A 72089-nucleotide genomic window follows, 5' to 3' on the forward strand; every position below is an offset into this window, starting at 1 on the left:
AAAGAACAACAACGAAAAAAAACAAAACAAAACAAAAAAAACAACGAGTGTGAATCTGAACTTGGGAAAAGAGCAGAAAGAAAGAAAAGAAAAAGAAATAACAGAAAAGAAAAATAAAAGGAAAAAAAAGTAAGAGAGACAAGAATGATACTAAGAGAGAAAAGGGGAACAAACTATATATATGGGGAGTAAACTCCACTAGAACAACCACTATTCCCAGCAAATTCCAGCAACACGAGCCTGGAGATTAATACAAACTGCAACAGCAGCTAATATCAAGTGAGGCAAGGGAAAACAAAAGTAAAAAACAAACAAAAACAAAGCAAACAAAAGAACCAACCAAACCAACAAAAAGAATAATCAAAACAATCTCATAAAAAAGCATAAAAATTCAATCTAATCAACATTCAAGCAAACAACAACAAAAGGCCCGAGAGAAAAATAATTTTTTTAAGGTAGCGTAGAGAGAGGTTTGTATGGATTTGGAGCAGGGGGTTGGGAATTAGATATATAAGTAGGGTGAAGTTTTAGCAGGGAGTAAACTGAAAAAGTAGGGAAAATCTAAAACCAGAAAGGGTTAAAATAAACTGGGGACCAAAATGGGAAAGGTTAGGAGGAGAGTGATGGCATAATGTTAGCTTTGAGATAGGGTAAAGCGATTGTAAGGGAAAGATGCAAATCGAATGTAGGACACTAATCCAAAAAAAAAAAAGAAAGAGAAAATCAAATGACATTAAAAAAAAAAAAAAAGTAAAATAATAGTAATAATAGTATTGATTGAAAATAAAAATGTAATAATTAAAAAGGTGAAAATCGAGTGAGGAAAAAGAAAAAAAAATAGTTTCTTAAGTAAAAGATGCAAAAAATGAAAATAAAAAAATATGAGAATAAAAAATTTTAAAAATTGAAAAAAGAATTGAAAATTAAAAAATAGGAAGACTAAAATGTGCAGTAGCGGCTGTCATTCACTTCCTCTATTATTCTGTTTGGTACGCCTTTTTCCCAGTCTGGGCGGTATTTCAGTTCAGCTTCATTCCAGGGCTCCTCAGTGTTGGAAGCCAGTCCTGCTTTTTAAGCCAGCCCTGTCTTAATTTCTCGTATTTATTTTTAATTACACCAGAGACAATTAGCGTTTCAGCCCCTGGGTGGCAGTGTTTCTGAATTGACTTCCGGGCCTCTCTAGCTCTTTTTTTCTTTTTTCTTTTTTCCCCTCTATGGCACTCACTACCGGTTTGTGGAGGTGTGCGCCTCAGAGCTGCCTCTCTGATGGTCACACGCAGCTCTGGTCCCCAGGTTCCGAAAAAACACCTTCCCCCTGCAGTCTTTCAGGGTTTCCACCTGGGTTTTTCCATGTGTTGGGCTTAGCAATCAGAGTCTGAAAGAGCCCAGGTGTGCGGACCGTGGGTCTGTGCCCCAGACCAAGGAGCCTGCACTCCTTTGAAAATTCTCAGTCTGACCCTCCTCGTCAGACCAAAATGAGCTGCTTTCAAGAGGTCACTTCTGCCAGCAGCTCAGAAGACCCCCCTCCTCATTCACGGATCACGGCAGCTCCAACTGCCGCCGACTTTTCTAGGCACAGACCTCCCGGCTCCTGCCGGTCCTGCGGCTGCCGCACTTCCCTCACCCAGCGCTTCCCTCACCCACCGCGGGGATTAGAAACCGCCCCTCATTTCAGGCGAAATCTGACCTTTCCGTGGTGCAGTGAAGAGTTTCTTTGAATCCGAGTGTTTGCGCTGATAGGGGACCGGTGGTCTGTTGCTCCCAGCAGCTCAGTGTTTGCAGTTGTCGCAGAAAGTCAGGTTTCCACTAAAATCCTCCTTTCCTTGCAAGATGGCGAGGCGCCCGGCGAGCCCGCAGCTCCAGGAGGGGACCCAGCCCCTGTGGGTGCTGCGCGGTCAGAGGAACACTGCCCAGCACTCCCCCGCCTTCTCCTGGAGTTTATCTGTCCCTTGGCTTGCCCACATACACTCCCTCTGCGAGCCTCTGCTGCTCCGACTCTCCGCCCCAGGAACAGACTCCAAACCCGACTCTATTCCGTCGCCATTTTCTCTCCTCTCCAGCCTATACTTTCTTTTTACTCCCTGTTAAAAATTGACCTTACTCATATATCCAATTTCCTCTCTCATGCTCCAAGTCCATGCACACTTCTCTCTTCTCTTTCTTCACTATCCAAATTTATTTTTTTCCTTTTTTTCCCTTTTCTTTCTTTCTTGTTGTTGTTTGTTTGATTGTTTATTAATTTGTTCTGTTTGTTTTTTGGTTTTGGCTTCTGTTTTTCCTCTCCTCCCTTGTTCTCTTCTACTAATAGCCTAATTAATTCCAATCACCAACTCACGCCTATCTACTCTCTATTCTCCTTTTCCAATAGTAGACAAATACATAGATATATAGATTAAAGAAAGGGGACATTTTTATATATATATAAAAATTTTTATATATATATATATATGTATATGTTTATTTTTTTTTACTTTTTTTCTTATACACGCATTCTCTTTCTACCTCCTCTATACTGAATTGTGGCTATTTCACCATACATTCAATTCCTTGACCTTACTTTCTGGAAATAAGCTCTGCCTCCTCAGATTCATCTGGGTGTTTATTGTATGGGTGTTTGTTGTTTCATTTTTTGGAATAGTTGATGTTTTATTGGAGTTTTCTCTCCATATCCATATACTTTTCCCCCTTCTTTTTTCTTCTCTTTCTTTTCTCTCTTACATTTTTTCTTCTCTCAATATCATTTTTGCACTCTTTTCTAGCCCCTAATTATCTTTTCTCTTGTGGTCACCTTTATTTGGGGTTATTAGTATCGTGAATACATTTGTGTTTGGTGCCTGTGCATTGTGTTTTGTCGTGTTCTATTTTGTGCCTTTAAGTCAATGCAGGAGAGAGAGAACGACAAGAACAGACACACTGAGAGGAGTGATCATGGGGAGACAAAGGAACAGCCCACATACTAAAGAAAAGGAGGAATCACCAGAAAAGGAAGTAAATGAAATAGAGGCAAGAAATATGCCACAGAAAGAATTCAGAGCAATGGTCATAACGATGCTGAAAGGATGGAAGACAAATTCAAAAATATGTGTAAGAACCAAGAGGAAATGAAGAATAACCAAGAAGAAATGAAAAATGACACCGTTGCTATAAAAAATTCAATAGAAAGTATCAACAGTAGATTAGAAGAAGTGGAGGATGGCATCAGTGAGCTAGAAGACAAGGTAGGAAAAATATCCAAGCAGAGCAGCATCTAGAAAATAAAACTTAAAAATCAGGAGGAGAACCTAAGGGAATTTTGGGACAACATGAAATGAAACAACATCCACATAATAGGGGTGCCAGAAGGAGAGAAAACTAAGAAAGGAATAAAATACCTGTTTGAAGAAATAATGACTGAAAACTTCCCTGATATTGGGAAGAAAAAACTCACACAGTCCAATAAGCTCACAGAATCCAAAAACAAGATGAATCCCAAAAGACCAACACCAAGACACATTATAATTAAATTGGCAAACACCAACAATGTAAGAATCTTAAAGGCTGTCAGAGAGAGACAGAAAGTTACCTACAAGGGATTTTCCATCAGACTATCAACTAATTTCTCAACAGAATCACATCAGGCCAGAAAGAAATGGAATGAAATATACAAAGTCATGCAAAGCAAGGGTCTGAATCCAAGAATACTGTACCCAGCAAGGCTATCAATTAAAGTTGAGAGTGAAATCAGGAGCTTCACATACAAAAAAGGACTAAGGAAGTTTATTACCACCAAACCAGCAATGCAAGAAATGCTAAAGCATCCGCTGTAAAAAGAAGAAATAGGAAGGGAAGAAGAAACACTGGCATAAAGAATAAAAATTGTGACAAAACAAGTACCTATCAATAATAACTTTAAATGTAAATGGATTAAATGCCCCAATCAAAAGACATAGGGTAGCTGAATGGACAAGGAAACATGACCCATATATCTGCTGTCTACAGGAGACCCACCTCAGAACAAAGGACTCACACAGACTGATGGTGAATGGAAAAGGGTTTTTCAGGAGAATGGAAATGAAAAAAAAAGCTGGGGTAGCAGTACTTATATCTGACAAATTAGACCTCAAAGTGAAGGACATAACAAGAGATAAGGAAGGCCACTTCATAATACTAAAGGGAGCAATTTAACAAGAAGATATAACTTTGGTAAACATATATGCACCCAATACAGGAGCACCCAAATACATAAAAAAAAAAAAATTCTGGAGGATATCAAGGGAGAGATTGACAGCAATATAGTCTATAGTAGGAGACTTAAAAACCCCAATAACACCACAGGACAAATCCTCTAAACAAAATATCGCAAAGAAAAACATTATCCTAAAGGACTCACTAGATCAGATGGACTTAATTGACATCTTCAGAACATTAAAACTCAAAGCCACAGAATATACATTCTTCTCAAGTGCACATGGGTCATTTTCAAAGATAAACCACATATTGGTACACAGGCAAAGTCTCTTCAAATACAAGAATATAGAAATCATATCAAGTTGGAGGGATCTCAATACCAGATATCAAGCTATATTACCAAGCCACGGTTCTCAAAACTGCCTGATACTGGCACAAATAGACATATAGATGAATAGAACAGAACAGAGAACCCAGAAATCGACTGAAGCCATTATGCTCAATTAATATTTGACAAAGGAGGCAAGAGCATACAATGGAGTCAAGACAGTCTCTTCAATAAATGGTGCTGGGAAATTTGGTAAGATACCTGCAAAAAAATAAAACTAGATCACCAACTTACACCATACACAAAAACAAACTCAAAATGGCTAAAGGACTTAAATGTAAGACGTGAAACCATAAATATTCTACAAGACTCCATAGGCAGCACAGTAGCGGACATATGTCGTAGCAATATCTTTACAGACACAGCTCCTAGGGCAATGGAGACCAAGGGGAAAATAAACAAATGGGACTACATCAAAATAAAAAGCTTCTGCACAGCAAGAGAAACCATCAACAAAACACAAGAAAGATCACTGCATGGGAGAACATATTCACCAATGATATTTCCAATAAGCATTTAATCTCCAAAATTTACAGAGAACTCATACAACTTAACAAAAGGAAGATAAATGATCCAATAAAAAAATGAGCAAAGAATCTAAAACAAACAACACTTTTTGAAAAAGGACATACAGAAGGGTGGTAGACATATGAAACATGCTCAAAGTCACTAATCATCTAAGAGACGCAAATCAAAACAACAATGAGATACCATCTCACACCTGTCAGAATGGCTATCATCAACAAATCAACAAACGACAAATGCTGGAGAGGATGTGGAGAAAAAGGAACCCTCATGATCTGCTGGTGGGAATGCAGACTGTTGTAGACACTGTGGAAGACAGTATGGAGTTCCCTCAAAAAGTTCAAAATGGAAGTCCCATTTGATCCAGTAGTCCCACTTCTAGGACTATATCCCAAGAAACCAGAAACACCAATCAGAAAGGATATATGTACCCCTATGTTCATAGCAGCTCAATTTACAATGGGTAAGATTTGGAAACAGCCTAAGTGCCCATCAGCAGATGAGTGGATTAAAAAACTGTGGTACATCTCCACAATGGAATACTATGCCGCTATAAAAAAGAAGGAACTTTTAACATTTGCAACAGCATGGATGGAACTGGAGAGCATTATGCTAAGTGAAATAAGCCAGTCGGAGAAAGATAAATATCACATGATCTCACTCATATATGGGATATAATGACCAATATAATTTCATGAACAAGAATTGATCCAGAGACAAATGGTAGGGATGGGGTTTAAAGAGCAACCAAAGGACTTGTATGCATGCATATTAGCATAACCAATGGACACAGACACTGGGGTGGAGGGGGCTTTCCCAGGTTGGGAATGGCTGGGGGGGTGTCAAATGGGGAAAAAGGATACATATGTAAAACTTTAGACAATAAAAGAAACAAACAAACAATAGACAAAAATGTTTTGCGCAGCAGAGGAAACCATGTATAAAATGAAAAGGTGATCCACTGAATGTGAGAACATATTCTCCAATGATACATCTGAAAAGGGGTTAATATCTAAAATTTATAAAGAACTTATAAAACTCAACACCAAAAAATGCAAACAATGCAATTTAAAAATGGGCAAAGGAACTGAATAGACACTTCTCTAAAAAGTACATACAGATGGCCAATAGTCATTTAAAAATATGCTCAAGGTAAAACTAGTCATCATAGAAATGCAAATTAAAACCACAGCTAGATATCACCTCACACCTGTCAGAATGGCTATTATCAAGAAATAAACAAATAGGGAGGAGAAAAAATGGCGGCTGAATAGAGTCATGTTTGGAGTCTGGTCCTGGGGTGGAGAGTAGGAGCGGCAGAGGTTCGCAGGGGGCGTGTATGTTGGCAAGCCAAGGGACAGCTAAACTCCAGGAGAAGGCGGGGAAATGCTGGGCAGGGTTCCCCTGACCGTGTGCAGCACCTACAGGGGCTGGGTCCCCTCCCGAAGCTGCGGGATCACCAGGCACCTCACCATCTTGCAAGGAAAGGAGGATTTTATTGGAAACCTGACTTTCCACGACAACTGCAAACACTGAACAGCTGTGAGCACCAGAACACCGGTCCCCTATCGGCGCAAACATTCGGATTCAAAGGAACTCTTCACTGCACCACGGAAAGGTCAGATTTTTCCTGAAATAAGGTGTGGTTTCTAATCCCCGTGGTGAGAGAGGGAAGCGCGCGAGCCGCAGGACCGGCAGGAACCGGGAGGTCTGTGCCTAGAAAAATCTGTGGCAGTTGGAGCTGCCGTGATCCGTGAATGTGGAAGGGGGTCCTCTGAGCTGCTAACAGAAGTGATCTCTTAAAAGCAACTCATTTTAATCTGATGAGGAGGGTCAGACTAAGAATTTTCAAAGGAGTGCAGGCTCCTTAGCCTTGAGCGCAGACCCACTGTCCGCACACTTGGGCTCTTTCCAACTCTGATTACTAAGCCCAATACATAGGAAAACCCAGGTGGGAAAAACCCTGAAAGACTGCAGGGGGAAGTTGTTTTTCCGGAACCTGGGGAGCAGAACTGGGTGTGACCATCGGAGAGGCAGCTCTGAGGCACACACCTCCACAAACTCTGAGCGCACACCTCCACAAGCTCTGAGGCGCACACCTCCACAAACCGGTAGTGAGTGCCGTAGAGGGGGGGAAAAAAAAAAAGCTAGAGAGGCCCGGAAGTCAATTCAGAAACACTGCCACCCAGGGGCTGAAACGCTAATTGTCTCTTGTGTAATCAAAAATAAATACGAGAAATTAAGACACGGCCGGCTTAAAAAGCAGGACTGGCTTACAACACTGAGGAGCAGTGGAACGAAGCTGAACTGAAATACCACCCAGACTGGGAAACAGGCATACCAAACAGAATAATAGAGGAAGTGAATGACAGCCACTACTGCACATTTTAGTCTTCCTATTTTTTATTTTAAATTCTTTTTTCAATTTTTTAAAAATTTTTTTATTCTAATTTTTTATTTTCAATTTTTGCATCTTTCACTTAAGAAACTAAATTTTTTTCTTTTTCCTCACTCTATTTTCACCTTTTTAATTATTACATTTTTATTTTTAATCAGCATTATCATTACTATTATTTTACTTTTTTTTTTAAATGTCATTTGATTTTCTCTTTCTTTTATTTTGGGATTAGTGTCCCACATTCTATTTGCATCTTTCTCTTACAATCGTTTTACCCTAACTCAGTGCTAACATTATGCCATCACTCTCCTCCTAACCTTTCCCCTTTTGGTCTCCTGTTTATCTTAACCCTTTTTGGCTTTAGATTTTCCCTACTTTTTCAGTTTACCCTCTGCTAAAATTTCACCCTACTTATATATCTAATTCCCAACATCCTGCTCCAAATCCATACATACCTCTCTCTACGCTACCTAAAAAAAAATATTTTTCTCTCTGGCCTTTTGTTGTTGTTTGCTTGAATGTTGATTAGATTGAATTTTAATGCTTTTTTATGAGATTGTTTTGATTATTCTTTTTGTTTGTTTGGTTGGTTCTTTTGTTTGCTTTGTTTTTGTTTGTTTTTTACTTTTGTTTTCCCTTGCCTCACTTGATATTAGTTGGTGTTGCAGTTTTTATTAATCTCCAGGCTCGTGTTGCTGGAATTTGCTGGGATTAGTGGTTGTTCTAGTGGAGTTTACTCCCCATATATATAGTTTGTTCCCCTTTTCTCTCTTAGTATCGTTCTTGTCTCTCTTACTTTTTTTTCTTTTCTTTTTTTTTTCTTCTCTTTTCCCAAGTTCAGATTCACACTCTTTTTTTGTTGTTGTTGTTCTTTCTTTTTACTCTCCCTCTTCCACTCCTATTCCCTAATTTGTCTTTCTCTGGTGGTTACCTTTATTGGAGGTTATTAATATCGTGAATAGAATTCTGTTCAGTGCCTTGTGTGCTGTGCCTGGTTGTGTTGTATTTTGTACCTTTAAATCAACGCTGGAGAGAGAGAGAACTACATAACCAGACATCCAGAGAAGAGAGAACATGGGGAGACAAAGAAATAGCCCACATAGGAAAGAAAAGCAGGCATCACCAGAAAAGGAAGTAAACGAATTAGAGGCAAACAACCCATCAGAGAAAGAATTCAGAGAAATGGTCATAAGGTGGCTGAAAAGGATGGAAGACAAATTTGACAATATGAGTAAGAACCAAGAGGAAATGAAGAAGAACCAAGAAGAAATGAAAACTGACATCGCTGCTGTAAAGAACTCAATAGAAAGCATCAAGAGTAGACTAGAAGAAGTAGAGGACCGCATAAGTGAGCTAGAAGACAAGATGGAAAAAAATACCCAAGTACAACAGCTTCTAGAAACAAAAATTAGAAAGCATGAGGAGAACCTAAGGGAACTTCGGAACAACACGAAACAAAACAACATCAGGATAATAGGGGTGCCAGAAGGAAAGGAAACTGAGCAAAGAATAGAAAACCTGTTTGAAGAAATAATAACAGAAACCTTCCCTGATATAGGGAAGAAAAAACCCACACAAATCCAAGAAGCTCACAGAGTTCGAAGCAAAATGAACCCCAAAAGACCGACACCAAGGCACATTATAATTAAGTTGGCAAACACCATCGACAAAGTAAGAATCTTAAAACTGGCCAGAGAGAGACAGACAGTTACATACAAAGGAACCCCCATCAGACTAGCAACTGATTTCTCAACAGAAACTCATCAGGCCAGAAGGGAATGGAATGAAATATACCAAGTCATGCAAAGGAAGGGTCTCAATCCAAGAATACTGTACCCAGCAAGGCTATCAATCAAAATTGAAGGTGAAATCAGGAGCTTCACAGACAAAAAAGGACTAAGGGAGTTTATCATCACCAAACCAGCAATGAAAGAAATGCTAACGGGTCTGCTGTAAAAAGAAAAAAAAAAAGAAAGAAAGAAATAGGAAGCAAAGAAGGAACACAGGGGTATAGAATAAAAATGGCGACAAATGAGTACCTATCAATAATAACTTTAAATGTAAATGGATTTAATGCCCCAATCAAAAGACACAGGGTAACAGATTGGATAAGAATACAAAACCCATATATCTGCTGTCTACAAGAAACCCACCTCAAAAAAAGGACACATACAGACTGAGAGTAAAGGGATGGAAAAAAGTTTTCCAGGCGAATGGAAATGAAAAAAAAAAGCTGGGGTAGCAATACTTATATCTGACAAATTAGATCTCAAAGTGAAGGACATAAGAGATAATGAAGGCCACTTCATAATACTAAAGGGAGCAATCCAACAAGAAGAAATAACTCTGGTAAACATATATGCACCCAATACAGGAGCACCAAGGTACATTAAAAAACTCCTGGAAGATATCACAGGAGAGATTGACAGCAATACAATCATAGTAGGAGACTTCAATACCCCACTATCACCATTGGACAATTCCTCTAAACAAAAAATCAGCAAAGAAACTTCAATCCTAAATGACTCACTAGACCAGGTGGAATTAATCAACATCTTCAGAACATTGCACCCCAAAGCCACAGAATATACATTCTTCTCAAGTGCACATGGGTCATTTTCAAAGATAGACCATATGTTAGGACATAGGCAAAGTCTCTCCAAATTCAAGAAGATAGATCTCATATCAAGTATCTTCTCAGATCACAGTGGCATAAAACTGGAAATCAACTACAATAAAAACAACCCAAAGAAATCAAACACATGGAGAGTAAACAGCATGCTATTAAACAATGACTGGGTTACCAAAGACATCAAGGAAGAAATAAAAACATCATGGCAACAAATGACGATGAAAACACAACAATCCAAAATCTATAGGACACAGCAAAAGCAGTCCTGAGAGGGAAGTTCATAGCTCTACAAGCCTACAGCAAAAAACAAGAAACAATGGTAATAAATTACCTAACCCAACAACTCAAAGAGCTAGAGAGAGGGCAACAAGAAAAGCCCAGTGTAAACAGAAGGAAAGAAATAATAAAGATCAGAGTGGAGATAAATGACATAGAGAGCAAAGAAACAATACAAAAGATCAACAAAACCAAGAGCTGGTTCTTTGAAAGGATAAACAAGATTGATGAACCTCTAGCCAGGCTCACCAAGAAGCAAAGAGAGAGGACCCAAATAAACAAAATCAGAAATGAAAGAGGTGAAATAACAACAGACCCCAACGAAATACAAAGGATTGTTACAAAATACTATGAACAACTCTATTCCAACAAAATGGACAACCTGGAGGAAATGGACATATTCCTAGAAAAATACAACCTTCCAAAACTCAATCAGGAAGAATCTAAACAGCTCAACAGGCCAGTAACTATGGAAGAAATTGAAGCAGTCATCAAAAAGCTTCCAGCAAACAAAAGCCCGGGGCCAGACGGCTTCACAGGAGAGTTTTACCAAACTTTCAAGGAAGAACTAAAACCTATCCTCCTCAGACTATTCCAAAAAAGTCAAGAGGAAGGAACACTTCCAGGCTCCTTCTATGAAGCCAGCATCACCCTAATACCAAAACCAGATAAAGACAACACAATGAAAGAGAATTACAGACCAATATCCCTCATGAACATAGATGCCAAAATTCTCAACAAAATTCTAGCAAATCGGCTCCAGCAATACATCATAAAGATCATACATCATGACCAAGTAGGATTTATCCCAGAAATGCAAGGATGGTACAATATCCGCAAATCAATAAAAGTGATACATCACATAAACAAATTGAGAGATAAAAATCACATAGTCATATCAATAGATGCAGAAAAAGCATTTGACAAAATCCAACACCCTTTCTTGATAAAAACTCTCAACAAGGTGGGAATAGAAGGATCATACCTCAACGTAATAAAAGCTATATATGATAAACCCACAGCAAACATCATACTCAATGGGCAAAAACTAAAACCATTTCCCCTAAGAACAGGAACAAGACAGGGATGCCCACTCTCACCACTCCTGTTTGACATAGTACTGGAAGTATTAGCTATCGCAATTAGGCAAGAAGAAAAATAAGAGGCATCCAAATTGGAAAAGAAGAAGTGAAGCTGTACTTATTTGCAGATGATATGATATTGTACATAAAAAAACCCAAAAGATTCCATAAAAATACTAATAGACTTAATAAACGAATTCGGCAATGTAGCGGGATACAAAATTAATGCCAAGAAATCTATGGCATTTCTATACACCAATAATGAACTTACAGAAAGAGAGACTAAAAAAGCAATCCCATTTACCATCGCACCAAAAAAATTAAGATACCTAGGAATAAACTTAACTAAGGAGGTAAAAGACCTATACGCGGAAAACTACAGGACACTGAAAAAAGAGATAGAGGAAGACGTAAACAGATGGAAGAACATACCATGTTCATGGATTGGTAGAATCAACATCATTAAAATGTCCATACTACCCAAAGCAATCTACAGATTCAATGCACTCCCCATCAAAATACCAACAGCATATTTCAAAGACCTAGAAAGAACTCTCCAAAAATTCATCTGGAATAAAAAAAGACCCCGAATAGCTACAGCAATCCTGAGAAAGAAGAACAAAGTAAGAGGGATCTCAATACCAGATTTCAAGCTGTATTACAAAGCCACTGTTCTCAAAACAGCCTGGTACTGGCACAAGAATAGACATATAGATCAATGGAACAGAATAGAGAACCCAGATATCAACCCAAACCACTATGCTCAATTAATATTTGACAAAGTAGGCATAAACATACAATGGAGTCAAGACAGTCTCTTCAATAAATGGTGTTGGGAAAATTGGACAGATACATGCCAAAAAATGAAACTAGATCACCAACTCACACCATACACAAAAATAAACTCAAAATGGATACAGGACTTAAACATAAGACGGGAAACCATAAAAATACTAGAGGAATCCACAGGCAACAAAATCTCAGACATATGCCAAAAGAAATTCTTCACTGACACTGCCCTTAGGGCAATGGAAGCTAAAGAGAAAATTAACAAATGGGACTACATCAAAATAAAAAGCTTTTTTACAGCAAAAGAAACCATCAACAAAACAACAAGAAAGCCCACTGCATGGGAGAACATATTTGCAAATGCTATCACTGGTAAAGGTTTAATCTCCAACATCTACAGGCAGCTTATGCAACTTAATAAAAGGAAGATAAATGATCCAATAAAAAAATGGACAACAGACCTAAACAGAATATTTTCAAAAGAAGACAGAAGGAAGGCCAAAAGACACATGAAAACATGCTCAAAGTCACTTATTATCCGAGAGATGCAAATCAAAACAACAATATGGTACCATCTCACACCTGTCAGAATGGCTATCATCAACAAATCAACAAACGACAAGTGTTGGCGAGGATGCGGAGAAAAAGGAACCCTCGTGCACTGCTGGTGGGAATGCAGACTGGTGCAGCCACTGTGGAGAACAATATGGAGTTTCCTCAAAAAACTGAAAATGGAACTCCCATTTGACCCAGTAATCCCACTCCTGGGAATATATCCGAAGAAACTAGAAACACCAGTCAGAAAGGATATATGCACCCCTATGTTCATAGCAGCACAATTTACAATAGCTAAGATTTGGAAACAGCCTAGGTTCCCGTCAGCAGATGACTGGATCAGAAAACTGGTACATCTACACAATGGAATACTATGCTGCCATAAAAAAGAAGGAATTCTCATCATTTGCAGCAACCTGGATGGACTTGGAGAACATTATGCTAAGTGAAATAAGCCAGTCAATGAAAGAAAAATACCATGTGATCTCACTCATTTATGGATAATAAAGAACATTATAAACTGATGAACTAAAAGATAGATACAGAAACAGTAAAGCATCAAACAGACTTTCAAATTACAGGGGGAAAGTTAGGGAGAGGTGGGGGAGATAAGAAATCAAACGAAGGAATTGTATGCATGCATATAAGCATAAACAATGGACGCAAAACTCTGGGGGGTTGAGAGCATGTATGGGTGTGGGGTGGGGGGAGCAATGGTAAGATATGTACACATATAATACCTCAATAAAAAAAACAAAAAAAAAACAAAACAAAAAATAAAGAAAACAAAAAAACAAACAAACAAAAAAGAAATCAACAAATAGCAAATGTTGACAAAGATGTGGAGAAAAAGGAACTGTTGTGTGCTATTGGTAGAATGCAGATTGGTGCCACCGCTGTGGATAGCAGTATAGAGTTACATCAAAACATTAAAAATGAAACTACCTTATGACCCAGTGATTCCACTCCTTGGGATATACCTGAGAAAACTCTAAACACTAATTTGAAAAAATAAGTGCACCCCCCACTGCAGCATTATATACAATAACCAAGATTTGGAAGTAGCGCAAATGTCCATCAGTAGATGAGTTAATAAAAAAAGCAGTGGTACATTTTCACAATGGAATACTACTTAGTCATGAGAAAGAAGGAAATCTTATCCTTTGGGACAGCGTGGATGCACCTGGAGAGTATTATGCTAAGTGAAATCACCAGTTAGAGAAAGACAACTACCGTATGATTTCACTTATATGTGAAATCCAATAAATAAAATAAGCAAGCAAAATAGAAACATACTCAAAGATACAGAGAACAGACTGAGAGCTGTCAGAGGCAAGTGGATGGGGAGCTTGGTGAAAAAGGTGAAGGGGTTAAGCAAAAAGAAAAACCTTGTATACTGACAACGGTATGGTGATTCCCAGAGAGAAAGGGGGTGGGAGGAGGTAGGATAGGGTAAAGGGGAGACAAATGGTAATTGAAAAAGACTTGACTTAAGGTGGTGAACACACAATACAATATACAGATGATGTATTATAGAATTGTACCTCTGAAACCTATATAATTTTATTAACCAATGACACCCCAATAAATTCATTAAATAAAAAGTTAAAATTAAAATTAAAATAAAGAAAGAAAGAAAAAAGACAATCCACAAAATGAGAGAAAATATTTGTAAATCGCATCAGTTAAATGCATTAAACCCAGACTATATAGAGAACACCTACAACTCAATAATATAAGGACAAATAATCCAATTTAAAAATTAGCAAAGGATCTGAATAGACATTTTTCTAAAGGAGACGTACAAATGGCCAATAATCACATAAAAGGCTGCTTAACACATGTAGTCATCTGAGAAATGTAAATGAATACCAAATAAGGTATCACTTCACACCCATTAGGATGGAAATAAGAACACAGACAATAACAAGTACAGGCAAGGATATGTAGAAAGTGGAATCCTTACACACTGCTGGTGGGAATGCAAAATGGTACAACTGCTTTGAGAAACAATCGTTCAGTTATTCAAACAGTTAAGGATAAAGTTTTCATGTGACCATGCAATTCCACTTCTATTTATATACCCAAGAGAATTGATAACATGTCCACAAAGAACTGTACACAAATGTTCACAATAGCATTATTCATAACAATAAAAAAGGAGAAATGACCTAACTTTCCATCAACCCCTGAGTGAATGAATGAAATGTGGGACATCCATACAGTGAATATTATCTGGCAACAAAAAGGAATGAATTACTGATTCATGCTACTGTACGGATAAACCTTGAAATATTGTGCTAAATAGAAGAAGCAAGACACAAAAAGCCACATTGTGTATGATTCCATTTTTATGAAATGTTCAGAATAGGCAAATCAGTAGAGACAGAAAGTAAATTGGTGGCTTCCTAGGGTGGAAATGAAGGGAGTTGGGAGTATGTAGGGAGTGACTGCTAAAGGGTACAGGGTTTCATTTTGGAAATGATGAAGTTGTCCTAAAAGTGATTATGGTGAGGATTGCTTAACTGTAAATATACTAACTCACACATAAATATACTCACTCACACATACACATGCCCCACACATCCACACACTCCCCTTTCACTCTCTCACTCATTCACACTCTCTACCTCATTGCCATCCTGTCAGCCACCATCTTGGATCTCCCTCATTTTAATTTTTAATTTACAGTCAGTGAATGAGTGGTTAGAAATAAGCACAGAGAACAATTAGACACCAAGGAGGTACACATTATTTTAGGGGTCAGGGAAAGCCTTATGAAGAAGGTACCATCTAAACCTGCAAAGCCAAACCCTGTATACTAACTGTAAATATACTAAAAACTATCTAATTGTACAGTTTAAATTGGTGAATTGAATAGTATTTGAATTAATTGTTGTTAAAGCTGTTGTAGTAAAAAATGATCCATGTCCATTATAGAAACACTAGTGACCCTGTGCATGGATTCATGCATATTGAAAGGAAATTAATTAGAAGGTGGCTGGCTGGGTGGAACTGGGCAAGATGGGCTGGACACACCCTAGAGCCAACCTCCCGCAGCCCCTCCCCAACATCTGCGAAGTGAGAGGGGTCCCTCTGGTATGTGGGATCCCTCAGCCTGGCCTGCGGGGATCGGGCTGAAACCGGGTCTCCAACAACCCCAGAGGGGACCCGGAGTGCACTCTGCAAAGTTGCTGTCTTACAGGGTGTGGAACGCAAATGTAAGTGTGCAGTAAACCAGATTTGGGGCCAACAGTGCCCCAGCAACAACATAACCCAGGGCCAAAGGTAGATCGCACGGCCCCACAAGGAATGGGGCTCCCTCCTCTCTGGTTTCAGGGTGCATCATCTGAGCATTGCCACTGCCAAGTCACTGCAGCTCGGCAGCTCCAGCGTTGAGCATTTGCCCCCTGGTGGTCAGTGCGTGTCATAGCAACCAGTCAGATTGTCAGACACTTAGCATATTAGCCATATAGATAGATAGATAGATAGATAGATAGATAGATAGATAGATAGATAGAATTAAAAAAAAAAAAAAAGAAACTCCATTCACATTTTTAAAAAAAACTTTGTGTTTTCAATTGTCCTCAGGATTAAGTAGAAAATCCTTGTCCTGAAATATAAGACCTCTCATAGTCATTCTGTTTGCTTCTCTAACATCATCTTTCATCATTCCCACATTGTTACTGTATGTTTCAAACAAAACAAACTGTTTTTCTCCAAACATTCCATGTTCTTTTGCAAGTCCATGTACTTGCACACATCATTCTCACTACCTGTAACTGGCAGTCTCTTCCATTTTCCTTTGGTTAACTGTATTCATCAATCAGGGTTTGGCTTTGCAGGTTTAGATGGTACCTTCTTCATAAGACTTTCCCTGACCCTTAAAATAATGTGTACCTCCTTGGTGTCTAATTGTTCTCTGTGCTTATTTCTAACCACTCATTCACTGTCTGTAAATTAAAAATTAAAATGAGGGAGATCCAAGATGGTGGCTGACAGGATGGCAATGAGGTAGAGAGTGTGAATGAGTGAGAGAGTGAAAGGGGAGTGTGTGGATGTGTGGGGCATGTGTATGTGTGAGTGAGGGACAGTTATCTTCTGCAAGACTGTTGGGGACTGGCAGATCAGGCTCCCCTAGCCAGGCAGCCTCTACTACTACTGCAGTCTCCACTGGGGTGGCTGTCTCCGTCACAGAGACCATGCCATCTTGAAGGGGAGAGTGGCTGTAACTGGGAGCCCAGCCTCACCTCCACCCGGGGAAACCTCGAACACCAGCCAGGACCCTACAGCTACACTGGCCATGGACCAGCTGCCTCAGCTGCAAACCCATGAACACTGAGACTCCAGCCTCCCTGGCCGGAGGCTCCTAAAAAGTTTGTCCAGGGGGAGACAAAATGGCGGCTGAATAGGGAGATGGGTCCAGTGCCTTCTCATGGAGCAGATAGAAGAAACAGCTGAGTTGAATAACATCCACCCTGCATTTGCAAATTAAAAACAGCTGGTGAGACAATCCATGGATGGAAAGGTCAGAAGTCACCTGTAGAGAGGTGGGATCGGGGATCTGAGCTGGAGGGAGAAATGCACACAGCTAGGAATATAGTGTCAGAGGAAGATTGCGCTGTACCAAATCCATGTCCCTTGGGGACATGTGTAGCACTCGACTGTGGAAGGGGGTCCTCAGGGCTGCTGGCAGTGGAGGACTCTAGATCTAAGCCCACAGCTGTGGGAGGCTGTGCCCAGAAAGGCAGCCTGAAGTTCTGCACTGGCTGCTCAGTTGGTTCTGTCGGGTGGGGTGGGGTGGGAGGGAAGATTCGAAGTGGCACAGTTGCTCTGTCTTTATAATTTCCTTGCTTTTACTCCCTAAATCTAGGATCTTTCTATTACAAACACTCACCGAGGCTGTGTCACAGGGGAAGATGGTTTGTGGAAACTGGGGAGCAAAACAGGGAGAGATGATCAGAAAGCCAGCTCTGGGACAGTCCAGTCCCTCCAACCCTGAACAGACATTTTTCTCCCGAAGACCAGACCCCTCCTAGCAGTGTAGCGGCACCCAGCCTTGAGCTCAGCAGGGAAATAAAGTTTCTAAATACCCCCAGGGAGCCCTCAGGGACTGGGTTGAGGGGCCATTTGGTCCCGGAAACTAATACAGAAACATGACCACCTAAAGGCCATGTCAGAAATAGACTCTTGTGTAAATACGACTGAAAGCAGGCAGAAAAACAAAGTGGGCAGATGGATCCCACCTGTCTGAAACCAAGGCTGTGGCGTCTAACACAGAGGAATGGTGGATCACTGGGAACTTAAACACGGTACTGACTTCCTAACAATAAAATGAGACATGGCAGTCAGAACAGTAGAGAAGGGTCTTAAACTAGCCCCCATGGGACATTAAAACTCAGCTGAAGTGAATGAACTTCACTACTTCACTTTTTGATTTTTTATCTTTTACTTAAGAAACTAAATTTTTTCTTTATTATATTTTTATTATTTTTATTTATTATTGTTTTTTAACATTTTTTTGGATTAGTGTTCTATATTCTATTTTTATTTTTTTATTATTATTTTACTCTATGTCATTTTTTTTCTTTATGTCAACCCTTTCTTCCTCACTTTCCCCTGTTTCTGTTCTCCTGTTCCTGCTTTAGTTTTTCTACTTTCTTTTTACTCCTTGTTAAAAATTGATGATCGTTACTGACACATTACTATTACAGTAGTCTCTGTTGGCTTACTCATATATCTAATTTCCTCTCCCCTTCTCCAAGTCAATACACCCTTCTCTTTTCTATTTCTTCACTAGCCATTTTTTCTTGTTGTTATTGTTTGTTTGATTGTTTGTTAATTTGTTTTTTTTATTTTTTTATTTTATGTTTTTGTTTTTCCTCTAATCGCTTGTTCTCTTCTACTAATAGCTGAATTAATTTCATTAACCAAACTCAGGCCTATCTGTTCTCTACTCTATTCTCCTTTTCCAAAAATAGATGAATATATAGATATATGAATAGATAGATTAAAGAAAGGAGAAAAAATTTTAATATATATATATATATATACAAAAATGTATATATATGCACATTATATATACATTTTTGTTTATATATATTTTAATATATATTTAATTATTATTATTTTTATTACTTTTTATTGAGTATTTTGTTTTTTACTTTTCTTCTTATACACTCATACACTTTCTATCTCCTCTATACTGGATTGTGGCCATTCCCCCATTCATTCAATTCCTTTACCTTACCTTCTGGAAATAAGCTCTGACTCTTCAGAGTCAGCTCCCCTCCTTTTTTTCTGGGTGTTTGTTTTTTGCATTTTTTAGTTTAGTTGTTGGTTCTGTGGAGTTTTCTCCCCATATATGTATGTATCCCCCCCTTCCTTTCTCCTCTTTTTCTTTTCTCTCTTACCTTTTTTTTTCCTTTTCTCAGTATCATTTTTTGCAATATTTTCTCTCCCCTAATTCACTTTTCTCTGATGGTCACCTTTATTTAGAGTTACCAGTGTCACGACTGCATTAGTGTTTTGTTCCCTTTGTGTCATGTCTTGTTGAATTGTATTTTGTGCCTTCTGATCAACATGGTAGAGAATGAGCCACATAACAAGACACCCTGAGAGGAGCAAAAATGGGGAGGCAAAGAAACAGCTGCCATACAAAAGGAAAGGAAGAATCACTAGAAAAGGAAGTAAACAAAATGGAGGCAAGCAATTTGTCAGAGAAAGAATTCAGAAGGATTCAGAAAAGGATGGAAGACAAATTCAACATGTGTAAGAACCAAGAGGAAATGAAGAGGAACCAAGAAGAAATGAAGAATGATATAGCTGTAATAAAAAACACAATTGAAAGCATCAACAGTAGACTAGAAGAAGGTGAGGACCGCATCAGTTATATAGAAGACAAGGAAGAAAAAAACACCTAAGCAGAGCAGGAACTTGAAAAGAAAACCTTAAAAAACAGGAGGAAACCAAAGGACGCTTTGGGACAACACGAAACAATACAATATCTGCATAACAGGGGCGCCAGAAGGAAAGAAAACAGAGTAAGGAATAGAAAACATGTTTGAAGAAATAATGACAGAAAATTCCCTGATATGGGGAAGAAAAAAATTACACAACTCCAAGAAGCTCACACAGTCCCAAACAAGATGAACCCAAAAAGACTGATACCAAGACACATCATAATTAAATTGGCAAATACCAATGACAAAGTAAGAATCTTAAAGGCTGCCATAGAGAGACAGAAAGTTACCTATAAGGGATATCCCATTAGACTATCAACTGATTTCTCAACAGAAACACCAGAAAGGAATGGAATGAAAAATACAAAGTGATACAAAGCAAGGGACTGAATCCAAGAATACTATACCCAGCAAGGATATCATTGAAAATTGAATGTGAAATAAGGAGCATCACAGACAAAAACAGGTTAAGGGAGTTTATAGCCACCAAACCAGCAATGCAAGAAATCCTAGAGAGATTGCTGTAAAAAGAAGAAATAGGAAGGGGAAAAGGAACACAGGCATAAATAAAAAAAATCGTGAAAAACAAGTACCTATCAATAATAACCTTAAATGTAAATGGATTAAATGCTCCAATCAAAAGACATAGGGTAGCCGAAACTGGTTTGGCTCAGTGGATAGAGCGTCGGCCTGCGGACTGAAGGGTCCCAGGTTCGATTCCGGTCAAGGGCATGTACCTTGGTTGCGGGCATATCCCCAGTGGGGGGGCGTGCAGGAGGCAGCTGATCGATGTTTCTCTATCATTGATGTTTCTGACTCTCTATCCCTCGCTCTTCCTCTCTGTGAAAAATCAATAAAATATATTTAAAATAAAAAGTAAAAAAAAAAAATAAAAAAAAAAAATAAAAAAAAAAAAAAGACATAGGGTAGCTGAATGGATAAGAAAACATGATCCATATATCTGCTGTCTCCAAGAGACCCACCTCAGAACAATGAACTCAGACAGACTTATAGTGAAGGGATGGAAAAAAAATTGTTCAGGTGAATAGAAATGAAAAAAATAAAATAAAAAGCTGGGGTAGCAATACTTATATCTGACAAATTAGACCTCAAAGTGAAGGCCATAACAAGAGATAAGGAAGGCCATTTCATAATACTAAAGGGAGCAATTCAACAAGAGGATATAACTCTGGTAAACATATATGCACCCAATAGAGGAGCTTCCAAATTATACACACACACACACACACACACACACACACACACACACACACACACACTAGGGGCCCGATGCACGAAATTCATGCACTGGGGGTCGGGGGTCCCTCTCACATACTGGGAGCCCTCAGGGGATGTCCTACTGATGGCTTAGGCCCACGCCCCATGAGGAGCGGGCCTAAGCCGCAGTCTGGCCTCCCTTTGTGGGAGGCAACTGGACTGATCAGGGGAAGGCACCAGCCCCATCACCCCGCTGCTGCAGCCACTGCTAGTCACCGCAGCCACCAAGATGTTTTTATCAACACGGACTCCAGTCCCTTCATCAAGAAAAAATGACAACTTTCTTTAGGCATTTTCAAGATGTGTCTTTCATAGGATATGCATTTCTTTATTTTTTATCCTCACTGAGGATATGTTTCCATTGACTTTTAGAGAATGTGGAAGAGAAAGGGAAAGACAGGGAGAAACATCAAAATGAGAGGAACACTTTCCCTGGTTGCCTCCTGCATGAGCCCTGATCTGGGCCCCAGCAAGGGAGGAGCCTGCAACCTAGGTACATGCCCTAGATCAGAATCGAACCCAGACCCTGCTGTCTGCAGGCCCAGGAATTATCCACTGAGTCAAACCGGCTAGGGAAGAATATGACATTTCTTAGCCCTCTAGCAGCGGACCTTCATTTTTTTCTCCAGAAGTGTGGTGGAAAAACCCTAGATCACCTTTTTGGATTCTTATCACCCAAGTTACTAAGAATATTACCAGTTGCATACAGGAAGCTTAGCCAATGTGCAGTCAGAAAAGGTGTTTCCTCTATAGTTCACACCAATCGAGGGCTGGGCCCTGACCAGGCCTAAAACCTCTGGCCGAAGATGTAGGCCTGGGCAGGCCCCTCCAGCTCCCTCTGATCACGGGCTCAACCCAGCCCAGGCCTGTCCAGACCGAAAGCCTCTTGGGCAGGAGCAGACCCCCAGCTCCCTGTGATCAATCACAGGGGGTCCGCTCCTGCCCAGGCCGAAAGCAGACCCCCAGCTCCCTGCCCAGGCGATTGATCACAGGTGGTCTGCTGGTGCACCAGACCAAAGCTACCCCCAGCTCCCTGCGATCAATTGCAGGGGGTCTGCTCTGACACCAGGCCAAAAGTCTCTGCTGGAGGCTTTCGACCTGTGGCCAGAGCAGACACCCAGCTCCCTGTGATCTGTTGCAGGGGGTCCGCTCAGGGCACCTATGTATGCAAATTAACCGCCATCTTGGTTGGGTTTATTTGCATACTTGCTCTGATTGGCTACTGGGCATGGCTTGGCTGGTGGGCATGGCTTGTATAGCAGAGTGATGGTTAATTTGAATATTACTCTTTTATTAGAGAGGATATATATATATAAATTTTTTGTAGGATATAGAGAGATCAACACTAATAGAGTCATATTAGGGGACTTTAATACACCATTGACTCCACTGGATAAATCCTCTAAACAAAAAATCAGCAAAGAAACACAAATCATAAATGACCCACTAGATCAGATGGAATTAATTGACACCTTCAGAACATTTCGCCCCAAAGCCACAGAATATACATTATTCTCAAGTGCACATGGGTCATTTTCAAAGATAGACCATATATTGGGAGACAGGAAAAGTCTCTCCAAATTCAAGATGATTGAAATCATAACAAGCATCTAGTTGTATCACAATGGTATATTAGAAATAAACTACAATAAAAACAATCAAAAATTCAAACACTAGAAGGCTAAATAGCATGCTATTAAACAATGATTGGGTTACCAAAGAGATCAAAGAAGAAATAAAAAGCATCCTGGAAACAAATGACAATGAAAACACAAAAATCCAAAATCCAATGGACACAGTGAAAGCAGTCTTGAGAGGGAATTCATAGCTCTTGAGGCCTACCTCATAAAACAAGAAAAATGGTAATAAATTATCTAACCCTACAACTCAAAGAACTAGAAAGAGAGCAAGAAGAAGAGCCCAGAGTGAGCAGAAGGAAGCAAATAAAAGTCATAGTGGAAATAAATGACAGACAAAAAAAAATTCAAAAGTTCAACTAAACCAAGAACTGGTTCTTTTAAAGGATAAACATGACTGATGAACCTCTAGCCAGGCTCAACAAGAAACAAAGAGGGAAGACCCAAATAAACAAAATCAGGAATGAAAGAGGTGAAGTAACAACCGATCCCACAGAAATACAAAGGATTATGAAAAAATACTATGAAGAACTCTATTCCAACAAACTGGACAAACTAGACAAAATGGACGTATTCTTAAAAAAAATACAAGCTTCCAAAACTCAATCAGGAAGAATAATAAAACCTGAACAGGCTGATAACTACAAAAGCAGTAATCAAAAATCTTCCAACAAACAAAAGCCCTGGTCTGGACAGCTTTACAGAGGAGTTTTACCAAGCATTCAAAGAAGAACTAAAATCTACCCTCCTCAAAAAACAAACAAACAAACAAAAAAAAAACTACCTTCCTCAGGCTATCCCAAAAAATTCAAGAGGAAGGCACACTTCTAAGCTCATTCTATGAAGCCAGCATTACCCAAATTCCAAAACCAGATGAAGACACCACCAAGAAAGAGAACTACAGGCCAATATCCTTGATGAACATGGATGCTAAAATCCTAAACAAAATTCTAGCAAATTGGATCCAGCATTAATTACATTAGAAAGATCATACACCATGTCAAAATGGGATTTATTCTAGAGATGCAAGGATGGTACAATATCCACAAATCAATAAATGTGATATATTACATAAACAAATTGAAGGCAAAAATACATAATCATATCAATCAATGCAGAAAAAGCATTTGACAAAATCCAACACACTTTCCTGATAAAATCTCTCAGCAAAGTGGGAATAGAAGGATCATACCTCAACATAAAAGCATTATATGACAAACATACAGCCAACATCATACTCAATGGGCAAAACCTAAAACCATTTCTCTAAGAACAGGAACAAGACAGGGATGCCCTCTTTCACCCTCCTGTTCGATATAGTACTGGAAGTGCTAGCCACAGTGATCATACAAGAAAAAGAAATAAAAGGCATCCAAATTGGAAAAGAAGAAGTAAATCTGTCCTTATTTGTACATGAGATGATACTGTATATAGGAAATCCCAAAAGATTCCATAAAAAAACTACTAGACTTAATAATGAATTTGGCAATGTAGCAGGATACAAAATTAACACCTAGATATCTATGGGTTTTTTATACACCAACAATGAACTCACAGACAGAGAAACTAAAAAAAAAAAAAATCCCATTTACCATTGCACCAAAAACATTAAGATAACTAAGAATAAACTTAAAACTAATGATGTAAAAGACCTGTACTCAGAAAACTACAGGACATTGAAAAAATAGATATAAGAAGACATAAACAAATGGAAGAACATACCATGTTCATAAATTGGTAGAATCAACATCATTATAATGTCCATACTACCCAAAGCAATCTACAGATTCAATGCAATCCCCATTAAAATACCAACAATATATTTCATAGACCTAGATCAAAAATTCATCTGGAATAAAAAAAAAAGACCCCAAATAGTCACAGCAATCCTGAGAAAGAAGAACAAAGTTGGAGGGATCACAGTACCAGATATCAAGCTATATTACCAAGCCACGGTTCTCAAAACTGCCTGATACTGGCACTAGAATAGACATATAGGCGAATGGAACAGAACAGAGAACCCAGAAATCGACTGAAGCCATTATGCTCAATTAATATTTGACAAAGGAGGCAAGAGCATACAATGGAGTCAAGACAGTCTCTTCAATAAATGATGCTGGGAAATTTGGTCAGATACATGCAAAAAAATGAAACTAGATCACCAACTTACACCATACACAAAAACGAACTCAAAATGGTTAAAGGACTTAAATGTAAGATGGGAAACCATAAAAATCTTACAAGACTCCATAGGCAGCAAAATATCAGACATATGTCATAGCAATATCTTTACTGATACAGCTCCTAGGGCAATGGAAACTGAGGAGAAAATAAACAAATGGGACTACATCAAAATAAAAAGCTTCTGCACAGCAAAAGAAACCATCAACATAACAATAAGAAAGCCCACTGCATGGGAGAACATATTCACCAATGATATTTCTGATAAGGGTTTAATCTCCAAAATTTACAGGGAACTCATACAGTGCAACAAAATGAAGATAAACAATTCAATAAAAAAATGGGCAAAGGACCTAAATAGATAATTTTCCAATGAGGACTTACAGAAAGGCAAGAGACATATGAAAATGTGCTCAAAGTCACTAATCATCTGAGAGATTCAAATCAAAACAATGAGGTACCATCACACACCTGTCAGAATGGCTATCATCAACAAATCAACAAATGACAAGTGCTGGCGAGGATATGGAGAAAAGGAACCCTCATGCACTGTTGGTGGGAATGCTGACTGGTGCAGCCTCTGTGGAGAACAGTATGGAGTTTCCTCAAAAAGTTAAAAGTGGAACTCCCTCACCCCCTGCTAAAAATAAAGTGGAACTCCCATTTGACCCAGTCATCCCACTTCTAGGACTATATCCCATGAAACCAGAAATACCAATCAGAAAGGATATGTGCACCCTTATGTTCATTGCAGCACAATTTAAAATAGCTAAGATTTGGGAACAGCCTAAGTGCCCATCAGCAGATAAGTGGATTAAAAAATGGTGGTTCCTCCACAATGGAATGCTACGGCTGCTATAAAAAAGAGGGAACTTTTACCATTTTCAACAGCATGGATGGAACTGGAGAGCATTATGCTAAGTGAAATAAGCCAATCAGAGAAAGATAAATATCACATGATCTCACTCATATGTGGGATATAATGCTCAAAATAAACTGATGAATAAAAATAGATTCAGAGACAAGGTAGCACTGAGCAGACTGTCCAACCTCAGAGAGAAGGCTTGGGTGGGGGTGTTAGAGATCAACTAAAGGACTTGTATGCATAAATATTAGCATAACCAATGGACACAGACACTGGGGCAATAGGGGCTTGCCCTTGGGGGTGGGAGGGGCCAGGGGCATCAACTGGGGGAAAAGGAGACATATGTAGTACTTTAAACAATAAAAACAGAAATCTATGAACTAGAAAAAAAAATAAAATGAAAAATTATACCCAGTAAAAAATGAAAAAAATATACAGAACCTTCAAGATCTCTGAGACAAAGTCAATGGGTCTAACATTTATGTTATTAAAGGCCCAAAGAAAGCAGCAAAAGGTATTGGTGTGGAAAGTAATGTTCGAATAAATAATTGCTGAAAACATCCCAACATTTGATTAAAGGCCTAAATTGACAAATTAAAGAACTCAGTAAACTTCAAACTATTAAAACAGAAAGAAAACTACTCTTAGACAGATAATAAAACTGCTGAACACCAAAGATAAAGAAAAATCTTGAAAGCAGCTAGAGATAGATGACATGTAAAATATATGATAACAATAATTTGAAATACTTGGTTTTCTCATCAGAAACCATGAAGGGCAGAAGACAGAGGAACAATGTCTTCAAATTGTTGAAAGGAAAGAACTGTTAAACCAGAATTCTATATCCAGTGAGATACTCTTCAGGAATAAAGGCAAAATGAAAACATTCTTGGATAAAGAAAAACTAATGGCTCTAAAAGAAGTACTAAAGGAAGTTCTTTAGGCTGAATCTAAATAACACCAGAAAGAATAATGGAACTTCAGAAATAAAGACAGATAAACAGAAATCCTATAAAATAAAGAGGTAATATGCAAATTGACCCTCATGCACTCACAAGATGGCTGCCTACGACCGCCAGCAGGGGCATTAATGAGGGACGACCAAACGACTGAACAACGGGCTGTGTGGGGCGAACAGGCCGGCAAGGGGGTTAGTGAGGGATGACCAAATGACTGAACAGCGGGCTGCGTGGGGTGACCAGGCCAGCAGGGTGAGCAGTTGGGGGCAACCAGGCCAGCAGGGAGGGCAGTTGGGGGTGACCAGAACAGTAAGGGGGCAGTTAGAGGTGACCAGGCCGGCAGAGGGGGGCAGTTGGGGGCAACCAGGCTGGCAGGGGGGAGTAAGAGGTGACCAGGCCAGTGGAGGGGGGAGGGATTTGGGGGTGACCAGGCCGGCAGGGGACAGTTGGGGCAATTAGGCTGGTAGGGGGGCAGTGAGGGGCAACTAGGCTGGCAGGGCGGCACAGTTTGGGGCAACCAGGCCGGCAGAGGGGCATAGTTGGGGATGACCAGGCTTACGGGGGTGGGGGGAGTAAGAGGCGACCAGGCTAGTGAGGGGGAGCAGTTAGGGGCGACCAGGTTGATGGGGGGGTGAAGTTGGGGGTGACCAGGCCGGCAGGGGGGGCAGTTTGGGCGATTAAGCTGGTGGGGGGGCAGTGAGGGGCAACTAGGCTGGCAGGGCGGCACAGTTGGGGATGACCAGGCCAGCAGAGGGGGCCAGTTGGGGGCAACCAGGCCAGCAGGGGGGCCATAAGGGGTGACCAGGCCAGCAGGGGGGCAATTAAGAGTGACCAGGCAGGCAGGCAGATGAGTGATTAGGAGCAAATGGTCCAGGATTGTGATCATTGAAAACAGAAATTATAGCAATGTCTGGATTTAAATATAATACATATAAGAACTTTAAAGGATTTGTTGGTGATAGTGATATGGTTTGGTTATGTGGTTTTATTTCTTTAAAACTTATTTACATTAAAAATAAGTTGAGTTTTGAAAGACACATACAGACGTGCAGCCAACACAACAACCAAAATAAAGAGTATGTTGAAAAGAATGAACATAATCATTACTCCCAAAATTTTCTCGAGGTCCCTCTTATTCCTTTCTTCTCTCCAATGACAAGCTTATGTTACTACTAGAGGCCTGGTGCACGAAATTCATGCACAGAAGGGGGGGTCCCTAAGCCCAGCCTGCACCCTCTCCAATCCAGGTCCCCTCAGGGGATGTCGGACTGTCATTTTAGGCCCAATCCCTGTGGCCTGATTCCTAACTTCTCTCCCCTGCAGGATTGGGCCTAAACCAGCAGTTGGACATCCCTCTCGCAATCCGGGACCACTGGTTCCTAATCGCTCACCTACCTGCCAGCCTGATCCCCCTAACTGCTCTCCCCTGCCAGCCTGATCCCCTTAACTGCTCTCCCCTGCTGGCCTGTTTTCCCCTAACTGCCTCTGCCTTGGCCTGGCCACCATGGCTTTGTCCGGAAGGATGTCTGGTCTAATTAGCATATTACCCTTTTATTTGTATAGCTAGAGTGCTTTTCCTTTTTTTAGACTTTATATCAATAGAATCAGGCAGGGTGCATCTTTTTTTTCTGGATTCTTTCACTCGGCATAATTATTTTGAGATTCATTCATGTTGTTGTTATCAAATACATAGTGGTGTTTGTTAGTGTATTGGATTCTTTTTGGGAGGACCAAGTCTACCAAAACATTATATGCATGTGTGCATAAGTATGTGCATATATACATAAGTTAGAGTGAATAAGGTTCTGAGAGAAATATTTGGTATATCTGCACAGTTCTTGTTATAGTGTTGTGGATAAACAGTAATACAGATGTAAGGAATATGGTACTACTTTCTGGGGACAGCATATTTTCATGGAAAAGGTCAAATGTCAGGGGTCAAATAATAACCATGATATGATTAGTGCCTGAACATTCTTATTTCACATCTCTGTTCCTTAATTTCATTATCCTTTAAAAACTGGGAGATAATGTCAGCACTTCATATGATTATTATGTGTATTAAATGGAATCACATATATAAAGCACTGAGCATAGAGTTTGACACATAGCAGTTAATCAAAAAGTGTTAGTTCCCTTTCTTTTCTACCTTTTTCTTGGGGAAAACTTCTCATCCTCAAAAAAAAAAAAGTGTGGAGGGGGTAGTTTCTTTGAGCTTAATTGTAATATCATGGTGCCATCTGGTGACCATGTAGAACTATTACAGTACCTGTATTGGATACAGCATTTCTGACAAAGCTCTACACCTGTATTGAAGATGTCATCTCTAGGCTAGTGTTGAAGGGACAGGGAATGATGGCTGTGCTTGAAGACTGTTCTACTGAGTTTAGAGACCTCTCCCCTGCCTGGACATTCTTTCCTGTCAGGAAGCAGGGCTCAAGAAAAAGGAGAAGAGCTTCTGCCATAGCCTATTCTAAGATGGGCAAATGGCAGATTGAGTGTGGAAGCAAGTGAGTGAAGTATTCACATTTATTCAGCTCTAAGGTAGATACGGAAAGGGAAGAGTTGGTATTTTTTCCTGTTGAGAGGTCTGCCCTTAAAAAATTGGGCACAGTGCCTTTGACCTAGAATCCAATCCCAGAGGAGTTTCAAAATCATGTAACTCCAAATACTACCCAAATATTCCTAAAAATGGAATAGAATAGCAGCCTTTTCAATTTTTCCAACTCCCCCTACCCCAACCTGGATGGAGTACTGTACCATCAGAATACAGCCAATGCCTCTGCATCCATCAGACTTGTTCCTTGGCTCAGGTTTCAAGAAGTACCCCCACCCCACCCCACCCCACCCCACCTCTAGTGGCTCCAAAACAAGTATCAACCGATGGCCACTCTTGCCATCTCTCCTTTGTCATCAAATCAAGTCAAAACTGGTCACTTTATTGAACTTGAAATTTATTGTGGTTTGGATTATGTAAGGCAGTGTAGTGAAAGCACTGCAGAAGTAACACAGGCTGAAAAATATGATAGAAAATGAACAAGCTAAAAAAAAAACACCCTACAAAATATTTTTTAAATGAATGCATGCTGGACTAGACTAGGTACTACAACTATGTTTGTTTGTTTTTTAAACATTGCAGAAGCATTGAAATATTGTTGGAGCTGGGGATTTGGGGGGTTAGGAAAGGCTTCATGGAGGAGGTGGCATTTATGCTGGGCCTTAAAGGAGGGGTAGAATGTTGATAGATGAGATAGAGGGAAGAACATTTTGGAATGACTGACTCTAGAGAAAATTCCAAAGACGTACTGAAAAAAATAAGAGGGCAAACAAACACCCTCAAGGAGTGAAGCTTTCCAACTGATAAAAATGCTTGAGGGGCCTGGGATGTAACCAAAGCCTCAAGGCCTCAGATGGGGTCTTCAGTACCAATGATATTAGGAGGCACAGGACAATGAGCTTGTTTGTAAACCTAGCAGCAGCAGGACGTTTCACATTGCAGTCAGGGGCCCAAAACTGGCTGTACTATGCCTGGATGGATTTTCTTATCTTTTCAGGTTGTGTGGTACTTAGGCATTCTTCCTCTTGCCCACTGACGGCCTGAATGGTAGTTTGTGTGCACCCAAATGCGCTTGTGTGAGTGTAGGTGTGTGTGTGGATGGGTGGGGGACCGAGGCTTTGTCTCCCACTGCAGCTTCTTCCATTTTCCCTCTTGTGGCACACAGCTGGCTTCCACTGAGCTGGAGCTCAGGCCCTTCCCACTCTCTAGGCCTCACTGAACTCGAGCTCTTGATTAAGCACCAAGGAAGCCTCCTCAACATGAAAGTAAAACCTACTATGGGAGGTGACTTAGGTTAGGGCAGGACTACACTTTCTGGAGGTGATGACGATGGTGTAGTGATACTGGTTGTGATGATGGTGGGGGTGATGGTGGTAGTAAGGGCTGGGGACTTATAAGCAGGCTCTGGCTGCGGAATACAATGCTGCAGAGTTGTTTGTAGTGTTCAGTAAGGAGCAGGGATGTCAGGCTAGACCAGCTTGGCCTTGATCACCCCTCCTCCTTCCTCAACATACTCTACAGAGGAGATATATTGGGCACCTGAAAGCAGCAAAGACATCTGTAGGGTATCCAAACTGTTGTTGTCCTGCTTGAATCTCACCCCTGGACGCTCCAGAGATATTTCTTGGCAAACATCCATATGATCTCTGGATAAGACTGTCACCTCCCCCTGTCCAGCTGCTGGAGGTATATAGGTTATGTAGCTACTGATGCTACTTGGATCGGGAGGTATGGGGAACTTATCAGAAGAAAGGAAAAGGTAATTACTATAAATTTCTTTTTTAAAAAAATTATGAATCTGAGATACGATCTGGCATCTGACAGAAAATAAAAGGGTGGAAAGCTGTCAGGATTTTCTGGAGCTGGATATTTAGAGCTCAGTAAGATCATCGCTGGAAATAACCTTAAGGCTGAGGTGGCCTTGCTTGACTTTGGCAGTTGGACCACCCTTCTTACGAAGGTACAGAGACTTCAGATCACGGCAGTCACTGGGGTCAGCATCCAGAGTAACCTGCCCCAAGAATTGATCACAGAATTTTTGGCTGTTCCAGACCTGGAGAGACAAGTTGAAAGAGTGAAAGTGAGCAACCCTCTGTGAGATTGGACTTTTCCCAGTGGTAGCTAGAACCTAATGCTAAGCTTAGAAAGATTTGTTTAAAAACTAAAAAAATGATCTCTCCTGATACCTTTTGGCTGATGAAAAGCCATTAAGTCAGAAGAACAACCAAACTGTAGGGGTCCATCCTGACATAGTAGGATCAGGGTCATCTGAACAGGTGTATGCTTTCCCTTATGGGGTTTTATATTTACCTGAGACCATGAGGACTTCTTCCCATAATGAAATAAATGGAAAAGAGGCTATTTAAGACAGAGATTAATAAGGAAGTCAATGTCTATTCCTGGTGGGAGGTGTCTTTGAGTACAAAACAAATAAACAAAAAACCCAGGTTAACCCTTGCTTTGTATTCTAGACATATGGGAGGCACTTGGGATAATCTAGTGTGCAATACTGAATATGAGCCACCCTGGGGGTCCCTGTTCACATTCTCACCTGTACTATAATAGGAATGTCAGTGGTCCTTCTGTAGAAAATGGCCTGTGTGTCAAAAATGGCATGAACAGTATTCTTTTGGACAGGAGAACGGACTTCATCCTTTCCACATTTGATGACCAAATAAGGGTTCACAGCTGGAACAAAGTGACATTTGTTATTAAGACAATGATTAAATTTCTCTTTCCAGATAGTCAAGAAACTATCTCACTAAGTCCATTCTGGGACATTGGGCATAAAACCAGGGTACTAGAATGACCCAACACTTTTGTTCCTGGCTCCTTTATTCCCTACACTTTAGGAATATAAAATAAATATTATCTAGACCTTTCCCAGAGTTTACATTCCATTTTGCCATGGTTGAGAGCCATCCTGACTTGTCTAGACTGAAAATATGATTGGAGAGAACCAATTGTGACCATCTTTTCTAACCACACATGCAACAATTGAAACTAAATTTTGTTTTCCCAGACACCTTTGCAGATCTTACTTTCATTGGCATACTTCTTCTCCAGGCCCTCAGCACTGTGAACAGTGATCTGGGTAACTACCTTTGGGTAGCCACGAGCCAGATTCCAGCAAGACATCTTGGGCATGTCCAGAGTCAGTTCCCTGAAACATCAAAGAGAAGACACATTATTGATGTTGAATGTCCTTTTTTGATGAGGAGATAGTCTTGCCCAAGCAGACACTGTTGCTAAAAAGCATGAACTACTGAGTGACCTAACTCATTCTTCTTCAGACATGGCTTATATTTTATGACTGTTTTCCTTTCCCATTATTTTAAGGATCAGCAGATAAAGATCAAAGAAGTCAGAGTTGGGGTGAAAAGGTAGCTTTGGTGACCCAGCACTCAGAACATAATAGAGGAAGAGTGAGGAGGGCCAGCTGTCTAAGAGAAGAGAGTTGGCCAGAGAACAGAAGATAAAATGTAAGTGGAAAATGTTAGGATATGGGCCTGTTCCCCTTAAATAGCTGGTCAGAGATTTCAAGCTCAGATCCCCTACTGGGGAATTTCTTATAACTCCACTTTGAAATATATTTATACCACCATCATTTTAGTTAAATCTAATTTGAACAAGTTGTTCTTTTAGAGGAAAAGCAGAGAATAGGAGTTTGCAGGGCTGACCGAGGAAACAACCTGAGTTGGACAGGCACTTCAGAGAAGATTCTCAGGAGAAACTCGCTGGTGCGGCCATGCTGAAACATGGTTGGGACAAGCACATAGTTGCCTTTCTGCAGGTACTTGCTCAGAAACACAGTGCGGGTGTCAATATAGGTGGAAGTCCCAGCGCGCTCCTGGATATAGAGGTGGTGAAGGCGGAATTTGCGGTTCATCTCCACCTGGAAATAAAATTGAATGAAATGCTCCATTCCACTCAAGTCATAGCTTTGTGTTGGAAGATCCTAGGTCCTCTGCTTCCTTTATCCCTGGACATTTCTTAATTCCCCTAACCCCAAGCCATCCTAATTTTTACTCCATTAGTCATCATTCTCTCTTCTCCAAATGCACATTCCTACCTTGAAGAGCTCAAAGCCAATGATGTAATTGTCAGGTCTTCCCATGCGGCGGTATGTACGCATATCCTTCTGTTGTAGTGACATGATGACCTTGTGCCCATCCTCAGGCACAGTGAAGATGTACTAAGGGAAAGAGGCCACCAAGGAGTTTAGTTAGCATTTCCATTTCAGATAAGCCAGCTCAAATTTCATGGAAGAAAACTCCACTTTGGAAAGCAGAGACTTGAGTTATTCTCTGGGCTTTGCCACTCACCACACAAAGAGGCCTTAGATAATCCATTGGCTTGATAAGTGTAGATCATTATACTTGATTTTCCCTATGGCATTCAGCATGTATTGAGAGAGAGAACTTCATGCCTATCCATTTGATGCCAAATGTATTATGCTTTATTTTAATAAGTTCTTGGTAGGATATTGGGTGTTTTGTTTTTATTATTCTCCACTTGTTAGTAAAAACTATATAAAGAAAAATTCCAGAACGTATAAAAACAGAAATTATTCTGGTTTAACTTAATCTGACAATGCAGCATCCCCCTAGGCTAACCTCCTATTGCTAGGCAGATGTGTGGCTCCTGGAAGGGCTGGATCAACTTTCTTGAGAATTAATGTTTTGAGACCACTGTTTTAGGAAGCTGCAGGCCTGCGCCAAAGAATTTGCAAACATCATATGGGGAATCATGGTGCCACTGGGAAGTAAAACTAAAAGGCATCAGATCTCTCTCTCTCTCTCTCTCTCTCTCTCTCTCTCTCTCTCTCTCTTTCTCTCTCTCTCTCTTCCTCTCTCTCTTTCTCTTTTTTTTTTTCTCTCTCTTTCCCCTCCCTCCTTCCCTCCCTCCCGTTTTCCTTCTCTCCCCCACCGCTTTAGCAAAAAAAACAGGAAACATAGGCAAAACCATAGGCTTTCAAGGCCACCAAAGGTCAATCTTGTGCAGACACTTAAAAAGTAAGTCAAGGGGGTCATTTCTTCAGCTTGGTTTATGTGCTTGATACTTAAAACATTTCCAGATTGTAAACAGAGGTGTAGGGAGGGAGTAATAGGAGCTTTCTTTTCTTTAGGGACAATAAAAATGGAAGGGATGGAGAAAAGTATAAGTTAAATAAATTAGGCCACCAGCCTTAGTGTCTATCAATGAGGTCAATGCAAAGAAAATATATACCCATGTGAGGCTGCAATACATTCAGAATTCTTGTCTCCTGTGGCTTAGCTCATCAGCACATTTGGGGATAAAACCATCCAGGTTATTATAGACTCAAGCTTTGGATGTTTGGATGAGGTTATTATAGATTCAAGCTTTGGATGTTTTGCTTTGGGGTATGCCTAGGCTTGAGCCCTAATATATCACCTAGAATAGCATTGTAATGAGGGATAGATGACAGGATAGCCATTCAAGTCTTGGGGGAAATGACCTGGTTCTAGATTAGAAAAGTGAGACATAATGATGAAGTTCAAAAGAATAACCTTTACGAAAAAGAGAACATGTAAATGTGCACAAAAGAGAACAATTGGGCAGAAAAGAAATGAAAATTAATTGAGAAAGTGTCTGGGAGAAGATCCTTTCTTTCCAGTATGGGAACATCAGAAGGAAGTGGGGGTGTCACGAACCATACTAAGCAATATGGCCAGGAGAGAGGTAACTAGAAGAGAGGGCTCAGACTTGATGATGTTTCTAATGTACATCTCTCCAGAGACACAGTTTGCCATTTTTTCCAGCATCTGGGCCAATCCCTAGGCATCTTGGTTGATGAATATTACACAATACCTGCAAATGGAATAATTTATGTCAAAGGAATACTCCAAGGTGGGCCTGGGTTCCTATTGCCTTAATAACTTGGAGGCAAAGAAAAACAATTGATTCAAACCTGAGGATTTTGTAGAAAGGTATCACGGTTGTTATAGCAGCCTCCTGAACGGTTCATCAAGGGATCATCATCCACAGTCCAGCATCCCACCACTGATTCTAGCTCCTTGTGACCAAAAATGGGGTTGTTCACATTGCGGCAGACATGCAGTTCATAAAAGTTGCGGCAAAAGTCCTCCAGGCTCATCCTGAATAGAAAGAGAACAGGAAAAAATAATATGGTACTTAATACCTACCCCTTTAGTTCCATGTAGAAGGCATAATTCCTTTAGCACAGAAAACCTCTCCTCACCAAAACTCTCCATCATCAGACATAACAAGCTCCAGGTTCTTGCGATCTGCTGCAGTCAGTTGCTGCCACTCTTCAGAACTAAAAGCAAATAGTCAAAAAAGAACAAGCCGTCAAGTTTGCCATTGAGAACTCCCATTTGACCCAGTAATCCCACTCCTAGGAATATATCCTAAGAAACTGGGAACACCAATAAGAAAGGATATATGCACCCCTATGTTCATAGCAGCACAATTTACAATAGCTAAGATCTGGAAACAGCCTAGGTGCCCATCAGCAGATGACTGGATCAGAAAACTATGGTACATCTACACAATGGAATATTATGCTGCCATAAAAAAGAAGAAATTCTTACCATTTGCAGCAACCTGGATGGAATTGGAGAACATTATGCTGAGTGAAACAAGCCAGTCAATGAAAGAAAAATACCACATGATCTCACTCATTTATGGATAATAAAGAACATTATAAACTTGAACAAAAAGATAGATACAGAGGCAGTAAAGCATCAAACAGTCTGTCAAATTACAGCAAGAAGGTTAGGGAGAGGTGGGGAAGATAAGAGATCAACCAAAGGACTTGTATGCATGCATATAAACATAACCAATGGACGCAAAACTCTGGGGGGTGAGGGCATATATGGGAGTGGGGTGGGGGGGGGAATGGTAAGATATGTACACATATAATACCTTAATAAAAAATTGAAAAAAAAAGTTTGCCATTGAATAGCTACAGTAAGCAGTATGTCAAAGAAACAGAATGCATGAATAGTGGGCCTGCTTTATCTCATCTCTGGCTAGGTCAAAGATCCCATACTTAAGAAGAGCTGACAGATGTCACTGAGCATTGACAGTCCACTAACAGTTTGAAGGAATGGGTTTGGGAGAACTATAGGACTTTCAAGATATAGCAGTCAAAGTGGAATGGCACTCACATTTCACTCCAGGGGCCACTCCATTCCTGTCTTCCCAAGGGGTTCCTCAGGCGAATCATATACAGTTTCTCAGTACTGAAGACTTCCACAAGTCTCTCTCCAAGACGGATCTTCCGTATATCAGTCATGGTGTAGGTATGGCCCTTCAGTAGACCCCAATCAGTTTCAACTTCTTGTTCTTCCTGATTGGGAGACTGACAGCAAAGAAAGGTACATAAGAGCATAATAATTGGGAGACCCAAGGCCTGGTTCCTCCTCTTCCTTGATTGGTTTACCGCAGTATGATTGAAGCTAGTTCTCCCTATGCAGATAGAAATTTGATCCAGATATCTAACTTGACACTAAGTAAGTGAAGGAAATAAATAAAGAATTTAATATAACAATCACTTAAACAATTCAAACTACCCACAGTACTGCACTGATATGAACAGTATTAAAATTTGGTGCAGTTGGCTTACTCCTTGAGCAAAAAAATATATATATATATATAACCTCAACATCCAGAAACAGAGACAGAAGGCATAATTTAGCAGAGGCTATTTACATCAGCTTGAATGCCACATTGCCTCTCAGAAGGACAACAGGATAAAAAGTTAAAGCCAGGAATCAATGTGTAATGTTAGCTTTCTAAGTCCCATAATGGCTTTTCATGAATCTCCGCAGTAAGGGTGATATTCCCTACTAAATTTTGTAGTCTCCTATCTCAGAAATGGGCAAAGAATAGTTGTTTTTGGTGAATACAAACCTCAATGGAGCAACAGATCAGACCTCCTTTGGTAAATGTTTTGTGCAGTTCTTTGAACAGCTTGTACTTCTCCTCAACAAGCTCAGTGTATCTTCCCTTCTGCATGTCAACAGTTTCAGCCAATGTGCCAGTGAAGTCCACTATGATATCAGTGGTGGTCAAACCATCAAGGGCCTCATAACAGCCAAGCAGCCTGAGAACAAATATGCAAGGTTATCTTTGTGAAGTTATTTTTCCATGTTAAGGACATTTTGTCCCAAGAATTAGAACAGTCCCAGCTAACCTTTTCCATCTGGCTTTTCTCTAAGTATAACATGAGAGTTATTTTGAGTTAATAGTCAGAGATTTCTAGGCCTAAGCTATGTTTGCCAAGGACAGTCCATACAGAAACTTCTTTCTACAGGTAAATACTAGACAAGGAGAAAACTGAAGGCTAATGCCATATTATTTGCTGATTAGCAGCAGGAAGGGACACCTAGGAGCAGGCAGGAGGGTAATAGAAACCAGAACATCTGATTGCTCTCCAAGCTAAGATTTTTTAGGGCCAATCCAAGGCCCAAAGCAATGTCTTGGATCTGACTCAGATCTTACCCAAAATAAATTAAGGGGCTTGGGCTAGGAGAGAATGAACTCCCAAGGGAATATGTGATCTTACTTTTTTCATGTGTTTGTCAACACATGCTACTTACTTTGCATAAGCTTTTTCCAATAGAGCATTCCAAAACTCATTCATGGAGGTGGAGAAGGAGAAAACCAGATCTCCATTGATGGTGGGCAGCAAGTCATCAATCACCACCTCAGTCCATTCTCCAAAATGCCAGAAACGGAAGTGAAATATCCCAGCATATTTATCTAGTTTTCGAGGGTCCCATTCCTGTTCCTTATGGTTGGGAATTGTCTGGAAATATAAGAACATTCAATCAACCCTTATTCACCAGACTATATCCAAATATTGAAATTAAAGTTGACTTCCAACAAATTCATGTGGCAACAGGAAGCACACTAAATACATCTGGTTTGTATCTGGATTGGGCAGTCTATGTAGGGCTTTTTTTTTTCTACAGCTGTTGCTTTCCCAGTTGAGTTTTGCTGAGGATAATCTTAACATGTCTGTCCTGAATATACAGAGGGTGACTGGGGGCATCCAGTTAGGGGTTAAATTATTTACCACAAATAATCTACAAATTCTATCATAAAAAATGTCTATACAGACATATCCATAGTTGCATGTTTAGTCAAATAAATAAGGCATTTTAAAAATTAAATTCAATCAAAACACAAGGTCTCCTGTGGTTTCATTTTTTTAAGTCCATCATAGAATATAGATTCCAATCACAACTTGAGTAAAATCACATTTAGAAAATTCTCAATTTCAATACAATTACACATTAGCCTACTAAAATTATCTTTCTAAAGAAAATGCTCTAATTGGTCCCAAATTCAATGCTTTATTGCCCTGAATTCTAACTAAATGCCAAAGAAATGTTTTACTCCTCATTTTTTAAAATATATTTTTATTGACTTCAGAGGGGAAGGGAGAGTGAGAGAGAGATAGAAACATCAATGATGAGAGAGAATCATCCATCATCTGTCTCCTGCACGCCCCCTACTGGGGATCTAGTCCGCAACCCCAGCATGTGCCCTTGACCGAAATCGAACCTGGTACCCTTCAGTCTGTATGCCGACATTCTATCCACTGAGCCAAACCAGCTAGGGCAGAAATGTTTTAGTCTTACTAACTTATGAGAACTTCTTCAAAGATCTATTTCCATCTTTATCACATGTCAGTTATTCCTGGCCCCTACTAGCATTATACTCCAGTGTGTACAGACAATACAAGTATGCAGAGATATAGGTCAAAACACTGCAAGTGACAAAGGATCAACAAATATGTGTGAAAAATCATATAGACTAAAATCTTAATGGTGGAATTTGGGGGTGTATACGGATGTTTACTGTAAAATTCTTTCAGTTTCTTGTATTTGTGGAAAATCTCATAATAAAAGAGAAGGAAATTACTTAGTTATTACTCTGATTTTAAGAATTAGACAATCTATAAAGTTACAAGTTGCCTTTTACTGAAATTATTAAAGAAGACAAGAAGGTGGAAACTGAGTAAGGTCCTATAGGAGGAGCAATACCTTTGTCCAGTGAGACTCCTGGACAGCCAAACAGGAGAATGCAGACACCATTGGCTTGTGCCCCAGTCTCCCTTGGATCAGTTGGTGGTTGCTGATGTTGCCCACAATCAGACGGGGGTCATCACAGATGTCCTGTGGATATAACAATTGGTTCTTAGAATCTGGAAAGTGTTTCCAAAGAGCCAAAGTGAGCTGAGCTAGGAAGGATAGAAGAGGTGGGGTTCAAAGATGACTAGAACTTGCACAGGTGAAACAAAGGGAAGTTTGGGGGCTGTGAGCAAAAATACAAACCAGTAAAAACAACAACAACAAAAAACCTACAAAGTAGTAGATCATCTAGACACAGAAAAAGGGTAATGAGGGGAAGTGGCAAGAGAAATGGAAGGAGAGAGGATGAGATGTACTGGTCTGGGCTCTCGGATATAGCTATCACTGGGGTTTGGAAGAGTTTTCAGCAGAGCAGTGAGCTTTTAAAGAGGAGAACTAGGGTTTAGCTCATTATATTCTGATCCTATTTGTCAGGAGGAGATTTTTTTAAGCAGTTGTGCTTAGAAAGTTGATTAAATTTAAGAGACAAGTCCTGGTGGAGGTGAATATAAATGTTTCTTCCTCTCTGGAAAAATTATTTAGGAGACCTTTTACATGAAGACCTTTCCTAACATAAAGCAAAGGCAACAGCCGTCTCCATGGCAACTAGATTTTTCCACATTTTTGGATAAATATAGATGGCAGAAACACTAATAGCAGGTGGTAATAGACCAGTCACAGGAGCATTTCAACATACACTCTATTCCCACAATGGGTGTTCTGAGGGAACCTGGATAGAGTGGGGGCAGCATTTGGGGGGATGGGTGTGTGTGTCTTCCCCAACATATCATTAGCAGTGCCATTCCCACTGTGAGTAGGAAAATGAGATCCAAATAACACACAACAAAATGTAATGAAGACAAAGTTGAGGCATTTTCAAAGTATAATCACTGTCTAGAGGAAGGACCACAAAGTTTCCCTGGTGAGTAGATTGAATTGGAATAGGAATGCTCAAGTTGAAGCCTTAGGAACCATTAGAGTTAGGCAATTGGACAAGGGAAGGATATGAAAACATCATGGGTAGAAAGACAAGCATGGAAAAATGTATAGCTGCATATGTGACACCATATAATTGAAGATATGATTGTGTGACTCAGAAGATCAGCACTTGCATAGTTAAAAAGCAGAAAATACCAATGAAGTCTTGAGAAGATGAAGAAAGCTTCCTAGAGGAGGCCATTTGCCAGTACCTTGACATTCTGCTTACGCAGCAAAAACAAACCCAAGTCTCAAATAGAAAGAAATATAGACATATATTCATTTAAAATTATTTTAAAAAGGCAGCTATATTTTTCTGATTCTCAAACCTTTTTTTTAATGGACATAATTCTCCTTGATGAAGAGTCTTGTCTACAGAATGAAACATTCCATCTATTCTTTAAAAGCCAAAATAATTCTGGAAAGGAATAAGCATTCTGGACAGGGACAAGTCCAAACTGAAGATTAATTGGATGTCCCTCTGCCAAAAGGAGGTTAGGTAGGTTGTCAGCTTTGGATTTTCTGTGTGTGGTTTTTAATGCATGTCCAGTGTCTCATAGTTAATTTTGTGTCTTAGGAAAGACTTCTACCATACTATTTTTTTATGGGTTGGGAGATGCCTGTTTTTTTCACTTAATAAACGTAAAGTGGGTGTGTTGGATGAACTATATCCTGATATTTTTTCTGTTATTGTTTCTTTGCCCTTTCTAAGATGAAACTAAACAGAATTTTTCCTTTATGGATCGGGTGTCACCATTTTATTTTGCACAAGATGTAAAGTTATACAATGATTTATCAGACTTAAATGATGCATACTATAGTTTCTTAGAATGGAAAAACAGTACAGTAAACATTGATATGTGAAAAAGTATCTTTTAGATCATTAACACATTTTATTTTCTAGTTTTATGTGGAGTTATTAGTAATTAGGTTTACATTACAGTGTCTTCAATTTATACAAGGCTTTCATTTCACACTAGAGATCTAGGCTCAGCCAACATTTTGGCATGCCAACTTCTATTCAATACATAAAAGGTCACATAAATGAGCAAAAAGACATGCAAATAGAAGTTAAATTGAAGGATGGCTATTTAACAGTGGGTTTTAAAATATGATAAGTTAGCAGTCTATAGATTTTCAAAGATGGAAGAAATTTTAGGGACTATTTAGTCAACCTGTTTATTATACAAATGAGGAATCAGGCTCAGAGAAGGGCAGTAATGTGCCCTTTCAATCATCCATCTAGTTACTAGACCTAGAATTGAAGTTTTAAGTTCTTAAAACAATATACAGTTAAAGAAGAAACCCAAGACCTTAATTGGTACATCCTTTTGCCATTAGATTTATCAATGGGCACCACATAAAGGGTAATATTGTATAGCTTTTCAGGGACAGAATTGCAACTACCTCTTTCAGTCATCAACCCCCTTTTTATGCTTCTTTTCTTATCACAAACAAAAGCTCTCAATTGTTCTGAAAGACTTGCTTAAATCATATCCTAGCTTTTGGGTCCAGGCTAAACCTCATTAATAAGATTTAATCTCCTCTATTTAATACACTAAATATGAATCAATCCATTCTGTATGTCAGCATTACAATGTAAAACATGGGAGCAAATCATTACTAAGCCACATTTTCTACCTCTTTAAGGAAGTAAAAAACTAGAAAGCAACTAAGGAGGTAGAAAGGGTAAAGGGTAATGAGCCAATGCAAATCTAAAAGTAGTAGGGAGTGGAGTTGTGGGAGAGGTCACAGCTCACATAGTCACATATTTGGGTGGCTTGAAAGGGAGGGAAGATTGCTGAGCCCCTAATGGCTCCCAGCTGTGTTGGCATAGTTAACATGATCCTTGAACTGGGCTTTTTGTCAAGGCAAAATAATTTCTTATGGAGAAAATACACACAAATAGGAAGTCAAGAACTAAAAGTAAAGCCAGGAATGGTTCCTTCATATACCCATGCCTGAGCCAAAGCCTTCCAAAAAAAAGCAGCTTCTCTGGAGATATGTTCTTTTAGCTGAGCATTGAGAGACCCCCCCATTTGTCCTCACATAATCTCCCTTGCCAATACCTCTGGGAGGGGTAGAGAGGCATGCAATTACAATTCTTGGAGCCCTGCACTCTGTGTGGCTCTCTTTGCACCTACCACATCCACATCTCTAGAATTTGTTTTAACAAAGGTACAATTTGAAGACAATAAACAGTGATTAAAATAAATGCCTGCCTAGAAAACCAGCAACCAGAAGAGTGGAGACACTTTAAAAAGTGGAGACACTTTAAAACCAATACTAGGGGGTTGGTGGCATGGTAACTATAAGTGAGGCCAGCCCTGCAATAGGTATATTATGACTAAGTCCAGGGCTCTAAGTAATCCCAGAAGGTTCAGGGCTGCCATTCAGGACCTGTGGGCTATGTGAGCTAGTCCAAGGTGCCATTATATTAGCCTTAGAATACTGAACCATCCACAGACAGGACATTGATAGATGAACTTAGGTGTAGGAACTATTGTTGAACCAGTCTCTCAAGAAGTCCATTTTAGCTGCTGAGGAGTTTTGCTTCTGCATTAAGATATTGCCATCAGTGAAACATTCTCTTCCTTTCTAACCCCTCCAAGGAAATTGAATATGGAACCTCAGAATAAGGTCTTAAGCTCAACTTCCACTTCCAACCTAGACACCCAAGTCACAACATAACATTTTTAAATTTTAATCATCAAACTTCTGTTAGGAGACTTCAGATATAAACCCCAAACTGCTTTATTGGGAAGAGTTTATATATTTGTGCAATGGAATACTGTTTAGCAATAAAAAGGAACAAACTGAGACATGCAACAATATACAGTAGATGACCCTTGAAAACATTATGCTAAGCAAAAGAAGTCAGCTAGTTTTATGATTCCATTTTAAGTGAAATGTTCAAAATAGGCAAATCTAGATAGAAACTAAAAGTAGATTAGTGGTTGCTTGTGTTAGGGGTAGGAGCTATTTACACATTGCAAATGGGCACAAGGGATCTTATTGGGATGATACAGTTCTAAAATTGGATTGTGAGGATGTTTGCACAACTCTGTAGATTTACTAAAAAATCAATGCATGTATGCTTAAAACAGGTGAATTTTATCAAAATGCAATAATTTTTTATCAAAATGCAATACATTTTATCAAAATGCAAAAAACTTTAATCATCAAAAATGCAAATCATAAATTGCATTTTTATAAAGCTGTTAAAGTTTTTCTTTTAGGCAGAATTTAAAATAAGTAGGATAGATGGAAAGTATAGGCCTATTCAATTGTCTTCAAATGTGTCAACAGTGGAAAATACTTAGGACTACTCAGGTGGTGGGGGGCATGATCTATGAAAAGAAAAAGAAATTTATTAACAGTTGAGGCCAAAACTACTGTGAAGAGGAGTTACATTCAGCTGGGTCTTGGCAATTTTCATTAGCACAACAGGAGAAGTCTTTCCTCTTTTACCATTCCTTCACATGCAATCTATCATTGAGGCCTGTGTCCTCTGTTTCTAATGTCTACCCTCATCAACCTTTTTCTTCTATTCCTATCTTCTTTATTTTAATCCAGAACCTCACCACTCTCCTCCTATCCAATGTATTGAAATGTCCCCTGTGGAAAGTATTACCTAGTGGGAGATGTGGTCAAAAACAATGATAGTGAAAACTGAATTCAAATTTTGCCCAGAAGAGCTCACAGAAGATCTTGTGCAGGTGCACTTGCTTCTCCTACAGCTGGCTATGCAAATTCCCATGAGCCTTGCTCCATTTCAGTTTGAGATTAGATGCATCTTTCTATAAGACACTATTGTAGCTGAGTATAAGTCATCCAGGAAAAAAGCCAGAGGTGGGTAAGAGGGGAGGGTGGCTAGAGGAAGCTGGAGAAGAGATTTTCTGTGGGAATGTTGTGGACAGATTTCAGCATAAAAATCTTACCTTCAGTCTTATAATCACACTGTAACTCAGTAAAACTCAGCTTTTAGAATTCACTAAGACTTTACAAGGTTGAGGACCCAAGGAATACAGGAAATCCAGGAGTACATGTCTCAGGCAATATACCTGAGGGCCATGGGGCCACTGGAGAAATTAAGGCAAAGTATTTTCCTCTGAAGGGTATGAGCATTAATCAATTGCAAAAACACTCTGTCTATCTAAAGTGGCTCCTTAGTACATAGAAAGGAAGCTGCAAGTTGGAATAAGGGGAACTAAATCCTACCCTAAGATGGTGGGGATTGACTTGTGTTACTTGTTTCAATTACCAGTGGTGATTACAGGCATGGGGGCCTATGAAGGCAGAGGATTTTCAAGATGGGAGAGGAAAGAGAAACGATCAGCTTAATCATGCTTCTTCCATTTTAGAGACTTCCAAATATGCCTGGTTGAGTATGTGGCTATGTGGAATGCCAAAAGACAAGAAGTCTGTAAGCTTCTCTGCAAACCAGGATTTCAACCTTGCCAATGAGGTGGGTGAGGCCAATGACCCATATGGTCTTCCTGAGCCAATTCAGAGAGGCCCATGGCTGTCTCTCAAATTTCCTGATGGGAGGCCAGAGAACTTTGACGTGGTTCTTGACCACAGGTTTGGCCTCCACACTGACTGAAAAGGAATCCAAACCTTTTTGAGGAGACTCAGATGGTGGTCCAGAACCTTATTTTCCCCCTACTTTCCATAAGAGGCCCCCTTTCCAACCACTTCAATCCACAAAGATCTCTCCTTCTTCAGAATCTTACATGATTTATTGTTTATATGCTTGAAAATAACATTTCTTATATCTGGCATTAATTTATTATTTAACTCTTTAATAACTTAATATCCATCTCTTCAACTAGAATGAAAGTATGCATCTTGCACAGAAGCTGACATAGAATGTTTTTCAAGTGCTTCTCCCTTTGGGCTTAATTAAGACTAAACTCACTGTATGCTCTCAAAAGGGATAATATGGATCAATTAATGATGTACAGCATCAGGACAGTGAGGAAAACTGATTGGAGAACTTTATATTTTAGCAAAAGAGACATACAATTCTATGTCCCTAAAATGGCAGCTTGGTGAAAAATAATGTGGGCTTTGCAGTCAAAATTAGACTCAAAATCTAGCATGTTAACCATCTGACCCTGGAAAAATTCTTATCTTCTCTCTGAGGCCCAGTTTTCTCATGCATAAAATGGACATATTATCAACTTTTATTTTTTAAACCAGAAAAAAATTATATCAAAATGATTTTTAAGATATCTACCTTGCTAAGTTATGGCAAATAGGATGAAATGAAAAATGTATAGGAAACTCTAAACACAGTACCTGGGCCCATAGTAGGTATGCCATAAATGCTGATTCTTTTAATGTCCATCCCCATTTACTCTCTCTTTCTGACATTCCCTCACTCTGGAAGAAGTATTGTTTGCCTCACAGGCAAAATGGACTATTGCCACAGTTATTAGGTTTTTTCTTTCCCTGCTAAATCACCTAGGATTCAATCTACAGAATTTGGAATATGAGGGCAAAAGACCTAGCCAAGACAGAGGAAGGATATGCCAAAAGACTAGCCAGTGCAGGAAGCACTGTTGGCTTGGTTCACATCTGAGGAATGGCTTCATGTTGGCTTGCAATTTTGTCGCCCATTGGATTTCCTCCCACCTCCTCCAGGAATCATTCATTCCTTCAATTATCAATCATCAATCATTTTTTCGTTCTCCTGCATCTTCAACCTCTTCTGTTTTACTATTTACTGCTTAGACTATGAGTATGTTCAAGTCTGTTCTATTTATTAACCCCCAGAAAAACCTCCCTCCAATTCCTGCCTCCGTTTCAGCTACTTCCAGCTTACTGATTTTCTTTCTTTTATATCCAGCATCAGAAAAGAATAGTGCCCCTCATTACCATCATCCATTCATAACAGTGGCATGGCTCTAGACAATATAGTTCTATTTTCTTTATGCATTTCTGGAAAGAAATCTTACTTCTCTCCATACTCAATTAATGGCTAGTGAATTCTACTCACGTTTCCCAGATTTTATTGCAGGTGACTGATCTGCAGGAATGTAAAAAACCAGAGGCACATAAAGTCAGGAGAAGTATAATCATCCTTCTGATGGAGAGATTTCTCCAGGTCTCAAACTCTCAATGGCTATCATACTTTATGGGGAAAAACTGAGACATGAACAAGGGTATTATGCTCAGTGAAATAAGTCAGTCAGAGAAAAACAGATACCATATGATTTCACTTATATGTGGAATCCAAAGGACAAAATAAATGAACAAACAAAATTGAAACAGACTCATAAATACAGAGAGCAAACTGGTGATTGCCAGAGGGGAGAGAGGTTGGGGGACTTGGAGAAAAGGGTGAAGGGATTAAGAAGTACAAATTGGTAGTTACAAAATAGTCACGAGGATGTAAAGCATAGGAAATATAGTCAATGAAATTGTGATAAATATGTATGGTGCCAATTGGGTACTGGAAATATCAAGAGGAAAACTATGTAAAGTATATAATTGTCTAACCACTAAACTGTACACCTGAAGCCTATACAAAACAATATTTAATGTAAACTGTAATTGAAAAATAAAAAATAAATAAAAAGGAAGACCACTTTTGAATCCCCTAGAAAACAAGAGCCTTAGCTGATGTATCTTGGCACTACCTGGTGGCAACCTACATAAACTGAAGTAGCTCTTGTAAGAACTACATTTAGGAATTTAAGTTGTGGAAATTGCAAATAAAACGTGATAGCTGCTCATTAAAGAAGGCAAACCTTAACTTGCTAACCGAGGTGGTTCAATAATAGTGCCCCAAAAGGTATGTGATCAAATAGAATCAGAAAGTCTTCAAGATACTGTGAAGATCCAAGAATTTCTATTTCATAACAGTCCTCTGTGGCTTATATTCCTGGTCATATACTTTGGGAAAGAACCCAGCTAATATATCTTTCTATATAGTTAATACCCTTTAGATATAGAAAGGTTGTCATTTATTCTCTAGAATCCATCTTCCTGTCATTTTATGCACTGAGCTCCTGCTCCTATAGGGCTTATGAAGGCTTAAAAAGACTTGCTTTAGAGACAACATACAGATGCTCCACAAAGAACCATATTAATAGGTGGTGAAAGAGCTGCAATCCTACTTGAATCTCACTTTGCTAATTGTAGGAGGATACAGATGATGGTATTCAAACAGCAGCAAAGAAGCCTCCTTCTCCCATTGCAAGCTCCATCTTCTTCCTATAGAGTTCATTTTATTTATGCTCAGCATATAAGGAGCTTTTCTTCTCGTCGGTCTAAGATTATCATAAAGTCGCTGTGATAGGCAACTTAGTAAAATGTATAGTTGTTTTCTGAGTTACCATGTTTACTCAAATGAACTTCCAAAGAAAACAAAAATGGTATATTTCTTTTTTGCTTTTTTTAAAATTACTAAACCTGATAAAATTTGACTGAAGTTCAAGATTCCTCAAGTTATAGCCGGAAACACAGATTCTTAAAATTTCCCATTTTAAAGTTGTCTTCTAAGTTAGTCTACATGCAGTAGACTGTGTGAGTGAAATATTGGACCAAGTAGTTACTGCATAATTGAAATAAAGAGGGAGACAGAAATTGCAAAAAAAAAAAAAACTTGCCTGGGGACGTTTCCACACTACCTTCCCAGGAAGCAGTCGGTTGTAAAAAAGTGAATCATTCTCAGGCAAAAAAGTTGGATCACAGAAAAGTATACCATCTTTGATGCATTCCTGTTTCAGTTCCAGGTACTTCTGGTTTTTGAAGAGCTTCAGAGGAGGACCCATAGTGTCAAACTATGTCTAGAATGAGAAAAAAAATGTTATTAGAGGAAGAAGTTCTCGAGTCTTTTAAAGATTACCTGATTAGACAAGTGGTAGTCATCCTAATGATTTATTCCCAAAAGTAGGCACTTCAAGATTGACTTTAATGGAAAAGTAACCATTTTCAGACAGAGGGGAGAGTTCAGACTCTGCAACTAATTAATTTGAGGCTTTGGATAAGGCACCCAAACCATTCTGGGGCCTCAGTTTCTTATCAAACAATGAAATATGGGCCTTAATAATATTATTGGAAAAATAAATAATAAATGTTAAGATTATTAGTTAAATGTGAGTCGCTATATTTAATGGGCAATCTTCCATTTTATACTGGCTGAAAGGAGTTCAAAGCAAAAAAAAAAAAATTAAATTTGTGGTTTACTATATTCAGAATAAGTTGGTGTCCTGAAGGGCCACCCACTTTGTGCTTGAGGGGAGAAGCAACCCCTTTCACTTCTAACAAGCCCTTTTACACAGTTCCTTCTCTTTTATTGTTAAAGAGTTTTGCATTTTTATTACTGCCTAGAAAGGCTAATACAAGAAACAGAACTCAGCAGATGGCATTCAAAGACAAGGAAAGATAGAAAGATTTTATGTGCCCTCTTCCTCAAAGTCTAATGTGCAATCATTTGGCCTTAATAAAAGGCAGACTCCAAAATCCAACTACACTGATTTGGTGGACTATAGATTCTTACCCCATAGCAATACACAGTTGCTTTCTTTTCAAAAAAAAAAAAAAAAATCTCACATAACTAAATACAGAATTAATATAGTGGTTCTTTAGGCAATGTGTATCAGAGTACCTCACACTCAAATGTCCCAAGAAACCAGTTTTTATGAGGACAATTTGAAAAGCAAATTTGATTTTAAATAACTCTGGGGTGATAATAGGGTTTTCAATGCCTTTGCTTGATCACAAAGATAGATTTTCAATGATTTTAATGATCCGCTAATGACATTCAATGGTAGATAATGGACCCCAGTTTTTGCATGTGTTCAAACTTAAAACAAATAGTACTGTGCCTCTTGCTCTCCCTGAAAGGTTTTGGTAGGTTGCCAGACGCTGAGGACTATAAATGGGGGATATTCCGGAGCGATTAGAATATTTAGTTTGCCAGAACTTCCTAGTCCCTAATCATTTTGGATAAATTAGTATTTCCTGTTCTTGGGAAGGCCCTCTGCCCCATCAGTCTCCCCTCCTACTCAGTCAAATGGCTATTCGAGCAGGAACCTGCAAAAGAGATCATGCTTATAAAAAGAAGACCTGTCTACAGAGTGAAGCAGTATTAATTGCAAAGAAAATCAGGTTCAATTTTAAAAAACCAGTATGATCCCAGTAGGCTCTTTCAAAGACAGAATGTACAGCTGGTGTGGATAGGTCAAGCCTTTTGACCTGTATTTGGGGGTTTACAGTAAATAAGGAATAGCAGTTATCAGCCTATATTTTGATAGATATCCATTAGAGTACAACTATAGTCCCATGTCCCATTAGACTTGCAGAGTAGAATTGACCCCTATTCTGACTAGGTATAGCACAACTATGTTCCATTTTCTGTGACTTTGGTTTCTTTGTGCCTCAATGTTCACGTTGGGAGAATGGGGTTATCTATGCTGCCCTTCTTACACTGTGGCTGTACCTAATGAGATAGGTAGTGTAAAAAAATATTTTGAAGCCCAGACGGTGTGCTCAGTGGTTGAATTTCTACCCTGGAACTGAGAGAATTCCCCGATTTGATTCCTGGTCTGGACACATGCCCGGGTTTGGGGTTGGATCCCCAGTGGGGGGCGTGCAGGAGGCAGCCAACTGATGTTTCTCTGTTATCGATGTTTCCATCTCTCTATCCTTCTCCCTTCTTCTGTTTCTAAAGTCAATAAAAACATATTTTTAAAAACTATTTTGAATAAGTAGAAAGGGCTCCATAAATGCAAGGTATACACTGTAAGCCACCTCATTGCCTGGCACAAAGCTGGGCACACAACCATTGTTCAGGAAATAGTTGTTGAATGGATGAATGTCTTATGTAGAAAATTCATGTTTATATGCCAAGTCGTTGTTTGAAATATACATTTAAGTTCAAGATCTCTTCATGGCAGTTACATTTAGCAGATATTATCTGTACCTTTATTTTGTATCTGCAGAAATGGCAGCTCAGAGAAAGGGCAGCTAGATACTTGCAAAACCAACTCAAACCCCGGTCTGTATAACGCCAGATCTAGTGTGCAGCTTTCCATCATATCACGCTGCTTCTTTTAGTTACTGCCTTTTTTGAAGAAGGTTTATGTTTGTTTGTTTATTTGTTTGTTTAGCTCAAATAAGGAAAGCTCTTCAAAGCAAACATAATACTAACTTTGAAGCACTCTGCCAAGAATTTATTGTCATGGTGGATATTAAAAAGATTTTTTATTTCCATAATTTGATGATCATGGGAGAATCAGAACCCTTGACATTCTAGGGTTCATCAGTTAACCCTTAGAAAACTTTTGAAAACCCAGAAATTTGTAAGTTAGGTTTGTCATAAACAAGTTGTCCTGTCAGAGAGTAGGAGAGTGGAGAAAGGACTGTTCCTTCTTTGCTATCTTGCTACACCCAACTGTGAAGAAGAGAGAGTCTTTAGGTTAATAACCACATATTAAGAAAGTCAATAAACAGAATCAAATCTAGGGATTTAAGTTATCAACCGAAAAGAGTCTCTAGCTAAGAAATAGCTAATAAAGGGAACATGCACATTTAAGAGGGACAACTGTGTCCTAAGACAAGTATCATGAATAGTTGGGTGAAGACAAGTGTGGGTTTTTGCAATGAGATAATGGTCGTAAGCAATACTACTCGAATTAGGATCCATTGCCTAGAGATAGAGCAGGAAGAAGGCCATGTGGATCAAGGCAAATGGGAGGAGTAGCTGCAAAGTATGAAAAGTTGAGAATTGCCAGGGGAAGTTGAGGGAGCCTGCCACGTAGAGCACAAAGCTACAGTTAGGGGAGAAAGCTTTGGTTACTCACTGGATTGGAAAGCTTGGGGAGCTGGGCAAAAATCTTAAGAGGAAAATCATTTGTTCTTTACCTGCAGGTTAGTCTTAGAGTTGAAACCAGATTTTGTTCTAAAAAGTGAAATCTAACTCAGTTTATTAAAGAGAATTATTAACTGATAAAGGAAACCCAGTTTGTGATTTACAAACTGTTGTGGATTGGGGTGAGTGGGAGGGTATAAGAAGGCATTTTAGGGAGAGAGAGGGAGAGGGGATGGCTCTGGAGTATTGGTCCTTGCTATTTTCTCCTTTTCCCCAGTTTTGCTCTTGTACTGTACTTGGGACAAAATCAGAGGTAAAAGCAATTAGGTACTTTTGCTGAGCAAACTGAATACAGAAGACCTAACTCTCTCCTGGCACGAAGTAGGGGTCACTTTAGCCACAATCAACAGTTCCTCTCCTTACACCTGGGGGTGGTTCATTGAGAGAAATGGTGCATTGATCCAGAATCAAGTCCAAAATACCACCATTTAAGGTAGATAACAGTTCCCTCAGTTTCCTCACAAGCACAATGAGAATATACATGATGGCTGTCCCATACACTTCACAGTGTTATTGGGGAAATCTAATGACATTAAATACATGAAAATACTTTTTAACTGTTAAGGATAAGCAGTGTGAGACAGTAGTATTAGGAGACTTTTTTTTCTTTTTTAGCAAATTCAATCTCTTTTCTGTCTTTAGTGGAAAAGGAGGAGATTTGATCGCATGCTTTAAATAAGATATTCAAGGACATTTAAAAGACCAGTATAAGATGGCCCCTCCACCATTCAATATCTCCTCTCTTTTCCACCCTTCCTTTTTGGCTGACGCACCCCACTACCCCCTTTTCCCCCTCTTAGATGAATAAACTCATCCTATAAGTCTAATTTTATAGCCTTCTGAGAATATAATCCCAATTTTTATAGAATTATGCTGGAAGAATTCTTAGAAATCACTTAACCCAAATCCTAGTTTTTATAGGAAGGTGACGGGACTTGCCTAAGGTTACATAGTTAATGACAGAGCTAGCACTAAAACCAGGACTTCCTGACACTTCACCACAATTTAAAAAGCGGGGGAATAAGCGTGCAAACATGAAATCTCAAGACATTGCTTTGGAAAATTCTAATTGTCCTCTTCTTAGAAGAATGTACTTAGGAGTTTTGTTTTTGAACTGCAAACTGTCAGAAAGTGAGATGATTTCAAATCAAGGCTAATCAAAGAAACACTGTTTTGGGGTCACAAAAGGGGCTTTTTCTGTTTTTAATTTAGGAACTGAAAACACTCAAGGATGCAAAAAGCCTGCTTTTTAACTTATTCCTGACTACATAAGTGTTTTTAGAGTTTCCCTAGACTGCTAATAAAGAATGCTATTCAAATCCAAAGTAGTCACACACATGCGCACATATGCATACACATGTACATGCATGCAAACTGCTAGAGGAATAAAAGAGTTAATTAGCAGCTCCTAAGGAATCTTTAAAAAATTCCTTTAGACTATAAAAGGTTCTTCACAACAAATATTTTTAAGTGAGACAGCCAAATTTCAAGAAAACATTAGTACAAACTAGGATGCTTTATCCTGAAGCCAGTAGTGACTGTCAGGATGGCAGACTTTGTTTAATTTTCCTATGTGCTTTTCACCAAACTTTAAGCTCCAAATCTTCAGATACAATTTTCAATTGCAATACTCTAATCCTTTCTTGCCCTCCCCCCACCCCCTGCCTGCTCTGGTCAAGTAACTCCATTAAGTCCCTAGAACACCAGTGACAGTGTTGTGAGTGGGTTGAGGTGTGTGTGTGGGGGGGGGGGCGGGGCGGAGAGGATAGAACTACAACTGAAAATAAAAATTTAAAACAAAGCAAGAATTAGATAAGAACAAAACCAGGCTGGCCAGGGGCTGAAAATAAAATAGCCAAGATCAATCTGTCACCAGGACAGGAGGACTACTGGTTGTGCAAACAGAACAGCCTCTGCTGCCACTCCCTCCCATGCAACAGTGCACAGCCTGTGCACCCCACTTCCAGGGCTTAAAGGCCTTTTGTACACAGTGTGGTTCCAAGATTTTGCCTGCATTTCAATAATTTGCCCACAGCTGTGGTTCAGACAAAGCTAGAAGGAAGCTTTGACAATTACCCTGCGTTCTTCTCACTTGACTAAGGAAGGTTTGTCCTTTCTTACCAGGGATTTCAGGGAATACAAGACAAAAAAAAAAAAAAAACAAAAAAAACAATAAAAAACCCAGATATCATTAGAAAAATTTCATTGTCAAACAACCACAATCATCCCACCCAAAATAACTAATCAAAAAAGTCCATCAGTTTGGAAGTTTCCAAACTGCTATTATGCATTCACATTCTATCCAGACAAACGATACAGTGATAGCTGTGGGTTTTGATTAACTATAAAGTTCAAGTTTCTTTACCTCTTTTTTACACCTAGTTATCCAGCAAATAAAATTTCAGGATAAGTTTGTGAATGCCCTTTCTACTCACCTGAGTTATCCCAGTTGCCTCCGCCGCTGCCTCTGCCGCTGCTGCTGCCGCCGCCGCTGCTGCTCTTGGCCAGGTAACCCCTACAAAGTCTGTTCAGTCAGTGCGGCTGAACAAAGATTCTGGCTTTCTTAACCTGAAAACTATTTGGGCTGTACCAAGCTCTGCTCACAGGGGGAGGTGACTCGCAGAAACTTCAGGAGACTTTGCCCCGCCTAGCAGTCAGAAACTGATCCTGAGTCATGAGGAAAATCTGGAAAGAGCCTCTGCCAGATGTGCAGACGGGATGCCCACTCCAGATCCATCCACCAACAAGTTGCAAAACTCAGGAAGCCACATTTGAAATCGTTTTTCCCCTCCCAAAGAGAAATAGGACTTTCAGGAGGGCGCTGATAGATTTCTGACTTTGTTTTCTCATGGTTAATAGTGCAGACCTAGACATTATTTGAAAGACGACATGGCAAGAAAAATCTTGAAGTGTTGGGAAAGTCATTGTGGGTTAGTCTGCAGGCATGGCCCTTGTACATGGATCTATGATAGTGATAATGACTTCAGCAAGTAAGTGGGAGTGAAAGAGGAGTTAGTGGGGCACAAGGAAAAAAAAACATTGCTTTGTGAAGAAACGGGTTACATTTAGCCAAGGGCAGAGAGAAAGGAACATTAAGAGGGGAGGTAATATAGTTTGATGCCCTGACAGTTGTAAGAAGGTTACTTAATGTCTAGCCATTGGGCTGTGTAGATTCTGCCTGGCAATGTTGGGTGACAAGGAGAGCAAATAACCATGTTTGCTGAAAGGCCAACCAAAAGGTTTCACCAGGATACTCAGACCCCTGTAAAATACTATGCTGTACCCCAGTCAAGGTCCTGTTTCCTGAGACATTCACTGAGACACAATTCCAGGAACACGATTTGCAAGTTGTTTTGTTTTAGCTTTCATATCTAAAGATCTGACTCAAGATCTAGAAAAAAACACACACATAAGGGTTGAAATAAAAAAAAACAAACAAACCAAGAAGGCAATGGTTATTGAAGATGCATGTTATACCCAGCATCTGGTTTAAAATAAAAAATAAGTTAGGTAAGCATAGAATCAGGCAAATAATAATAGTTCATTCAAGAAACAAAGGAGGGTTTTAAATAAGAGTTTTAATTTTTATGTTATTCCCAAGCTTTCCCAACCAATGTGGTGCTAACCTTTTGACCTGAAATTACTACTGTCTGCACCAAGTCTTTTTTGTGGGGGATATTGGGGGAGAGAAAATGAGAGAGGAGGAAGAGAGAGAGAGAGAAGAGAGAGAGAGAGAGAGAGAGAGAGAGAGAACGAGAACAAGTGAGCAAGGAGAGGCCTTAAAAGAAAGGAAGTGTGCTCTTCCTAATCACTGCCCCCATACCAATATTTCTGTGAAACATCTAAGCAGTTCTAGAACTGTGGTCTCTGAGAACTCCCCCTTGACATTTTCCCATAGCTCCCTATGTGGCTTCTCTCCTTCTATGCCAAGATGGAAACTGAGCTAGAGGTAGGTGGCAACATAAAATGCCCGAGCCCAGAAGAATTAGGGCGTTAAATATTGGCACCCAATTTGGTTCTTGGGTGACAGATTTCTCACATCAGTATCCCCCACATTGTGGCATTTTGGCTTTGAAACAAAGGGTGGGTGTCTTGTCTGGGCTCATCTTTTTTAATCATCTTTTCCATTTCCAATATTTAAAAATTAGTAAGGAATCATAGAATCTGAGAATGAAAAGGAACTTTAAAGGTCATATCTATCCTACTACTCAGGGCAGAAATATCTTCCTGATAATCTACAAAGCTCTGTAAAGCAGCTTATTCCATGTTTAGGCATACCCTAATGGTTAAAAATTTATTCCTTATGTTGAGGAAAAATGAGCATTACACTATTTCTAATTCTTCTTTCACATGACAGAGTTTTAAAATATCTGTCATTTCACCCCCAATCTTTTGTCCTCCAGGCTAAATATCCTCAAGTCATTTAAACCATGCTTCATATGACATGGTTTCCAGATCTTTTACCATTCTGGTATCCTTTGAGCATAGATCTGCTCAGTGTGTAACGTAGCTTATTTAAAATCCTCCTTTGTTTCTTGAATGAACTACTATTATTTGCCTGATTCTATGCTTACCTAACTTATTTTTATTTTAACCCAGATGATGGGTATAACATGCATCTTCAATAACCATTGCCTTCTTGTTTTTTGTTTTGTTTTTATTTCAACCCTTATGTTTTTTTTCCCTAGATCTGGAGTCTCTCATCTAGAATATCATATTATCTATACCAATGTTTCTCAACCTTTTTTATCACTCTCATAAAGAATCTTTTTAGACATTTTCCCTAATCTCTATGAAATTTTAGTAACATAGATATGTTTTATACATGTTTATGTACTATATGTATATCTGTGCTCTGTATATGAAAAATATTTTTTTCATTCCTAAACAACCTATTTTTGCTCTCTTGGGGTTGATATCACTCCCATTGAGAGTGCATATTACCAAGTTTCTTTATTTGCATATTTGATCAACCAGACTAATAAAAGTATTGGATGACTTAATGTATAGGACAGAATACTGCAACATAACCTTAGAACCTTCCCCTTATTAATAATAATTTCTAATAATGTCATTCAAACTTGAGGCAATCTCTATTACTCTGCTACTACCTTGCTCCTACTTTTCCATCTTTTCCATGAGGTTACTATAAGACTTTTTCAAATGTCTCACTGAAATTCTGATACATTACACTATAGTATTCCCTTCATCTACCATTCTAGATACCCATTAAAAAAAATGGGCTTAGTTAAGCATGACTTGCTTTTAGTGAGCTCATGCTTACCTTTGGTGATTTCTACTCGCTTTCTAGAGCCTCAAAAATTAAGATGGCGGCATAGGTTAAACACCTAACCTGCAGCCGGGCACAACAATTTCAAAAATACAACTAGAGGTCAGAACGGACATCGTCCAGAACCACAGGAGAGCTGCGGACTGAAATGCCCACAGCTGGGGGGAAGGAGAAGGCCACGGGGACAGTCGGGGAAGCCGTAAAAGCCTGAGGTATGGAGAAACGGGCGGAGACACGAGCACACGCGCCTGTGGGGAGGATGGAACCGGAGAGGAGGGGGCGGCTGAGGACCTGGCCGGAGTTCACTGGCAGGAAGGAGATAAAGGCTCCGGAGTGCGCTGAGCACCGGCTCCGATTGCACTGAACCCCATTCCGGGCGAAACCCTGGGAAACTCACTCACTTTCGCAACTCCGCCGCCCCCGCAGGCTGCCCGGCCCGGGACGCTGGGGACGCTGCCGCAGCGGCGGCGCCCGGAGCCCGGCGGCCTCCCAGCACCTGTCCCCGCCGCGCAGCCCCCGCGCACCTGGTGCCGCGGGCCGCGTGCCCCGCACACCAGACGGAGGCCCGGGCGCCCTCTCCGTGCACCTCCCGGCGGCGCTAGACTTCAGTAGAGTTGACTTGATTCAAGGGATTAAGAAGTATAAATTGGGGGGGACGCCGCAGCGGCGACGTCCAGAACACGGCGATGGCGGTGCCTGGAGCTCGGCGGCCGCCCAGCGCCCGTCTCAGCCGCGCGGCCCTCACGCGCCTGGTTCCGCAGGACGCGCGCACCGCGCACCGGACGGAGGCCCGGGCGCCCTTTCCGTGCACCTCCCGGCGGCGCTAGACTTCAGTAAAGTTGACTGAAATGAAGGGATTAAGAAGTACAAATTGAGAAGTTTGAAAAAGATGGCGGCGGAGGTTAAAGGCTGTTCTGTTGCCTCGCACCCAGCGAAATCGGAGGGGATGAGGTGTGGAGGTGCGTGGGTCTGGCTGGTGGCGGGGGAAAGGGGCTTTTGTTCCAAACCTAAGGGAGATTAGCTCTCCATCACCCTGAAACCCATCTTCTGGCGAACCCCGGGAGACCCAGATGCCTGCGGGGAGAGGCGGGACTCTTGCAGAGGTGCGCCCAGCAATCAGTGTTTGCTGCGCTGGAGTGCGGAACGAGGGGACTTAGATACATGGAAGGCAGAAGGACCAGACTCACAGCCATCGAGGCTCGCCACACCATGGCCTGTTGGCGCCCTGAGACCCCGCCCCGCCCTGGGACCCGCCCCGCACGTCTTGAAGACCTGCCCCGCAAGTCTTGCAGGCACACCTGCGCCCCAAGCAACGGCTTATGCATGTGGGTGGACTGCCCTCTGGCAGCGGACCAGATGATCTGCTGTTCTAGTCGGACTGCTCCAGGGCCACTCAGACAGGAGGAAGAAACTACAGTTTTTGCTGTAATCCTTGCTGAGTGCCTAAGGCAGTAGCTGATCTACACCCCATTGGAGACCCAGAAACGAGGGCATCTAGTGGTCTGTGGGAGATGACACCAGATTTCAACCACGTGCATAAGGGACACATTCAACGGGAATATTCAGTGAGCGCCAAAGCTTTGCTGCACCAAGACCCGGCCCATAAACGTATCTCCTGCACAGCAACTCTTCCTTTATAGACAAAGAGAGCCCCCCCAGTGACACCAACACCAATCAAGACTTAACTATACAAAGGAGGACCAAGATGGAGGCATAGGGCGGAAGCCTGATTGTTGCCTACCACAACAACTTTGAGACTACGACAAGAGAGCAGAGCAGACACCATCCAAGACCACCATAGGGCTGGCTGAGTAGATGCTCTACAACTAGAATAAAAGAGGGGGATGTGGGATGATGCTGATGCTGGTGACCGAAAGACCACACTTTAAGAACTACAGCTCAGGCGACACAAAAGAACTATGGCTCAGGCGATACAACAGCGGCCTGGAACGTGCTCGGCGCAGTTCCCCCGGCGGTCTCCGGCTGAGGGGACGGCTCCACTGGCAGCCAAGCACGGACAGACGAGCCCCTATGAGACATGGGGTGAGAGACTCCGCGCTTGCTGACCTCTGAGTCCGTCAAGAATCTCAACGCCCCGGAAGCGGCCAGGTGCGCATGCTCGGCGACCGGCCACCGATGCAGACCCAAGGGCCGACACAGCGACGCCAGACTGGCCCACCGCCATGCACCGGGTGCACCGGAGCTTCGCCGAGCCGCCGCCCGACGAGTTCTGCAGCAGCCATACTGGAGCCCCGGAAGGATGGCCAGGGGAATTGCTGAGGGGGGATTGACCGGCAGGAATTGGGATCGGGAAGACGGGGCCCCACTGAGACCCGGGTGCGGGCGGGGTTGCGCGCCTCTGGGCTCGGGTGTGGTCACACGCCTCTGGGTATAAGTGAGGCCTCACGTCCCTGGGTCTAGGTGAGGCCACATGCCCCTGGGTCCAGGTGAGGCCGGACTCCGGGTCCGGGTGAGGCCAAGTGCCCCTGGACCCGGATGACGCTGGATCCCGTGCCCGGGCGAGGCCAAGCGCCCCTGGGTCAGGGAGAGCCCACACACCCCTGGGTCCAGGCGAGACCATGTGTCCCTGGATCCGGGTGAGGCCTCGTGCACCTAGGCCCGGGTGAGCCCAAGTGGCCCTGGGTCTGGGAGAGGCCAAGCGTCCCTGGGTCCGGGTGAGACCATGTGTCCCTGGATCCGGGTGAGGCCTCGGGCACCTAGGCCCGGGTGAGGCCACGTGCCCCTGGGTCTGGGAGAGGCCAAGCGTCCCTGGGTCCGGGCGAGACCATGCGACCCTGGATCCGGATGAGGCCTCGTGCACCTAGGCCCGGGTGAGCCCAAATGGCCCTGGGTCTGGGAGAGGCCAAGCGTCCCTGGGTCCGGGTGAGACCATGTGTCCCTGGATCCGGGTGAGGCCTCGTGCACCTAGGCCCGGGTGAGCCCAAGTGGCCCTGGGTCTGGGAGAGGCCAAGCGTCCCTGGGTCCGGGTGAGACCATGTGTCCCTGGATCCGGGTGATGCCTCGTGCACCTAGGCCCGGGTGAGCCCAAGTGGCCCTGGGTCTGGGAGAGGCCAAGCGTCCCTGGGTCCGGGTGAGACCATGTGTCCCTGGATCCGGGTGAGGCCTCGTGCACCTAGGCCCGGGTGAGCCCAAGTGGCCCTGGGTCGGGGAGAGGCCAAGCGTCCCTGGGTCCGGGTGAGACCATGTGTCCCTGGATCCGGGTGAGGCCTCGTGCACCTAGGCCCGGGTGAGCCCAAGTGGCCCTGGGTCTGGGAGAGGCCAAGCGTCCCTGGGTCCGGGTGAGACCATGTGTCCCTGGATCCGGGTGAGGCCTCGTGCACCTAGGCCCGGGTGAGCCCAAGTGGCCCTGGGTCTGGGAGAGGCCAAGCGTCCCTGGGTCCGGGTGAGACCATGTGTCCCTGGATCCGGGTGAGGCCTCGTGCACCTAGGCCCGGGTGAGCCCAAGTGGCCCTGGGTCTGGGAGAGGCCAAGCGTCCCTGGGTCCGGGTGAGACCATGTGTCCCTGGATCCGGGTGAGGCCTCGTGCACCTAGGCCCGGGTGAGCCCAAGTGGCCCTGGGTCGGGGAGAGGCCAAGCGTCCCTGGGTCCGGGTGAGACCATGTGTCCCTGGATCCGGGTGAGGCCTCGTGCACCTAGGCCCGGGTGAGCCCAAGTGGCCCTGGGTCGGGGAGAGGCCAAGCGTCCCTGGGTCCGGGTGAGACCATGTGTCCCTGGATCCGGGTGAGGCCTCGTGCACCTAGGCCCGGGTGAGCCCAAGTGGCCCTGGGTCTGGGAGAGGCCAAGCGTCCCTGGGTCCGGGTGAGACCATGTGTCCCTGGATCCGGGTGAGGCCTCGTGCACCTAGGCCCGGGTGAGCCCAAGTGGCCCTGGGTCTGGGAGAGGCCAAGCGTCCCTGGGTCCGGGTGAGACCATGTGTCCCTGGATCCGGGTGAGGCCTCGTGCACCTAGGCCCGGGTGAGCCCAAGTAGCCCTGGGTCTGGGAGAGGCCAAGCGTCCCTGGGTCCGGGAGAGACCATGTGTCCCAGAATCCGGGTGAGGCCTCGTGCACCTAGGCCCGGGTGAGCCCAAGTGGCCCTGGGTCGGGGAGAGGCCAAGCGTCCCTGGGTCCGGGTGAGACCATGCGTCCCTGGATCCGGATGAGGCCTCGTGCACCTAGGCCCGGGTGAGCCCAAGTGGCCCTGGGTCTGGGAGTGGCCAAACGTTCCTGGGTCTAGGTGAGACCATGTGTCCCTGGATCCAGGTGAGGCCTTGGGCAACTAAGCCCGGGTGAGGCCACGTGCCCCTGGGTCTGGGAGAGGCCAAGCGTCCCTGGGTACGGGTGAAGCCAGATCCTGGGTCCGGGTGAGGCCGTGCGCCCCTGGATCCATCCGGGTGAGGCTGGGTCCCAGACCCGGGTGAGACCACGCGCCCCTTGGGTATGGGTGAGGCCACGTGCCCCTTAGTCCAGGTGACGCCGTGCCCCTGGGTTCGGCCGAGACCAAACCAGAGGGAGTCGGACCTCCATTACCACCATTTGTCCACCATCCAGAGCTGAGGGGTCAGTGCTGACATGTACACATAAGGAACTACTGGACATCGAAATTGGGTCTCAAAAGAACTGTTGGTCCAGGGGGAAGCTCGCTACAGATTGATTCATTTGCCTGTCAGCATAAATATTATTGCTCGACTCACATTCAGTTCTTATTAGTATATATCTAGTGACATTTGATCTCATTCATCTAGAGGAAATGATGAATAACATAGACTGAGGAACAAGAACAGAACCAGAATCAAGGAGGCATCGATCGGACTATCGGGCCTCAGAGGGAGGATAGGGGAGGGTAGGGAGAGGGTGGGGGGAGGGGGAGAGTTCAACCAAAGGACCTGTATGCATGCATATAAGCCTATCCAACGGTTAAGTTCAACAGGGGATTGGGGCATGCGTGGGGAGAGGGGCGGGATGGGAATGGGGGGATGAGGACAAATGTGACACCTTAATCAATAAAGAAATTTAAAAAAAAAAATTATCTGCTTAATAGTGCATGCTTGACTTTTGCCAAAGACCAAAGCCATGTTCACTGGTCTACAGTTTCCAGGATCTATATTTTGTACCATGAAAAACCACCATCACTTTTCACTAAAAATTAGAGCAATGTTTGTCTGCCTTTTTGTATTGCTCATCTCTTCCCTTTGCCATAATTTCTCAAAGGTTATTAAGACTGGCTCTGTGATCACATCTGCACATTCTCTTAGTAGCCTGGGATGTAATTTGTTTGGGTCTGGAAACTTGAACTCATTGAAGGAAGCTAAGTGCTCCCTTATTATCTCCTCATCTATCTTGGGCTTTAATTCTCTTTCCAATTCAAAGATCATGCTCCTGATGGAGAGGTTAAGTAACTTGCCCACAGTCACACACCTAGTAAATTGGCAGAGCTGGAATTTAAATCCTGCTCTGTCTGAGTCTAAATTCTGGCTCTTAACCAGTGTGCTATGTAGCTTTCAAGTATCAAATAGTGATATGGCCCATGAGTAGTATATGAGTGAGAGAGAGAGAGAGAGAGAGAGAGAGAGAGAGAGAGAGAGAGAAAGAGAGAGAGAGAGAGAGAAAGAGCCCTTCTAGTAAAAGTAGTCAATGCAAGCTTAGTAAAGGAGATGAAATTTGCCAGGGCTGACCAGCAGCCCCTGAACTACAGATGAACAGATTACTCTGACACAGTTTCACTGTGAAAGAGAGGGCTAAGGGGCTTGCCTGGCTCAAGGGTCCAAGCAGACTCGATTGTCTGCCATGTTAGCCTTTTATTGGAATTTTTACCTTTAGATACAATCAGTAGGGTGAGTAACCTTGGGAAGATACATGTGTTTATATTGTCCTCTAGGCAAGGGCATCCAGAGATTAAACATAAGGATTCCAGTAAACACCCAGGGGTCTGCACGTGCACAGACTTGTTTGGAAAGGTTAAGGAATAATTAGGCGGGCCACCTTCGACACGCCCCTAAGTATCCCCTAATTCGGAATTCCTATAAACAAGGCAGGTGGCCTTTCACACACTTCCCTTTTATCAGAATGTCCTCCTTATAAACTTTCCAAATAAGTCTCTTGTGCTCTCCAACAGAAATTTAAATTGGATCTTTAATAATGAGTAGGATTCCAATATGAAGAAAGAAGTGATGTGTGCTTATTTGGTAGGATGATAGAGGAGATTGAGGATAGCATCCTAGGCAGGGAAAATAATAAAGAATTGCCACCTGGGTGTGCCTCACAATATACTTGGTTGACCATTATCAATACAAAGAGACCACAAATGATAAAGAGATTGCCAGGGTGTTCCTGTCTTCCCTTAGCAAGTAACAGTTCATTCAAGTTCTGTTGCTTACTACTTGTATATGCTTAGGCAAGGCACAATCCTCTTGAGCCTTGCTTTCCTGCTTTAGAAAATGGAAGTATTTATAGGCCTACTTTAGAAGGTTGCTGAGAGGATTCAGTCAGCTAGTTATCACATGTAACATATTTAGAGCACTGCCTGGCATACAAATGGAGCTTGATAAATATTTATTTCTGTAATTATTATTATTACTGTGATTAATTTATTCATCCAACAAGTATTTACCAAACTCCTACTGTGTGCCAGATACTACTAGTATACTAGGTCCTGGGAGTATAATCATGAACAATAGGAATTTATCTCAGCCCTCAATGAGATAAGATCAACCTTCTGTTTATTTTGTGGAAGTTTACAGTCTGAATTGTTTTCTTGTTTGTTTGTTTCATATTCTGGGTAAATGTTACATTTTAGTTATTTCTTCAAACCTTTTTATTTCCTTCAAAAGTTTGTGGGGATAGCAGTAAGGAGCTTTTTAATCTAGTAGCCCAGGATTTGTGGAACACATTGATGGCTACTCTCTCCAAGATGCTATAGGTTCTAATTAATTCCATCTAAGCCTTCATCCAAGTATTGGGTTCTACTCTTTTGCATCCTCCAGCCTCATCCCTAGCCCAATCATTTCCCCCATTTTGGAAATTTTACAACCATAGATTGTAAAATCAAGTCCTTCTATGAAGCAAAACCAGCTGTACCCAGTGTGTGTGTGTGTGTGTGTGTGTGTTGCTGCACATCAGCGTAGAGTGTCTGTGAGGCAGCGCTATCTGGTTTTGACCAGCTAACTGCAGTCCCTTCTTCTTCTGACTTTACAATCCCCCAAGGCTAGTGAGAATATGAACAGAAGCCACAGAAGAGGATGGACTGTCAGATTCCAAAGCAAATAGCCTTGGGCCAGTGTGGGGTGTAGTTCAACCAAGACTTTGGAAGGGGGTAAATTGGACATCTTTCCTGTTGGCCTGGTTAAAACAAAAAATATGCTTCACTGGGCTGTCAGTAGAATTTCCTTTAATTAAGGGAAGAAAATCATTTACCTTGTCAAATAAAAGGTTCTAGTTTCTCTATAAAGGAAACCTCTATTGCTAGTAATTAAAATAAATGGTTGCAGTCATTCCTAATCTCTTACTATCTAATCTACACTCTTCTGCTTAGTCACCAAGGCACTTCCTTCACCAAGGGATGTCATTTTAGCCATTTGTCATGATTGGCTTCACCACTATTGGTGCTGCTGGTCTTGCTGGTTTTTGTGTTCTATTTTTCAGGGCTGTACAAAATTTCCAGGAACATAACCACAACTGACTGGTGTTGGGGTAGGTAATTCAGAGGTGAGAAAGATTGGCTGTGGATGATGCTTTTGACACATATGTCATCCAAGCCTTTAGCATACATTGTAGCTGAGGGTCAGCTCCAGAGAACTGAGCATTGGGTAGTAGGTGAAAGTAGGTAAGGCCATAAACAAAATGTAAGGTGAGCAGTCAGGAATTTAGGTGACCTATAATTCACAGGCCAGGAAACATAGTGTAAGGTGGGATGGAGCCAAATAGTGCAAGGCAAAGGCTGAGATCAAAGTCAAAGCTCAGGTGTTCATTAGAAGTGGATGCATGGAATGATTCAACCTTACCCCCATGTTTTTGCTCAAGATGTCTCCCTATTAACTGTTCTTTCTTGTCACTTCATATATCCAAGTTTTGAGTATCTTTTGATTCTCCAACCTTACTTTTAATGATGTCTTTTTCCTTCCTTGTTGACCTGCAACCTCTAATCATCTCCTTTTGTTTCAGTATCATATCATACAGGGTTCTAGTTAATCATTCTCCAACTATTTCATGTGTGTACTTGGAATTATTCAACTATAAACTCCTTAAAGATCACAGCACTGGTTTTTCCACTCCCCATAGTGTGAAGCACAGGGTGAAGCACCAAGTAGATGTGCAGCAAATACTTGGAAATAGATTCCAGATACATTCAGAATGGAACAACTTAGCAAGAGACCCTGAGACGGGTCCATCACACACTCACAAAAAAAATGCTTAGAAAATCAAGTAGGATTGTATTCTGGGATTTCAAAACTTGAGAAACAGGGGAGGTCTAAGGGAAATGATAATATCTCTTTCTCAGAGTTACATATCTATAAACAGCCCTTTAAGTTCTTGGAAAGCTTATAGAATTAGAACAAAAAGGGTGGAGGCAGCCTGAGCTGTCACTGAGCCTAAGAGTGAAGTAAAATTTGGGAGCAAGTTGGAAACAAACAAGATTACAAAGAATTTTCAACAAGGAGTAAAAAAATATTTTTCAATTCTAGTAAAATATTATTCTCCTAGGCTTCACTAGTGTAGGATTTTTGAAAAATTGGACTAAGGGAGGCTGTAGCTTGTTATAGCTAGACCTTGAAAGAAACAAGTTGCTAAACTAATTAAGCCACCTTGGTGTTGGGAGAAGTAGTGGGGAATAAGGCAATGCCTTGTTTGACTTAGTTAAAAGAAGTTTTCCCAGTTTCCTCCTAGAGGTCTTTAGAAGTCTTATTAAGCTAATTATTAAGTACTGGTTTTATAATCATTCTTGTCCTATGTTTCCCCTTATTGTAAATAATTAGGAATATTAAAACTACATTTTAAAAATTTACAATTTTGACTTCACTATTTTAAAACCATTCCCTGTACTCAGCTGGTGCCAAGAAAAAAGGAACTATGGAAAGTTCCAAAGTACTGGGAGCTTTCATGTGCTGTTTCATTTAATCTTCACAGAAACATCTCTGCACAGAGGTATTGTTTTTCCTGGTTAACAGAGATAGGGAGATGCTAGGTGGAGGGTGGGGTGATGGTGGTGATGTGTTAAGTAACCAACCTCAGGCTACACAAGAAAGAAATAATGAAGCCCTGTTGTTTAAAAAAAAAAACCAAAAACAATTCTTCCAACTATAAAATACTTCAGCTTTTTCCTGAACTGTGTTGCTTCTAAATTGAAAATAACCATTGACTGATAGGGAATTCAAATACTTTTATTGACAAATCTTGTTTTGTTAAATAACTTAAGTGGCCATGAATTCATGAGAAGAGCACATGGCCAAAAATAGAGACGATATTTGTAATAGCCAAAACCTCCAATCAGCCCAGATGTGCTAATTTTAGAAATGGAGAACACATTAGTGTCTGCCTTGGGTAGGAGAGGAGGTAGCAGAAGGGAGGTGGTGCAGTTATGATAGGGTAACTCCCTGAAGGATCCTTGAGATGATGGCAATCTTCAGTAACTTGACTGTGGTGGTAAATACATAAACCCATGTGTGATAAACCTATATAGGATAAAATGCACACACGAATGATCATAAGTCAAATAGGAAATCAGAAAAACATTACTAAATTATATCAATAGCAATATCCCAGTTGTGATATACTAGAGTTTTGCAAAATTTTAGCATTGGGAAAAACTTGGAAAGGGTAAACAGGATCTCTCTGTATTATTTCTTATAACTGCATGAGAATCTACAATTACTTCAAACATTTCAATAAAAAAAGAAATTATATGTAGTGGGAAGTATATATTCAATCTACTCAAGCAGAAATCACTTTTGAAAGGTGAAGTTTCAGTGGTCTGGTAGATTTGAGCAGTCTGAGCAGTGTAGCCAAGACTTGGAGGTGGTGGGACTCTGAGCTCAAGGAGAAAGTTCACACAGATCGCTATGCCTGACGGAGTGCAAAATAATGGGAGTGTGGTGTGAAATTCTAAGGAACAAATTTCACGCTTGGAGGCCTTTTATTCAAGGCCATAACTTTGCAGATACTTCTGCTCTTTTCTGGGAGACTGAACCCTGCTCCCAGAGACCTGATTATGATGGGCCTCAGTCAGAAACAGCTATATAATATGTGAAGCCCAGTGAAAAATGAAAATGTGGGGCCTCTTATTTAAATTGTATATGGAATTTCAAGACGGTGACTGCAGAATGTTAAACCAGTCACGGGGCCTCTCTAAGCACTGGACCCTGTGTGATTGCCTAAGTCCTGGCCCCAGTTAACATTTCTGCTAAATCCTCACAGCTGCAACAGCTAGAAAATACAGACCAGCACCCCCTTTCCAAACCCTCCTTGCTAGTCTGGATTGACTGAAATGACTGAGGCCCAAGTGGCCCTTTGGGACCTATTCATTGTGAAGTCACAGTTCTGGGTACTTAGAAAATCCCCACTGACTTGACTGTGCTGCTGCAGCATAGACCAGATATAGAGCAAGAGAGGAAGGAGGGCAGAGTGCAGTCAGAAGGCAGCCTGGGAAATCCTGGGTGTCCACTGGCAAAGAGAAGCTGACAAGAAGTATATCAGGCTGGTGGCCAGTCCTAACATGTGCTCATTTAAGCAGGTAGAAAAAGGAAAGTGTTACAAGAGTTATGGGAGTTCTGGACTACTGGAAGACACTGGGAATTCAGGCTTAGAGAATGAACACAAGCACACTGCCCTCCAAATGACCTGATACTCTTAAGCACAGGAAGCAAATTTTTCCTTAGCACTTCTGATTCAGCTAACTTTTTTTTTTTTTTTTTTTTTTACAGAGAGGAAGAGAGAGGGATAGAGAGTTAGAAACATCGATGAGAAAGAAACATCGATCAGCTGCCTCTTGCACACCCCCTACTGGGGATGTGCCCGCAACCAAGGTACATGCCCCTGACCGGAATCGAACCTGGGACCCTTGAGTCCGCAGGCCGACGGTCTATCCACTGAGCCAAACCGGTTTCGGCGATTCAGCTAACTTTGATTGAGCACCTTTCATGTGTGATGTGCTTCCTGTATATTCTCACTCGTACTTTCCACAGAAGATGGGTATCTTCAGGGGCAAAACTGAGATTCAAACTCAAACCTTTTGATGGCAATGCCTGGCCACTTCCATTGTGCCATATTGCCATAGTTAGCTGGGCCCTTGTTTGGGATCCAGAGGTATTTTTGTGAACTTTTTTCTTCCTTCTCTTCCTCCCGCTATAGGTTTTTAATCCTGAGATACCCCATTCAGGAGAACATAGACACCTCAGGAATGGGGCACCCACAAACACTTCCAAGATTGGTGAGGATATTTACACAAGGACCTCTCTGGAGGGTATCCAGGGAACTGGCTGCAACAGGACCCTTTCCCCAAGTGAAGCTCAGTTGTGAGATGTCAAGCAAATGTCTATACCAGGCAACTTTTCTTGATGTCTTGATGCTACTTGGCTATGCCCAAGAACAGGGACTTTGGGAGAGGTTATTCTGTAGGTTTCAAGGGTGGGTGATATCACTGATTCCTCAGACTAAAATATTCTTAGCATATCCTACTTGGAGAGTTCCCTACTTGAGAAGAGTGTCAGTAGCCAGAGAATAAGAACACTTAACAAGTCACAAACTTAGAGTGAGTATGTTTGTTTACTATGTGTAAAAAGAAGTAAAAGAATATATTATACTTTTCTGGTATATGAAAAATAACATATATGTTAAAATGTAGACACAAGAATCTCATAAGACTAGTTTCCACTCAGGGCAGGCTGGAGGAGAGTAGGGATGGGGAGGAAGATTTTTAACTACATACTGTTTTCTACCTTTAAAATTTTAACAATATAAGTTATTTCCTAATCAGTGAGGATCAGTTTTTGAAGGTATCTAAGGTACTTGCTCCAAAGCTTAGTAAAGATTTTTGTGGTTCTGGACTTAGAATTGCTCTTCTGAATGCTCAGTTTTCATATGACTGAACACATCTGCTCCTGGGAGGAGATGGCAAAGGCGATGAGACTAAAAGGGGAAACTAAGGGCTTCATAATGGAAAAGTCCCAGAGAAAATGTAATCCGGGAACTGTCTTCTCATGAAGACCCACAACAATTAGCTTCTTGTTTGCCCTGAATTGAGTAGTAGTGTCTGTCCTCAGTAAGGAATACCTTTAAAATCTTTGTAGTTTGTGCCTTACAGAGTATGTGTGGAGGGGTTAGAATATACATAATTCTCCTCCTTCTCTTCCCTTTCCAGAAGCTGAGGAGTTACTGCTATCTATCAAGTGGTACTTTGTCCAGGTTGGCCTTTAACCAATATAGTCATCACACTATTCATTTCCAAATAGCTCCTACAGTCTTGTATCTACCAAGAAGTTAGGTCACTTCTTTTCTTAAATACTCCTATAGATGATCATTCTTCTGTAACCCAGAGGCACTTTGCTTAAGCTGTGTATTTCTGCTTCTCTGTCAAAGCTTTTCCCTACAGAATCTTGACTAAAGAAACAGGAACAAACCCTCCATCAGTCCAAGGCCCTAGAGCAGAACAGAACTGCAATATGCCAGGTGTTTTGCATGCATTATTTCATTGAATTTTGCCATTAGTCCAAAGAGGTAAACACTGTTAATTTCCCTATTTTACAGGTGAGAAAACTGAGGTTCAAGATTTTATCTATAGTTATGCAGCTAGTAAGTAGCAGGACCAGAATTTGAACCTAGGTACTCCATTCATCATACTTATTTATTGTAATTGTTTATTTTCTTGCCTACATGCCACATTAGATTGTACATTTTTAATTTTTGTTTCCATTTTGTAAAATTTAGAGTCATCAGGAACTTCTTTATGCAGTCTATGAGACTTGAGCTAGATCTGGAAGGATATTAGTGCTTTGAGAGAAAGTAGGCATTTTTGGCATGGGGCAGAGATTTTTAGAGTTTAAGTCCTTGAGTCAGTGAGATAAAAATGTATTGTGTGTTGGGGATGGGCTTCAGGGAATAACAAAGAGGAGGAATGCATTTCAGAGTTCATATTGGCAAATAATGGGAGATCATATCAGGTTTAGCTTAAATCTGGAAGAGCTAGGAGTTTACATGAGTTCTACAAATTACTATATGTAGACATAGGAGCCTGCCTAGCCAAATATAGTGATAGAAACCATCATGGATTAGTTGACTGGGGCAGCTGGGTAGGCTTCCACTGGCAATGGGTATTATAATTGAAACTTCTTTCATATCAAGCTCCTCTGGAACAGAGATGATGAGCAAGAGCCCACATATGGCAAAATTGTGTGCCTTGAGTCTCCTCACCTGCATTGATTGCTCTATTTTTCCCTTGGATTTTCATAGCTCCATCCTGTCTTCTGCATGTAGAGCTCTCACCCTCTACCACTGGAAAGTCTCATCCAGGACCACCTTCCCTAGGAAGCATCTTTTTCTGTCACCACTAGTCCCCTTCCTTTCTCCATTCAAACCATATTACTTTTTATTAGGGCAGTATCATGTTACTAGCATAAATCAGATAAATTCACAGTAAATGTTACTGGTTTATTATGCCTTCATAACATTTAAATTTGAATGGTAGCCTAAAATGCCTTTGCTAAAAACAAGGTTGTCAGGTGACCTTCAGGGTTAGAGAAAGGGGGTGTAGGGATGGGGAGGGGTGAGAATGGAGGTAGATGTGGACATTTGCAAAGGGGGCATTTTGGTAACTTTTCCACAAGGATAATCCTGTTTATTTCATAAATATTTAAAAGGCGCCTTCCCTCCATTACCCTTACTCCCCCCTGCACAGTCTGCCCACCTTGTTCCTGCATTCCAGTATCCTGCCAGGAATAACTGTATTTATTAAATAACCCTAGATGCAGAGAAAATGCCCAATATTGTTTGGAGATTGAAACTTTCTGAGTTGTCAAGGACCCCACAGAATTGAAGCTGCTGCTATTAGAGCTCATGTTCACAACTCCCTTGGACACTAAATTTAACAGATGGGACACTTCAATCCAGGGCACAGTTGTCAAAAACCACAGTTTAAATCAGTCACAGACAACTGTTTCATTCCCCACACTTGCCTGGGTGTAACAACTGCAGAAATGCCTCTGCTTAAATTACACCCGGTGACACCACAGGGAGAGACATGTCTAGGCTGCATTCTTCGTCCTTTCTGAGATTCTTTTATAGCAGGGGTTAGTACCATTTCCAAAATGGGGTTCCAGGACTCTGAACCATGTGTTTTTATTGGACTAGTGCATCTGGGGTTTTATATGCAATCAATGTCAAGATGGGAAGGTGATGAGGTAGGAGGGAGAGAAGGGAGAGGAGGAAGCTATACTGAATCTCACAGAAGGGAATGTTGTGGCCAAGCATTAGCCAGAGACAAGGCAGCATTGGTTGATAAGTTACAAAAATGAATGATGAAGAGGGTGTTCTACCTGTGGACCCTGATCTGTGTACCTGTAAAACTGGTCTATGGGTCATCACTGGGTTTCCAACCTCAGGGTACAAGGACTTGCATTATGGAATCCAATGATTCATCCATTCACTCGGACATTTATTGAATGACCACACTGTGCCATTCACTGTGCCAGGCTCTGGGAACACAGAAATAAATAAGGCAAAATGTCTGACTTTAAGGAGCTCACAGTCTAGCCCCCATTACCAAGAGTTCAACTATTCATGCAGCCTAGCATGCACTGTCATTCATTCCACTAGCACTTTGCTGAGTGTCAGGCATTGTAATGAACTGGTTGGTGGAGATATAGAGATACAGAGAAAAATGGATAAGGTCCTTGACCTCAAGATGAGTCCAGTATAGTAGTATAGAAAGACACAAAGACATATCCATTTGTATTCAGTGTGGTAAGGGATGTTTGGTTTATATGGGCCTCTAAGACACTCTCTGACCAAAGATCCTTTATCTACAGGGAACAAGCCTTAGAACTGAAGAACAGGGCCTGGGGGAAGGCAGACTTTTGTGTCTGAAACTTGTTCTGTCATAGTACCAGACAACTAGCTAGGGCCCTGATAAATATGTGTCATGTTTGTTTTGGGAACAATCTCTTTCACATGGGGAAAAACACTTAAGCTAGTGAAGTATGAGGGGAATAAAGCAGGAAGTCTTCCTGATGGATAGATTCTGTTCTATTTGTGGGTTTCAGAACATCTTAAGCTGATAGCTTTCCTGTTAATGCTCCTCCAATAACTTGTCCTAGCAGTTCTCAATCTCTAAAGGTAGTAACTGGTACACTTAAGCTATTTTTTTAATTTTAAAAAGTTGAATAAAAATTGTACATTCAGCCAAGACAAAGCCACAGAGAGCTAAGTACTATATCATGTTTCTTTGCTTTTGACTAAAATGTGTATTAGCTTGGTGTGGTTATCTCATACAGATCAAAAGCTCTGAGAAAAAATTTTGGAAATGAATTATTCCATAATAAATGTAGCTCTGCTAGATAAAAATCTTTCCAAAC

The 72089-nt window shown here is 41.1% G+C and overlaps 1 protein-coding gene across 1 annotated transcript; it reads right to left on the reverse strand.

Annotated features, from left to right (window-relative positions):
* Positions 1-29627: 29627 nt before the first annotated feature.
* CAPN6 (calpain 6) lies at positions 29628-53750 on the reverse strand. The gene is made up of 13 exons (XM_008158601.3): positions 53677-53750; positions 47976-48155; positions 39292-39423; positions 37840-38048; positions 37151-37343; positions 36406-36599; positions 35475-35552; positions 35184-35370; positions 33324-33446; positions 32944-33146; positions 32293-32414; positions 31803-31939; positions 29628-31304 (listed from the first exon to the last, which is right to left on the reverse strand). The coding sequence occupies exons 2-13, from the start codon at positions 48138-48140 to the stop codon at positions 31122-31124; spliced, it is 1926 nt and encodes a 641-aa protein (XP_008156823.1). The 5' UTR covers positions 48141-48155; positions 53677-53750; the 3' UTR covers positions 29628-31121.
* Positions 53751-72089: the final 18339 nt, after the last annotated feature.

This window comes from Eptesicus fuscus, chromosome 1, assembly GCF_027574615.1.
Source record: "Eptesicus fuscus isolate TK198812 chromosome 1, DD_ASM_mEF_20220401, whole genome shotgun sequence".
NCBI lineage: Eukaryota > Metazoa > Chordata > Mammalia > Chiroptera > Vespertilionidae > Eptesicus > Eptesicus fuscus.

Coding starts and splice junctions, on each gene's coding strand:
- CAPN6 (XM_008158601.3), bottom strand. CDS start 48,140: ATGGGTCCTCCTCTGAAGCTCTTCAAAAACCAGAAGTACCTGGAACTG. Junction 35,371..35,474: donor TCTGATGATGGAGAGTTTTG/GTGAGGAGAGGT, acceptor CTTTCTATTCAG/GATGAGCCTGGAGGACTTTT. Junction 33,147..33,323: donor TTGGCTTTGAGCTCTTCAAG/GTAGGAATGTGC, acceptor TTTTATTTCCAG/GTGGAGATGAACCGCAAATT.